This window comes from Microcaecilia unicolor, chromosome 10 (genome assembly GCF_901765095.1).
Source record: "Microcaecilia unicolor chromosome 10, aMicUni1.1, whole genome shotgun sequence".
In the NCBI taxonomy this organism is placed as follows: domain Eukaryota; kingdom Metazoa; phylum Chordata; class Amphibia; order Gymnophiona; family Siphonopidae; genus Microcaecilia; species Microcaecilia unicolor.
The window spans coordinates 203,025,124-203,088,358 of NC_044040.1; the positions used below are offsets into that span (position 1 = coordinate 203,025,124).

The 63,235-nt window shown below is 42.7% G+C and overlaps 1 protein-coding gene across 3 annotated transcripts; it reads right to left on the reverse strand.

Moving 5' to 3' along the window:
• Positions 1-333: 333 nt before the first annotated feature.
• Positions 334-50,966, reverse strand: ZMAT3 (zinc finger matrin-type 3). Of its 3 annotated transcripts, none has more exons than XM_030215931.1 (7): positions 50,935-50,966; positions 47,360-47,694; positions 34,024-34,146; positions 23,917-24,083; positions 22,370-22,470; positions 13,470-13,819; positions 334-3,444 (listed from the first exon to the last, which is right to left on the reverse strand). In XM_030215931.1, exons 1-6 carry the CDS (start codon positions 50,954-50,956, stop codon positions 13,611-13,613), a joined length of 957 nt encoding a protein of 318 aa, XP_030071791.1. In that variant the 5' UTR covers positions 50,957-50,966; the 3' UTR covers positions 334-3,444; positions 13,470-13,610. The 3 variants fall into 3 exon arrangements, with proteins under 3 accessions (XP_030071791.1, XP_030071792.1, XP_030071793.1); XM_030215932.1 differs by lacking the exon at positions 50,935-50,966 and adding an exon at positions 50,579-50,883; XM_030215933.1 differs by lacking the exon at positions 34,024-34,146.
• Positions 50,967-63,235: the final 12,269 nt, after the last annotated feature.

Consider the following 63,235-nt stretch of genomic DNA (forward strand, 5'->3'; position numbering starts at 1 on the left):
CAGTTTCACTCCAGAGGCAAAAACGTTTTGAATTTTGAGGACAGAACATGGTTGAGTAGGTAACCAAGGGGCCCTTTTACTAAAGCTTAGCACATGCTAAATGCTAAGAAACCCATAGGTATAAAATAGGCTTCTTAAGATTAAATATGCGTTAACACTGAATTTATGCACACAACTTTCAACACTTTTTCCAAAAGAAAAGGACCTTGCTTTATTAGACTACAGCTAAAATGAACCAACTCTTCATCTAGGGCTCCTTATCAATGAAAGATTTCCAGCACTGCACTAAGCTATTTCCAAACATATTTTAAAAATAAAAAAAGGACACTAAGCCACAGAGCAAATGTTATCTTTTAATTCCCCAGATACATAAATTCCTTACAAATTAGGAATATGATATAAACAGAAAATATAGCTTTACAAGTCCTTCAATCAGCAAAGTTTTACTAGGTTGTTTCTGGTTGTTACACATAACTTGCTCTCCTTTTGAACAAGTTATTTTATAAAAATGACACATTAACAATGGAAACAATGGTTATATGGATCCCTTTGGTGCCATGAAATAGAGTTTAGGTCCGTAAAGGAACACTTTAATGCCATAGCAGACACACATGATAATCCAAAACATCACCACAATTTAAAACTACAGGTGAAACAAACGGTACAGTCTAACTACAGTAAAAGCTCCATTATTCGGCAGTGGAGGGAAATAAAAGGTGGGGAGGTGTTGGATTAGTGTTCAATGTACCTGCTTTGTTCTGTCCCACGCACTGTCATCCCTCCCCCCCTCATGTTCCTTAAAAGGACAGGAGGGAGGGGCTGGATTAGGGAGCAGAGTAGCTCTTCTTTACTTTGCTCTGTGCGCTTTCCACTCCAGTGTCACTCCTCCCTTCATGTTCCTTAAAAGGGAAAAGAGGGATAGGCTGAATTAAGGAGCAGAATAGCTCTTCTTTGCATTGCTCTGTGCTCTTTCCACTCCAGTGTCACTCCTCCCTTCATGTTCCTTAAAAGGGAAAAGAGGGATAGGCTGAATTAAGGAGCAGAATAGCTCTTCTTTGCATTGTCTGGTGCTCTGTCTACCTCTACTTGGGAAGGACTGGAACAAGGCAGCTTTCAACAACAAATCTACTCTCCATGCATGCTGGACAGTGGAGTTTTTACTGCAAAAATGGCTGAGATGAGCCCATTAGAGCGCCAAAAAAAAGTAAGATAACAAAAAACAAAAATCATTATAATTTTAATTTAACCAAAATAAGAGATTCCAGACTTGTAAGGGATTTCTAATAGAAGAAAACCATTCATTTTTCAGAAACTTTTATTACAGATTACATCCATTCTCTATAAAAATACAGAATATACAATTATGCAGCATTGATTTTCACTAGTGAAAAGTCATCTATTATTTTTAGTAGTTCTATGAAGCCCGGTCTTTGAGGACTCACCAATGGACACACCTGGGACAAGGCAGGAGAAACAGTGAATTAAATGTTATAGACCAGTACAGTGCATGCTATACTATACGAAGGGTTCCTTTTACAAAGCTACACTATCAATTCTACATGACAAATGCAACAAAGAGGAACAGAGAACACACATTTTCTACAAAATTACATAGACTGCAAATACAGTGTGGAGTAAGCCAGCCACCATGTTCAAGAAGAGATATGTTGATGCACCAACCCAACACAGGCCGTGCCGTGTTTCAACATACAAAGCCTTTGTCAGGGGTTCTTTAGAGCCAGCAAATCAAATATAAAAGAAGGTCTCAAAGTGACTAACAATAATAAAACTCACAGCATCACAGCACTATGTATCTTCAAAGTTCTACATTCAAAAATCACCGCTGATTATTAAATCGACAATTTTGAATGTAGAACTTTGAAGACGCGTACCGCAGTGATGCTGCAAGTTTTATTATTGTTAAAGGCATTTTGAATGTGACCATATTTTATATTGATTTGCTGGCTCTAAAGAACCCCTGACGAAGACTTTGCATGTTGAAACACGACCCCTGTTGGGTTGGTGTGTCAGCACATCTCTTTTGAAGAACTGACTTCAGTCTTCTTGGACATGGTGGCTGGCTTACTCCAGTCTTTTTGCAGTCTAAATGCAACAAAGCCCATTCAAATCCTATTGGCTTCACCACATTTGCCACACGGGAATTGCTAGCGTGGCTTTGTAAAAGGAGCCCTAAGTATCTTGATGCTTAGTGTATCTGCACTGAGAAGACTTGTCTTCAAGAGTTATTTTGGACCTTAGGGCAACCATATCTAAATTCAGCAGTATAAAGTTCTATATAACTGCAGCCACCATACCATGTAAACTTCAAACCAGCGGTGCTGGAATATCTTTGAACTCAGGGGAAAAAAAGAGACAGTAGGAGAACAAAAGCACGCTTACATTTCAGCAGGTCTGTGCTTGAAAAGTCTGCTCACCAAGCTACTCAGTCATGTCACTATGAAATATTAACTAGTCCATACTGCAAAATTAAATCATACCCTTTTATGTGTTGTGCAGTATTTTACAAATTCATACAGCAAACAGAACTACTCTATCAATAAATACACACTCCTCCCAAATTTGATAAAAATGGAAGAGATGAAACCTAGTATGGCAAATAAATAGATGACCCAAGAATAAAATGAGTACCCCAGAAAAGAAGTTTGGTTTAGTCAGTTGAATGTTTCATTTTGGCTTAAAAAAAAAATCCAATGTGAAGGCTTAACAACTTGACATTTTGATAAATGCAGTTAGTGAGATTCTGGGGAGCCTGGTTCAAACCCCAATGCAAGTCCTTGTGATCTTGGGCAACTCACCTAAACCCTCCACTGTCTCAGGTACAGAAAGACTGAATCCTCCAGGGATAGAAAATGACCTATAGTACCTGAATGTATACCACTTCGGCAGCGTTTGGACTTGCGGGCAGTATAAAAAAATAAAATTAAATTAATACTGTTGCTTTAAATGAATTTCAAAAACAACTGTAGTGCATTTAAACAAATCAGAACAAACATCAATCCCTAGTTCTGACCTACTGCACAGTACACAAGGGGTACAATTTTCTTTGGGTGCTTCCCACGTTTATTCTTTACAGCAGATTTCAAGTACCATTTTCAAGCTCTCTTGAAAGGGTACCAGACCCTACATAAACTCCTTGACTCAGACTGCAGTGCTGCTCATTGTGATGAAGGAGGATCCACGATGAGATCCATACCTGCCACTGAAGCCCACTAAGCATGGGTGCATCAAGGAAAAGGAACGTTCATATTGTAAGGGGGGGGGGGGAGGTGGTGATCACTACAGTGGCGACCTCTTATCTGCTTAACAAGCAGTGTTGAGGGCTGATTCAAAGAGGTGTCCTTCCAGACCTCTGGCCAGCGAGAATTCACAATGCCATCCACATGTCCGAGGTGGCAGATAATCATCTCCCTTAAGAAGAAAAGCCTAAAAGATGACATAACAAAAAATACTGGCCTTATCATTTTTTTTTTTTAAATCTGTGCACAAGTTCAGTTTAAACAGTGTGATAAAGCTAACCTTTATACAAAAAGTGCCTTAGTCAAGTCACAGGAACGTACTTCTTTCAGACATACCCAATGTGCTTTAAAAACACACTCGGACTCCTACCAAGCTCTCAACAAGATAAATTTGCTTAACTAATAAGCAAATATCTTTACATACTGTATTTTTCGGACTATAAGACGCACCGGACCATAAGACGCACCTAGGTTTTAGAGGAGGGAAATAGGAAAAAAAAATTTTTCCTTTTTCCCTCCTCTAAAACCTAGGTGCTCTGGTGCGTCTTGTCCGAGTTTTGGACCGCCGTCCCGTACTTACACGATGCCATGTTCCCTGGTGGTCTAGTGACGTCGGGGCAGGAAAGAGCCCCCTCTTTCCTGCCCATCGCGCTGCTCTCCGTGCTCCTCACTGCTTTCTGACGGTCTCGGCGAGATTCAAAATGGCCGCCGAGAATTGAATCTCGCCGAGACCGTCAGAAAGCAGTGAGGAGCATGGATTCAAATCTCGGCGGCCATTTTGAATCTCGCCGAGACTGTCAGAAAGCAGTGAGGAGCACGGAGAGCAGCGCGATGGGCAGGAAAGAGGGGGCTCTTTCCTGCCCCGACGTCACTAGACCACCAGGGAACATGGCATCGTGTAAGTACGGGACGGCGGTCCAAAAACGCTACCTTCGGACTATAAGACGCACCCCCCATTTTCCTCCCAAATTTTGGGGGAAAAAAGTGCGTCTTATAGCCCGAAAAATACGGTATATACAATGACATATACATGACACATATGAATACCAGTTAACAGCATTAATAAAAAAAAAAGAAAAATTACAGAACAAAGTACAATGGAAAACTGCTGCACAAGAGATATTTTGCACAACAGCAAAAATCTGTAATGGATCTTGTGGGGCAAGCACAATCTAAATATACATACATTATTCAGCTCTGGAAAAGAAGACACATTATTTGTACAGGTCACAACATATTACAATAACTACATAAAATTATCAAACGTTTCTAAAAGAACGCAAATACTTTACTCATTCATAAAAAGCATAGCTCTCACATCTATGCAGCACAACTGTTAACTTTCATCTTAGTTACTTCTAACATGGCAATTGAACAAGCCAGAAGTATTTGAGTGGTGCTGTGCCCTACCCAGCAATACTAAGATCAGCATTTTAGAAAGAACGTCCATGTCTCTATGTTACAGACGGACAATCATTTCTCATGTATTTTAGAACAGGATCTGCTGACCTACAGCATGTCCTAAAAAAACCATGAGAAATGGATGTCCCAAGTGCTGCCTAGGTCCAGCATGAACATCCATTTGATAAACTGAGATCGTCAACAAGGGGCCTGGATGTCTGTGTAGTAGCACAGGAAGGTCCATATTATAAAATGGCCACAAAGATGTCTATCTGAAAGAGTAGCCTAATGGCTAGAGCAGCCTGCTGAGAACCAGAGGTTGCTGCAGGTTCAATTCCAACTGCAGCTGTTCATAATTTTTGTTGTCTCTTCTTTCCTTTTTTTTTTTTTTTTTTTTTAAATTTGTGAGCCCTTCAGGGAAATGAAGATAACTACTGTGACTTCCCTTACTTTATTCAGTGGAAAAATGATCAACTGGAGCACCTTCCTGTAACTTGGATGTGCCAAGTACCAGGTCTGTAATCGGAGTTGGACATTCAACTTTTGGCCCCTCCCTAGTCCCACCCAAAACACACCCAAGACCATACCCCACCCCCTTGCCATATGACGTACAGCAGTTTTGGATGTCCATATCCTGACTTTATAAAATCAGCATTTAGATGTCCACAAAATATGGATGTCTAAATACCAATTTTCAGACATCCAAAACATGAATAAAGCTCCTGAAATAAACACTTAAATATCCTTTGCAATGAAACAAAAAAAACAACTTACAAAGAACCCACCATTAACTCTCTCTATACCAACATTTTCACCTTCCAAACTTTGATCCTAAGGGTTTATCGTTTGGAAGTTTAAGGGCTTGCTTTTGAGGTAATTAGGTGCTTTCTTAGAATCAGGAAAACTAGAGGGCGACCAAAGCCAGATATTTTTTATTTTGGTTTTGGCCAAAATTGAATCTGCAACCAGATTTTGCATTCAAATTTCAGCTGAAGCCTGAAGCCAAAATTAGCCCAGCCCCTGAACATGAACAGCCACCTCCCTCCCTCCTTCCCCCCCCCCCCCCCCCCCACTCTGGCTAATCGGGGCAGGAGAGATCTCCAATTGTTCCTGCCCATGCCAGCTCTGCTGACAAAACACCTAATGGGACCTCCCACAGCATTCCTGGCAGCCATTTTGTCAGAGGAGCTAGCATAGGCAGGTGCAACTGGGGATCGTTTCTGCCCCCTCTAGATCATCAGCGATACAGAAGGATGGGTGGGGGGAGCTCGGGCCTATGTGTGATTCCAAGAGGGGGGATTGGGCCAATGTGTAGTTCCAGGAGGTGAGGGGGGAGTGGAGGCTGCACAGCAGAGTTTCAGTTTCAGCCAAAAATGCACTGGCATTTTTGTCCAAAAGAAATCCAAATTTAAGGCCATTTTCAGTGCCAAAGCTGAAACTGAAATTTGGTCAGCCTCTAAGGAAAGCAGAAGTTTACTGGGGCAGTAGTGAACTAAAAAATAAATAAATAAATAAAAGTGTGGCTTTTAATGACCCAAAACACAATTTCAAGTGGTTTTATGCTGACAGCACCACTCTCCCACCTCCATTCCCAGCACCTGCAACCACCAGCCCCAGGATCAGCCTTCCCCTGTGACACAGCAGCCGGAGCTTGTGCTTTTGCTGTGATTCACCAGCTCTGCCACCGGCACCACAGGAAGGATCTGAAACACAAAAACAGGCACTTCCTGTTTCTCATGAGAATGCACACGTGCCTGTTCTCACATCTTAAACCCTCTCTAATGCAGAAAGAAGAACCAGGAAAGAAGCAGACAACAGCAAGTGAAAAGGCACAAGTTCCTGCTGCTGTGATGACACAATGCTACAGCAGGCCTGTCATTCTGCAGTGACAGCAGTTGGCAGGTAATGTCACCAGAGCACCCAAGGAAAAGGCAATTTTTTTTTCAGTTATAATCGAAAATCAGAAGCACTAATCAAAATATATAGCTACATGCACTACAAAATGGTAGGAACACAAAAGATTGGGAACCAAAGCCCATGACATGTAGTCTGGATGTTAGCTTTAACCAACAAAAGTAGAGCCTTTATGCTTACTACCTTTAATATCCGGCGTTTTTTTTAAATTATTAATATATTTTCAAAATTCCAACACAAAAGTGCAGTCACTCCAACTGGTCCATAAATAAAAGTCTGAGAGCGACTTGCAAGGAGTGAATAATTGCTATAACTTGAGCCTAGCTGTAAAGCCAAGCCAGCACTGCTCAGTGGATGACCTGGCCTGAGACAATTCATCTAGGCACAATTCAAAAGGAGTGAGATGATAATCTGCTTGGCAGTCCTCCTGGCTTTCTCAAAGCCCAGTTAATTCCTTGGGTTGTTTTTTTTTTTTTTTTAACTCTCCTTCACCCTTTTTCTCTCCACTCCTATACAAACTGCACATTGAATTGTAAAAGTCCAAGGGATGTAAAGGTTACAAAATCTGCAGGTAATGGTAGTGGTAAATGTAACGTACATGTCAGTAAGAGTATATCACAAATTAATTAGAACGAACTTGAACCATATACTTTTCATTCACTACCACCACAGTACGAGTGATAACACGTATTACATTCTCTTGAGACAGTAAGTGACTATATACAAAGCAAAATGAAAATGATACAGAAGCAATCATGATTAGCCTACTGACCCACATAGAGTAACAGGTTTGTAGAATATTTCACTGTTGAGAAATAAAACTTTCTCAACTACAATACAGTACAAAAAAAGTACAATGCCCTAGATTCGTAGCAATAAATTATTTAAAGCGGTTAAGTGCATTTTAATCAGGTATTTTATATCTGCATTTCCTGTTTTCACACACATATAGAAACTGACAGTACTGTATGATAGAACGTCTCTACGCATCCCCTGTCAAACCAACCCTCCTGTTCTAGCAGGGATTTCAGCTCCAGATCTTTGGGGATAAAGAGCTGATTTTTTTTTTTTTTAACTGTCCACTGATCCCCCTGCTTGCACTTCATCAGAGGAGATAGAGGTTAGGCCCTACTGTCAGTACTTCAAAGTAAGGAATTTGTCTTTCTGTAGCATGATTTATACAGCCATGTATCTTAAAACGCTTGTGAGAGAGAGAGAAGGAAAGTGCTGCCACCTTTCGGTTAAAACGTGCCCTGAAGTGTGTTCATTGTCTGAGAAATGTAATGTAATATGAATGCACAATTTTGAAAATTACCACCTTACTGGGCAGACTATATGGATACTGCTGACCTTTATCTGCTGTAATTTACTATGTAAATTTATTCTTTCAAATTACAGCTTCATCTCTGTAGCACATTTGAGAGTACATTTAGAAACTTCAGGTGCCGTTTATACGAATATAACAGATTTATTTGTGTACATTGACATGCTACAAGTAGCAAATTTTAGAAAAAAACAGTGCTACTTCTATATTTATTTACTACCAATTCTTAGACCACCACTTCCACAAAAATGCTCATCATGATTCATACATATGACCACCACAGTCACCCACATACACAATAAAAATCAAACACAGCAATCATAATAATCTGGGTAACTATCTGGACAGCGAAGCATAATTCCACATCGGTTTTATCCTTACTATAGTTAAATTTCACCATCTTCAACACGGTTAACATTTCCTGCAAATAGTGTGGTCCCTGTCCACTCCCTAAGCTTAGAAGAGAGTCAATATCTTGACTGTTTATGCGAACCTCAATAGGAAGCCTATAAGCCTCGTTCATTAGCGGACTGCAAATTTTTGGCCTAGCTGCCGTTGGACCACAGCTACTTCAAAAAAGCCTATTCTTCCTCATCCCCCTGAACCACATTTATATTTATTACAATTATCAAAGCAGGCCAATGCCCATAAATTACCCTGTCAGCTTGGGTCAAAAGTCCATATCACTCACAAATATCCAAAAGAAGTCTGAAGCTAGATGGGTGCAGAGTTTTGCAGGCATATTTGTGTAGGACGGAAGATTTGCAGCGGTCAGATCATCTCTTTGTTTTGATGGCAGGTGGTCGGAAAGGTCTAGCTGCTTCCAAAGCTACTACTGTGCGGTGGATTAAGGAAGCCATTGCTTCTGCCTATCTTCTTTCTGGCAAAGTGGTTCCACAGGGTGTTTGGACTCATTCCATGAGGGGCAAGTCCCCTCTTCTTGGGCAGAACTTTTTGCTAGGTTTGCTAATTGTTTGTTGTGTGACTGTTAGGTACCCGGATTGTTTATTGGACTATTCTTCTGTCTACAGCCTGCCCTGATCCGGCTTGTTTCTGGATTGTTCGTTTGCCTGCTGTTTTTCCTGGAACCCAGCATGTTTCTAGTGTTCCTGTTATTTGTCAGCCTGCTGCTGTGTCCTGCAAGTCCTACCGGCCGCCTGAAGCCCAGAGCTCAACTCTTGGTGAAAGGTGGCCAAGTGTAGGTGAAGCCTTACTCCAGTCCACTGTGTTCCAGTTCCGGTCTGCCTTATCTGGTGTTGGGGTGATTCTCCTGCCGCTGCTGCTCCTCGGCAGTGGCCCAAGGGCTCACAAACCCAGGTTCCTGCTGTGTATACGTGACACCCTGTCTCCACAGGGATCCTCCTTTGCACCATGAGGAAACTGGTCAGAATCCACGCAGTGTTCAGGAACTGCATCCTCTTCCTCCTCGTCATCATCATCCTAAATCACCCTAGGGCACACAGATAAGGAAGATGACAGTCCCCTGGAGGGCCCAGGGGTAGTATTTGAAGGAGCAGCTGTTTGCCTTAAAAGAAAAGCTATGTACACAGTGAAAACAAATTGAAGTGGAAAACCCCCTTCGAGAATTCCCCCTTGCACCACCGCAGCCATTGCTGGAATAGGAGCCAACTGAGGCACGAGATGTGCAGGCCGCTCAGTGACCGCGCTCTACGAATCCAAAATAGTGGTGGTTCCTGCCAAAACTGGAACCACCGGTCTGCCGAGGCTCCATTCTCCACACGGAGCCGCAGTCCCGCTGCCAGCACTTCTATATGCCGAAATCACGCTGCTCTGAACCTCCCAATACAGACACCGTGAAATACCGATGCTGTGCAATATTTACAAACCACGGTGCTGACAAAGTGCACCGTTTCAATTTCTCACTCATGGCTCCCATGTGCACTCAGACTTAGTGGAGGGACAGCTGCTCCCAGCTGGCGAGAAAACAAAACCAGCAACACAAGGGACCAAACACCGGACTCCCCGATTGATCTCCTTTTAGCTGTTTTTTGTTTTCACTTAAATAAAGTGCCTGTCTCCCCTCAGCAAGAAAACACCCTTCCCTCGAAGGGGTTGATGCTATAGTCCCAAAATTAAAACAGCTAGCCCAGAAAGAACAACTAGGAAAAATAAAGAAAACATATATAAGTAGCAGAAAAGACTGAGACTGAAAGGGTCACCACATCTACCACCTGCTGGAGACTGAGAATACTGATTCAAACTGATGCTGGGCATGGCTTTAATAGGCTCACTTAAGAATCAGAGCTCTGTCTCCACCTGCTGGTAGACGTGCACAACCCTATCAGTCATTTCTGGGCCAGTCCAGAGGGACCTAAAGGAACGGACGTTATTTCAACAATACGTCTATCTCAGTTGCAAAATAGGAATATGTATACTTCTAAGATCTACCCAAACCACAACCAGATGTCTTCTTCACACCTGTACATACCACAGGTATATAAATCAGCAACTTTTCTAAGAATGCTACTTATATATCCATGCCCACTTACACATGAAAATGGCACCTAACCCTTCTAAAATCACCTCCATACCGTGTTTCCTCGAAAATAGGACATCCCCCGAAAATAAGACCTACCCAGGTTTTGGTGCCCTTAGTAAATATAAGGCCTCCCCTGAAAGTAAGGCCTAGCAAAGTCTTATTTTCAGGGGATGTCTTATTTCGGGGAAACACGGTTGGTCCGCCCACCCTCCCTCCGTCGCTCCTGCAACTAACCCCCCACCCGAGATCGCTGCCCCCCCCCTCCGTCGCTCCGAAAGTAACGGTTGGCCCGCCCACCCTCCCTCCATCACTCCTGCAACTAACCCCCCACCTGAGATGGCCCCCCCACCCGAAGTCGCCGGGCCACCCCTCCGTCGCTCCGAAAGTAACCTTTCACTTGCCCACCCCACCCCATCTGTCATATATTTCTACAGCACCACTCACATGGCCACAAATTCAGCCCGGCGACTTGGGGTGGGGGGGCCATCTCGGGTGGGGGGTTAGTTGCAGGAGTGATGGAGGGAGGGTGGGCGGGCCAACCGTTACTTTCGGAGCGACGGAGGGGGGGGCAGCGATCTCGGGTGGGGGGTTAGTTGCAGGAGCGACGGAGGGAGGGTGGGCGGACCAACCGTGTTTCCCCGAAATAAGACATCCCCTGAAAATAAGACCTAGCGCCGTTTTGGGAGCAAAAATTAATATAAGACAATGTCTTATATTCGGGGAAACACGGTAGTATTTGTGGGTGTCAAAATGAACCATGGATGCCGTTTTCTGGAAATGTATGTAACAGAAGTGTGTGTGAGTACTAAAACATCCATGGGGAGGTGAGCGCCCAATACCATTATTTCAATACAATGTCACCTCCTGTGAAGACAATTTGTGGGCTTCACATTCTTGGTAAACATGGGGTTTAAAACTTTCTTTAGTACTAACTTTATTGAAATAAATGAACAAATCATTTTCCCTACTGCTAGCAGCATTTTCTCTGAATTCTAGAAACTATTTTTTTTCTATTTAATGTTAATGATATTTGAAAACTATCCAAAGTATATTGCTTGACAAAAGGAAATATTCAACCATTTTTCTAATAGTCTAAATTATTAATACAAATTCATGGAAATACTACACTCCAAGTTTTATGAAATGGTTATGCACACAGTTTCTGGATGCATGACCTCCTTTGGACTTTTAGAATGGTATTTGTTAAATATATAACCCATTTAAAATTGCAGAAGTCCCTAACGTTTAATTACCTTGCCTTTCCAAATTCAGGGCAAGTTACTAACTGAAGTACAGCAGCCTTTGTTCTCTCATATACTTGAGTCATAAATGCATATTCATAGTGATGCAACCTATTTGTGTACGGTTCCAAAAAATATGCAGAGAAACTACGTATATAACCCAGAGAGAGATAGCTATACCAGCGCTACCTCTTTGGTGAATTAGGTTCAGATTTAGAATCGGCTGCAAACTAAAATGATTTTGGTGCCCTCAACCCAAATCATAGCTGATGTTTAGGCACCATACATAGCCATAAATAAATTCAAAGGGATTGTCAGTCTGATCAGGAAGGGTCCACAATGAAGTACATTAACAGAATGGTATAAAAAGGGTGGCAAGACCTATATTCACTCTGTCTGGCTCTACTGATGCTACGGTCTTTCACTTTCCATAGCATACCAATGCAGCACATACCAACAAGCATCCCATACCCTAAAAAACAAAATACTGACTTGGAAAATATAGGAAATTTATCCACAGAATAATGGTCCTACAACTATTTGATATCACTATATATAGTTACCCCTCAGGGGTATTACACATATTGAGTACAGTATACTGAGAATCACAATATGCCTTTCTTTATAGCTATTCATTCCCCATTGTAATGAATGAAAGCAGCACTATTTATGGATCTATAACTCTGTTTTTCACAGTGTCTTGTAAATACAATGTTTAGGTATAATGCCCTTCACCCTCTCCTGAAGCAGGCTCTATAGCCGAAAGATGGCTCACGTTGAGTCAAGCACTAATGTTGAATTAAAGTTTCTGCGTGAGCACTTTTGGTGTGCTTGTGTCTCCATGAACCCCACTGTACTTGTTTTTGAGGTGTCAGCCTTCTATCTTCATATATATCTTTTACTAAAATTCTAAAAGTGAATCCAACCATTATTATGATTAACATGACAATAAACAAAATTTTAAAATACCTATCTATAATGCCTTGTACAGGAAGGGAAAGATGGCAAGAAAGAAAAAAATAAAACAGGTAGTAAGTTTTCCTCCAACCCCCACCAAACAATGAGCTCTTCTCCAAATTAACTATTAGCACAAGAGCCCAAAAGTTAGAACTTAATGCAAAAAAAAAAAAAAAAACCTGAAAACCCCAACAATGTATATTTGGGGAAGAACAGCATAACAGCATGTGGAGGGGTAGATTCTATTTATGGCACCTGAAAAATCTGCGTGGAACAAAAAAATATATATATATGCCTAGGTGTATTCTCTAAAGAACACCTTCATTTTACAGAATAGGCTTAAACTGAGCACCTCCCCACATGACCAAATTTGGTCACATCCATTTAGGCCACGTTTTACTTGGTGTAAATCCAGAAACCTATATTAGGCACACAGCAGGTACAATTCTATAATAATGCGCATAGATTTTAGAAACAATTCCACCCCCATAACCACACCCATTTTTCAACTGAGACTTGGCATTTACGTGCATCACGTTACAGAATACACTTAGCGAGGTGTGCGCATAAATTGTAATTAATGCCAATTTGTGCTAATTGCTTATTAACATCCAGTTGACAGCACTAATTAGCTAGTTTACCAATTAAGTTACCCGCATTGTTATAGACTATGCTCCAATTTCCGTGCAGAAATTAAGGCGCAATACATGGAATTCAGGGATAATGTGCACCACCACGTATCAAACCTGAAATGAAATGATCAAAGAAAGTATTTGAACAGGAAAATAAAATGGAAGTTTCTGTTATGCCATAAACAGCACATCCTTTTCTTTTTATACATAATTTAAAAAAAAAAAAAAAAAAACTTACAGTACCTTTAAGGTTATATACATTGAATGTATACCCAGGAAACATACAATGCTTATACCAAACTGATCACAAGGCATGTCATTTTTAGTAGGTGCAATTAGACAAGCTGTGATCACTCTGAAAAACGGCAGGCTGAATGAGTTCCATTATGCGTATCCCAAATTCTCCATTTCATTCCTGTACCGCTGTTCAGACACCTTGCTTTTGTGCAGCTTGCTTTCTAAATGCTGTCGAAACTCGGTTTCCTCACCAGCACCAGCATTGCACATTGAACAATAGAACTGGCCACTTGGAGTTACACACATAGCCAGATCACGGGGAATTCGCTGCCGAGAATGTGGATTGAAATAAGGACCTGCAAGGACAATCACAGAGATATGTGAATAGTAATGCAAAATTATTGAAATATTACAGCTTGCCACTGCATCCAACTTTACAATTTCACAAAGTGGAGAGTGATCGACAACCTTCAAATACCCAGAACACATCTAAATGCTTTTCCTTATAAATATATGTGGATTTGAAAGTTTTATTGAGAAAACTGAAAGTTTAGAAAATTTCACTGAACACTTGGATAAAGTGTAAAAACTGAGATAGTCGGATTGATGGTGATAATGAAGAGAAGCATTTGTGGACTGTGATATCAACTGTTAAGCTTCCTATATTTGATTGTCCATCTCTCATTTTTAAATATATAAGTATTATAGGGAACAAGTTGATACTTGAAGCAGTTTTTTTGTTCACGTTGCGTTGCAGCTCGCTTTTTATCCAAAGCCAGTAAATTTCATTCAGGGACTCTCTTACTAGCAAGATTACATTCTGGCTTGCAGTAGTTTTGGATTTGGTTTAAGATTCATTGTATTACTCACAAAACCCTTCACTCAGGTGCTCCTTCCTATTTCGCCTCTGTGGTTATCCCTTATACCCCCTCCCATTCCCTTGTCTCGACTCCCAACTGTTTGTCCTCCTCTCCCTTCCCACTATGAATCTACAAGACTGTCAGCTTTTTTTCTTCCTCGCCCCCAAATTATGGAATGACCTTCCTCCTGTTTTGCAATCAGAACTTTCCTTCCCCTGTTTTAAAAGTCCTTCTCAAAATCCTACTTTTTGGTCTCACTTTCAGCTTCTCCCCTTAGGAGTTTTTAGTAGGTGGGCAGTGATGTGCCTCTGGCAGGTTCAGATAGTTCTTATGTATGACTGTTGTTCTTGGTGGCATGGTTTCTTTCCTGTCTCAAATGGAGTTCCTTTCTTTTTAATTTTCTTAGTTTTTACTAATATATAAACCACTTTGACCTAAGTTACGAAAATGTGGTATATCAAGTTGTCTAATGAACAAACAAACATACATATCATTTTAGCTGAGTCTTGAGTAGCTTTCATAAAACAGGCACCCCTTTATAAAATCAAGCCCTATATTAAAGGCTTACATCATGGACCATGCCCAGATTTTGGCAATAATGGTGCTTTTCAGTGCAAGTCAATTCCTGAATCCCAGGTCTTCTGCACAGATTGCACACAGATGAAGGAATAGATAGGAAAACTGTCAGTGCCACAAAGCAGCTTTGTATCTATCGGTAGCAACGAGAAATTATGCCTTACCTGATCATTTTCTTTCCTTTAGACACAGCAGATTAATACAGAGACTTGTGGGTTGTGTCCATTTACCAGCAGGTGGAGAAAGACAACACTGAACTGAAATGGTATATGGGACATCATGCTCCTAGCTCAGTCAGTAGTCGAAAAAGAAAACAGAAGGAAACACCAGAAAAGTCAGGAAAACACACCGCAAGAACTTTCTCCTCCCCGTGAAAACTTAGACCAAATTGTTTGAAATACCTATAAATCAACAGCAACAAAACCAACCTACAAGAAGAACCCTTGAACAGCAGCAAAAAACTGCAGTAGCACTCCATGGCAAATGAACCCAAATCCCTATAAAAACCCATCCGAGAAAGCAGGGTGGGCTTCCGGATTCATCTGATGCACCTAAAGGAAAGAAAATTATCAGGTAAGACAATTTCTCATTTCTTAGCACTAGCAGCAGATGAATCCAGAGACTTGTGGGATGTAGCAAAGTAGTCCTTAACTAGGGTGTGAACCAGAGGCCCCTTTAGAAAGCACCACCGCCCCAAATGCTGAATCAGATCGCAGCGCCACATCCAGACAGTAATGCTTTGAAAATGTTTGAAGAGACAACCATGTCACTGCCCTACAAATATCGAATAACAGAAGCATCTATGCCTCCATCCAAGAGGATGCAAGTGCCCTAGTAGTGCACCCAAAAGTGCAGTGGAACTGGTTTACCCTCCACCAAGTAAGCGGACGCAATTGCTTCCTTAACCCAGAGGGCAAAGGTGGCTTTGGATGCTGCACCACCCTTCTGGGAACCCGCAAAAAGCACAAACAAGTGATCTGATCTGCGAAAATCATTAGAACTCTGCACACATCCAGAAGGTGCAAAAAAGAAAAATCCCATGGGTATGCCTGTCTCTGAAAGGCAGGCATGAACAATGCCTGATTGAGAGGAAAAGGTGTAACCACGTTAGGCAAAAAGGAGGGAACAGCATGGACCGTAACCCCTTCTAGGGAAAACCGAAGAAACGGCTCCCGATATGACAACACATGAATTTCCAATACTTGGTGCACCGAAGCAATAGCAATGAGGAACACTGTCTTCAACGTAATGTGATTCCAAGCAGACTTCTTTAACAGTTCAAAAGGCGCCTTCTGAAGTGCCCTCAACACCAGATTGAGATCCCACTCCGGGCATAGAATGCACACCGGCGGTTTAAGAAGGCACACTCCTTTCAGAAAACTAACTACATCCGCGTGAAATGCCAATGTAGAATGTAGAAGACGGCCTCTGTGACAGGCCAGGGCCACCACCTGCACCCGTAAGGAATTATACGTCAACCCTCGCGTAAGACAGTCCTGGAGGAAGGCCAAAATTTGGGGAAGGAAAGCCTGAAATGGAGACACCGCTCGGTCTGCACAACAGGACTCAAAGATTCTTCACACCCAGGCATAAGCCGCAGAGGTAGACTGCTTCTCTGCCTGTAAGAGCGTAGCAGTAACTTGGAGAGAATAACCTTTCCGCCTTAGCTTTGTCTGCTGAAGAGCCAAGCCATAAGACCAAAGCGGGATGGATCCTCCATTTGAATTGGCCCCTGAAGCAGCAGGTTGGGAAGAGCCGGCAGCAAAAGCAGATCGTCTACCTGCTAACGAACTAGGTCTGCATACCAGGAGCGATGTGGCCAATCCGGAGCCACCAGAATCACCCGCCCTGGATGATGATGGATTTGATGGTGCACCTGCCAATCATGGGCCTAGGAGGAAACACATAAAGAAGACCCGGAGGCCACGGCTGAAGAACAGCATCAATGCCCTCCGACCCAAACTCTCGCCGTCTGCTGAAGAATAGTGGAGCTTTGGCATTGAGATGAGTCACCATGAGATCCATGACCAGCATTCCCCATTTGGATGAGATGAGCTGAAATGCTAGCGGAGCCAGTTCCCATTCACCCTGGGGTCCAGGACATGTCTGCTGAGATAGTCTGACTGAACATTCAGTGTCTGCACAACATATGCAGCAGAAAGCTGCTGCAAGTGAGCTTCCGCCCACCAAACCAGCAACCCTTACGGGTGCAGGTGGTGGCCCTGGCCTGTCACAGAGGCCGTCTTCTACATTCTACATTGGCATTTCACGCGGATGTAGTTAGTTTTCTGAAAGGAGTGTGCCTTCTTAAACCGCCGGTGTGCATTCTATGCCCGGAGTGGGATCTCAATCTGGTGTTGAGGGCACTTCAGAAGGCGCCTTTTGAACTGTTAAAGGTACAGCGAAGGGCGACGAAAATGATAGTGGGGATGGGACGACTTTCCTATGAAGAGAGGCTGAGAAGGCTAGGGCTTTTTAGCTTGGAGAAGAGACGGCTGAGGGGAGATATGATAGAAGTGTATAAAATAATGAGTGGAATGGATCGGGTGGATGTGAAGCGACTGTTCACGCTATCCAAAAATACTAGGACTAGAGGGCATGAGTTGAAGCTACAGTGTGGTAAATTTAAAACGAATAGGAGAAAATTTTTCTTCACCCAACGTGTAATTAGACTCTGGAATTCGTTGCCGGAGAACGTGGTACGGGCGGTTAGCTTGACGGAGTTTAAAAAGGGGTTAGATAGATTCCTAAAGGACAAGTCCATAGACCGCTATTAAATGGACTTGGAAAAATTCCGCATTTTTAGGTATAACTTGTCTGGAATGTTTTTACGTTTGGGGAGCGTGCCAGGTGCCCTTGACCTGGATTGGCCACTGTCGGTGACAGGATGCTGGGCTAGATGGACCTTTGGTCTTTCCCAGTATGGCACTACTTATGTACTTATGTAAGAATCGGGCGACAAGTCTGTACTGCAAGTGCCCCTTTGTCGGTTGATGTATGCCACTGCCATCGTGTTACTGCATAGAAACCAGACTGGCTTGCTCGACACCAGGGGCTAAAAGGATAGAAGGGCCAGCCGAACCACCCATAGCTCCAAGTGATTCATCGACCACTACGACGCCTGTGGAGTACAAACCCCTGGTCACCTGACTGAGGCAGTGAGCCCCCCACCCCGAGAGGCTTGCAGCTGTTACAACCACTGTCCAGCACGGCGCTGCCAGCAGCAGCCCACAAAGCAGGCTCGACCCCTGCAGCCACCATGCCATGCTTTGACGTGTCACTGGTAACCAACAGAGCTGCAAATGGTATAGCTGTGACACCAGCAGCCAGTGGCTCAGAAGTGATTGCTGCAATGGACGCATATGCGCCCTTGCCCACAGAAACAACATCCAAAGTCACCACCATGGAACCCAGTATCTGAATGTAATCCAACACTTGAGGACAAGGGCTGCAAAGAATAGCCCAGATCGGAGACTGCAGATTGACACATTGGTGATCTGGCAAGAAGACTCTGCCGCAATTCGTGTCAAAACGCACTCCAAGTACGTGGAGTACTACTGTGGGCAGTAGAAATGGATACTCAGAAGCTTAGCCAAAATTGGGTGGCGGAGCAGGTGGGGGAAGAGAGGTTGGTAGTTGGGAGGCGAGATAGTGGAGGGCAGACTTATACGGTATGTGCCAGAGCCGGAGATGGGAGGCGGGACTGGTGGTTGGGAGGCAGGAAATACTGCTGGGCAGACTTGTACGGTCTGTGCCCTGAAAAAGGCAGGTACAAATCAAGGTAAGGTATACACATATGAGTTTATCTTGTTGGGCAGACTGGATGGACCATTCAGGTCTTTTTCTGCCATCATCTACTATGTTACTATGTAACACTTGAGTGAGAATGAGTTGACTTTTGGGAAAATTGATGATCCATCCCAAAGACTGCAGCAGCAAGATGACTCGAGCCACAGCCTGCATACTGTCTGGAACTCACGACGTCCTGGTGAGCAAGTCATCTAGATAAGAATGAACCTGGACACCCTATCTGCACAGGAATGCAGCCGCCACCACCATGACCTTGGAGAATGTATGAGGCGCCGCCGTGGCCAGTCCGAATGGGAGTGCCTCAAACTGGAAATTCTCCCCGAGAATGGCGAAGTGATGAAACTTGCGGTGCGGAAGCCAAATGGGAATATGGAGGTACTGTTAGGAACTCTCCCAGCTGGACCGCTGCCAGAACGGACAACAAAGTTTCCATGCGAAAATACTGCACCTGGAAGCATCAGTTGATTCGCTTGAGATCGAGTACCAGCTGGAAGGCATCCGCCCTCTGTTTGGGCATCACAAAATAAATGGAGTAAAGGTCTGAACGCCATTCTTCCGGCGGCACCGGTACCACAGACCCTAGCTCCCTGCGGCATGAAGCAAATGGCCGCCCTTTTACCACACGGGGATTCCAAGAAAACATTTGTGAAGGGAGACTTGAATTCTAACTTGAAGCTGTCTCAAATAATGTTGAGGACACACCGTTTCATGATGATGCAGGACCACTCCAAGAGAAACAGGGACAGTTGACTGATGTCAAGGAGTGGCCCGGCGCAGGAGGAACGCTTAGAGGAGGCCGAGTTCCTCTTATTGGCCCAAAAGGACTGCCTGGCAGGAAACCAAGACCGCTGAGATCCAGACGACTGCTCAGGACTATACCATAACCAAGGGCGAGAGGACCCCAAGCAAGAGGAAGGTTTCACCTTACCCTCAGGCAAGTACTGAGACTTGGTATCATAAAGGCCCTTTGCCAGTTTCTCAAGGTCCTCTCCAAAAAACAGCTTGCCTTTAAAAGGCAGCTTTACAAGGCACTGTTTGGACACCAGGTCTGCTACCCAATGACGGAGCCACAGCAAACGTCTAGATGCAACTGCTAGGGACATCTGCTTCACTGATGCTCGAAGCACATCATAGAGAGAATCCAAAGGATATGCCAGTCCAGTTTCCATGTCCGTCAGAAGAGCTGCTAAGGGAGACTCAATGCCCAGTAAGGCATTCGCAAACTGTTGGACCCAGCTGAGGCAGGCCCAAGCAGTGTAAGAACTAGAGACAGTTGCCTGTAGTAAGAGAGCGGCCACCTCAAAAGATAACTTGACTAGGGCCTCCAACTTACAATCCTGAACATCTTTTTAACGCCACTCCACCATCAACAGGGATTAGAGGCCGCTGCAGCAGGAGTATCCGGAGAGGTAATATCAAGAGCCTGCAGGGCCTCTGTAATAAAGGAAGCAAGCTATTCCTTGTGAAACACACACACCGCCCTGCCGTGGGGTCATCCGCCTCCTCCGGCTGAAGCTCCCCCTCCTCCATGTCCAACTGAGCTCCCCCTCCTCCATGTCCAACTGAGCTTGGGTGGAAAGCACGGCCTGAGAGCCACTATCCTCAGACAACTGTGGGGACAGTGGCACTAGCGATTCTGTGTCTGAAATAGATGTGCAACACTGCCACTTCACTACCGGGTCCCCCAAAGGCTGTACCAAAGAAAGCTGGAAGAGCACCCCCTTGGTTCCGCAAAACGGAGGTCCTGGCCCCCCAGCCTGATTGTTTCAAAAGACAGGCCCTGTGCAGCAGTAAAACAAGAGAAGAGCTTCATGGACCCGCCCCCGTCAGGTTCCCCCGAACGGGTCCACTATCGAATGGAGCTGCCTAGGATGAAAATCTGCAGAGGACGTGCCTGCAAGTGCGGCACCTGACTCGTGCTGCAAAACGGCCGCCGGGCCACAACCCTCCGATGAAGAGACATCGTCCTGTGCTTCAGCTGCACGGGAAACAGATGACGGATCAATAGTTCCAGTCTCCTCTACCATCGGGCTCCCCACGCAGCCTCCTTGACACTGCCCCAAAACTGCTCTCCGCTTACCACAGTGGGAGCAGCATTTTACCAGCTCTGCAGACATGTCTAGCGCTATAGCTCCGACCGACGGAAGTTTTTTTGTTTATGTTTTTTTTAACGCTCACAAAGAGCTAAATATCACTCACCCAGCTGTTGCTGAGGCAAGGAAATGTCAGATACTGCTCACCTCTACCAATCTCTTGATCAGGAACTGGCACCCAGATTCCTGACAGCAAAATTACAATTGCTCAACAAAACTAACAATGGAGAATTTCTCCTTCAAATCTGCTCTTTTTCTTGGGTTTTTTTTTTTTTTTTTGTTACATAGGGAAGGAGAAAGGAGCAAAGCAAGAGGAGGGAGGATGGGGAAGGGACCTGGAGTGACCAGGTGTACCCCCCCCAAAGGTGGCGCTGCACAGCCCAGGCTACACTGAACTAGGTCAGAACAGGAGCCAGCAGCGAGGAATCATAAGAGGAGAAGTCCATCCGCCTGCTGGAGACAGAGAATACTGACTGAGCTAGAAGCATGACATCCCATACACCAGTTCAGTGTTCTCCATCTCCACCTGCTGGTAGATGGACACAACCCACAAGTCTCTGGATTAATCTGCTGCTGGCACTAAGGAAGATGCTATTTTGTTCAAACTGATAACACACCCATCAGGCAGATCTAAATCCACTGTACTGGATTAAAAATTCCTGAGTGCCACCAGGTTACCCAAGCATCTAAATACTGACAACTCATGCTGACCTAGTACAGCCTAAAGGAGGGAGGAAGCCAACTTTTATCCATACATTAAACATACGCTGAAATTGTCTATCTAGTGTGCGGCGGCAGCCAAAAAAAGCAAACAGGATTCTAGGAATTATTAGGAAAGGTGCGAGCAAGAATATAATACCTCTGTATCACTCCATGGTGCAACCTCACCTTGAGTACTGTGTTCAATTCTGGTCGTTGTATCTCAAAAAAGATATGGCAGAATTAGAAAAGGTTCTAAGAAGAGCGACCAAAATGATAACAGGGATGGAACTCCCTTATGAGGACTAAAGAGATAAGAGCTCTTCAGCTTAGAAAAAAGATGGCCGAGTGGGATATGATTGAGGTCTATAAAATCCTGAGTGATGTACTTTCAAAAAGTACAAAGGGGACACTCAATGAATTACATGGAAATACTTTTAAAACAAACAGGAGGAAATATTTTTCACTCAAAGAATAGTTAAGCTCTGGAACTCGCTGCCGGAGGATGTGGTAACAGCGGTTAGCATATCTGGGTTTTAAAAAGGTTTGGACAAGTTCCAAGAGGAAAAGTCCTTAGTCTGCTATTGAGACAGACATGAGAAATCCACTGCTTGCCCTGGGGTTGGTAGCATGGAATGTTGCTACTAATTGGGGTAATACATGGAATGTTGCTACTCGTTGAGATTCCAAATGGAATGTTGCTACTCTTTGAGGTTCTACATGGAATGTTGCTACAACTGGGTTTCTGCCAGGTACTTGTGACCTGAATTGGTCACTGTTGGAAGCAAGATAGTGGGCTAGATGGACCATTGGTCTGACCCACTATGGTTATTCTTATGTTCTTATGAAAAACAAAACCTAGAGGTACCTGTGGGACTTTGAGCAGTGTACGTATTTCTTCTGTTCTGTAGCATTTTATATTCATTCCCTTCTTTGCGTACTCTTCTTTTGCTTGGTTCTGTTGAATCCCTGAAAATGAAATATAGCATAGCATTTATTCTTGTATTCCACATATACCAGACCACTAGGTCAACACGGATCACAATTACAAGATTAACCAGGTATAGCCCAGTGAATATACAGAAATAGTTAGAACAATAAATCACAAACGAGCAATAAACCTTTAACCTATAATATATTTCTGAAATGAAATTGTCTAAGAACTTTCTGAATTGTTTATAGTCAGAGATAGATCTTAGTTCAGGCGGAAGAATCTTCCAGAGTTTTGCAGCCTGAAAAGAAAAAAAGAGGATTCAAACAGACAAGAGAATCTTAACCCCCTCAAGGGCTTGGATATGCAAACATATTATTATCTCTCAGAGACCAAGAACTTGATTCAGGGAGAAATTCAAACAAAGCATACATATAAGATGGGGCATCACCCACCACATAAAATCTTTAAAAAGGAAACAATCAAATTTAAATATCCTAGCTTCCACTGGAAGCCAGTGGAGGAACAAAAAAAAAAAATCTAGTTACATGATCAGATCTAGACAGTGAATACGTAGGTCTCACTGCTGCAATTTGAGTCGTTTGAAGCTTTATAAGAGCATTTCTTGAACAGTTTAAATAAATAACTGTTACCATCATCATAAATGTTTTAATAATATATACCAAACTTTTAGATGGCAGCTCAAAACAATTTTATTTTATCAGCTATCACATTCAGCTAACACAGAGATACACAATTCCCTCTCCCAAGTCAAACCTGATACTTATAATTAGGGCTGCACCATATATTTGTGTTTGATTCGATTTGGCCCCAAATAGTGCCCTGAATACATCATCTGTATTCAGCCAAATAGTGATTTAAATTTGAATACGAATAATCTGGGGCTCTACTGTGCTAAATCCTACTGAAATAAAACACTTGATCTCTGATTTCATGTTGCTTCTTTATTTGTTACTAGTAAAAAAGGCCCTTTCTGGAACGAATGAAACGGGCGCTAGCAAGGTTTTCCTGGGAGTGTGTATGTTTGAGAGAGAGAGCCAGAGTGAATGTGTGGGTGTGAGACAGAGTGAGACTGCCTGTGTGACAGTGTGTGTGTGAGAATGAGAGTGTGTGACAGGTCCCCCTCCCCTGTTCCTAATGCCCCTCACCGCGTTCCCTCCCCTCCTTTTCCTCCTCCTTCCCACACTTTGGGTTCCTTAAGGCTTTCAAAAGTCTATGTACCCCCGTGGCCCTAACGCCCAGTATCCGGATACCCCACCGCTTTCCTCCTCACCCCTCCCCCAAGATGTAATACTTTCACGTCCTTCATTTTTTTTAAAAAAAGTGTCCTATCTACCCTGTGTACAAATGCCGGGCATTCAGATTGTGTTCCTCTCGTAAATTTTCATTTCTTTCATTCATTCAGAATTATATTGTACTAGTAGCACCAAAATCAGCTTTAGTGAAAGCTAAACAATACCTACGAGAGTGCATTGTTTTGTGCTTCAGCTAGACGTAGCCTCTTAGCATGATTCTTTCCTTGATAGTGAGCCTGAGCCACAACAGGAGAACTAAATGAGGCATCACACAGCTTGCAGTAGTCATTCTCTGTTGCCATAATCACACGGCCACCCGGTCTGGAACAGCCCACCTAACAAGGAAGAATCGATCATCATAAAGAGCTTGCGTTTGGATTTCATTGATGCTTATAATCAAATAGCATTGTCTCTTGATTTCAATCCCCACTAAACATATGAAGGGTTTATGACAGAGGCACAGATTCTGAAATTGAAACAACATATTCCACGTCATCTCCTTTAAACAATTTAAGATTTTCTATTGTTTTTGTTACGAAAACATTAGGTAGACAGTAGGGCTGAAATGAGAAAGAGCTTTAAAAGAATATTCCACAAGAGTATCCTACAGGAGCAGAGAGAATAAAAGGATACCAGTCCAGTCTAAGGAGCTCATTTTCGAAGCAGGTTTCTCAAAACGGCCAAAAAAAAAGTCCATCTGCCGAAAACGTCTAAATCACGATTTATGAAAAAGCAGAATTTGGAAGTTTTCCACCGAGTTCACCCAAATAGCAAGGGGGCGCGTTTTGGGCGGGACTAGAGCAGACCCAAAATTAAGAAGTCTTTCAGCGATAATGGAACAGGAAGACACGTCCAAGTCTAACAAGAAGTACATTATCTACACCTGTTTCAATCACGTCCAAGTTTAAAAAAAAAAAAAAAAAAAAAGAACACACTGAAAGACCAGCTGAGCACTGGATGGATTAAGGCTTGACCCCTTCCCTAATTCCCTAGTGGATGTCGTCCCACCTCCCATCCGCTTAAGAAGTGAAACTGAAAGGGGATACGAAGTGCTATGGCAGGATCAGGTTTTATGGGCAACACCCAACAGAGCAGAAAGCAGCTCCTAGGAATAGCCTAGTGGTCAATGCAGTGGACTGTGAACAAGGGGATCCAGGTCCAAACCCCACTCTACCCTACTACATTTTCTGGTGGAAATTCTGAGCTCTCCAAAATCACCAAATTATCTTTTGTACCTAAATACAGGAGACACCTACAGGTTTGAAGGCTATTGTAGTAGTGTACAGTTAGGTACAGTAGGGTTTATTCTGTTCATGGAGGGCTCACAATATAAAATACAGGAGTTATGGTGGGAACTGTACCTGGGTGCCATTGTTTGAAGTCCACTGCATTGACCACTAGGCTGCCCCTCTGAGTTGCAGGGACATCTTTGTGGCTATTTCTCTTAAAATGACGCCAGATGTTCTTGGCCCTGGTTTTTTGGTGTTTGTAAGTTGGACATGTCAGTTTGGAAAATGGCTCTTCTTTTTAGGCATTTTCTGTGGAAAAACATCCACCTTAGAGTCATTTTCGAAACAGAAATCCAAACACTTTTCCAGTTTAAAAAATGGCTCTAAAATGATTTTTTTTTAATGTAATGATCTAAACATCCCAATTCTGACAAATGCCCCTCTAAGACTCCCACTGCAATCATTCACACACCCAATACACACAAACTATTCCCTACACTTCTAGAGGCCTCTACTCATTAGAGCATAACAACCTGCTTAGAAAGACAGATTTTTTAAAAAAATGTGAAGGGGTCCTAGTTTCCACACAAGGTTATGAAGAAGTTAGCCCATAAGTCTAAGGACATCAGAAAAGGGGGATAAATTTATAAAGCATCTTCCACATGTAAAGCATGATCTATATTTGAAAAATATAAAACTGAACATAGTTATCCATGCATAAGATATAGGTACAGGAAGCCTGCAACCATTTTACATCAGCTGCATCTTGCATATACACATTCCTGGGGGCATGGTTTGGGCAGATCTGTGTATTTTATAAAATACTAGTTATTGTGGTCTAATGAAGCTAAATGTTATGATTTTGAGGAAAGTAATTCCTGTTTCGTTTATTTTTTGTTTCTAAAGCTGTATTTCACTTAGCAGTTCTTATGTCTGTATAAGTTGTAAAATTCAATAAACAAATAATACAAAACAAAAAATAAAATACTAGTAAGAAAGGCCTGTTTCTGAGGCCAATGAAACGGGCACTAGCAAGGCGCTTTCCTTACCATCCCCCTCCCCTTGTTGCTGGACTTACCCTCCGTGTTGATCGCGGCGGATCAGGTGTTCGGACGGCACTCGGTGGGGGGGATGGAGGATCTGCGTAGGTCGCTGTTTTTGTGTGTGCGGTGGGGGGGGTGAAGCGTCGGAGGGTGGTGGAACTGGGGATTCGTTGAGTGTCATAGCCCCGCCCCGAACGTCATCACGTTGTGACGCAAGGGCGGGGCAAGCACTCATGGTGGGAAAACTGATCTGGACCATGACAACTTAACTTGGAATGCTGGGTAAGTTTGCCTCATAGAACGTTGGCGGTGCGTTGTATATAGAGTGATATGCATACACGCACACATTTATACTTTATTCAGAACATGTGAACATTTGTTTTTTGGTTTATTGTTTTGTTTTTATGTTAACATAGGCGTCTTGTTATGAAGTTGTCCCCACATGTTTGAACTGGTCACCCGAGAGCCCCTTTAAATGGATTACCTTGCCAATTTATTATGCATGATGAAGATTAAAAAGGAAAACCCTCACAGCTGGAGAGTATTCATTTTACTATATATTCCTCTTTATAAGCTGTATACAAATCAGTTGATCACAGCAATATTCATTCTCAATGTAATTCATAAAAACCAAAGTCAACATGAATAATGAATGGGATGTTGATGCCAATCGGTATACTCTCAACTTTCCCCTCCCATTCAAAAAAAATAATAAATCTTTCATAGCTACGTATTTAGGAAAATAAGCATAATTTGACCAGAAGCTTTGGAAATGCAGATACCTACGGCACACCAAGCTTTTATGAGTGGAATTAACTAGCTACCTTGCTTTCACAACAACTGGTCTATTATTTTCATCCATTCGAGCATTACCATCAGTGCAGAATACTGCAGCTCATTATATTTGTTCCACTGGTTACCGGAAGATGCATGTGATCAGTTTAAATTGAAAGTACTACTGTTTAAAGCATATCATGGTACATGTTCGCATATACTTGCAACCAGTTATGCATCCCTATGCCCCTGCCTATTTCTGATCTTCTCAACATGCTCTTCTTTTGGTTCCATCCTTAAAAAGTGCTGCAGAAAATGTTCACACATGCATGTAACTTTCAAGTTTGTTGATCCCTTGAAATGAAATTCCCTTCCAGTATCTCTTTGGTTGTTAGAACAACAGATACTATTCAACTTTTTGTGATGAGGTTTCTTTTATAATTTGACGTATACTGTTGTCAATATTAATCTGTCTAATTAACTGTTTATTGTGTGATGTTTTTGTCTGTCCCCTAATTAGAAAGTTGCTCGCGCTGTTCCGCCCTCCCGCCCCTCACTGTCAAAGCCCCATCCTCGGAGCCCTGCCGTCCTCTGAGCCCTCCACTCGCTAGCCCCGCCCTCGGGCTCGCGCTGTTCCACCCTCCCGCCGTGTCACTCACTCAGTTCCTCGTGCTGCTCAAAAAAAAAAAACGTCATGGGGGCAAGGGGTCAGTAACGCGGGGGGGGGGGGTTGAAATCGAAGGGACGGGGGAATCTGCAACTCCGTGGGCGGTGCTTCGAAACAGCAGGACTGGTTGGAGTCGGTGTTGAATGGTAATGGTACAAGAAATTCTTGACAGGATTCACAGTTTGTCTGGTTATGCTGGTTTGTGATGACAACTACTGTACAGTATATAATGTTGATTTTTTTTGTTCAACAATAAATGTGAATTCTTCTTCATGAAAAAATAAGACATCCCCTGAAAGTAAGACCTAGCGCATCTTTGGGAGCAAAAATTAATATAAGACACTGTCTTATTTTCGGGGAAACAGGGTATTCCAAACAAACTGCATAGTACAAATTGTCCAAAAGCAGCATGTTGATGAGATGTTTTTAAGCAGAACAAAAAGGTACACAACTGAAGTTGCCTTCACTCAGTTTTATTTTTTTAGTTTATTCCATTTGCTATACTGCTAGGCTTTACACAAAGAAGGATCACAGCTGTTTACAATAATAAAAACAGAGCCGTTAAAAATCAAAGCAGAAAAGAACTACATAATCAGATAGAAAAGTCACCATCAGACAAGACAATCTTGAATACACTCAGATACCCACTGAATAAGTAGGAAGGCCTGCTTTGGAATAAAGGGGGCCAATGCACCAAGATATCCATCAAAATATGGTTTGTTTGGATGCCGACTCCCCTGGTTTATTCGGATTAATAATAAGCTGCTAAAGGAAATAGTGCGTTTTCAAATCCAGGCTGAAAGCCCACCCCTTTGACACTGCATTCGACTCCTAACCACTACTCACTTGCCCTGTACCTTTTATCCCTTACCTCTTAGTTTTCTGTCTGTCCGTCCTATTTAGATTGCGAGCTCTTTGAGTAGGGACTGTCTTTTCGTGTATGATGTACAGTGCTGCGTATGCCTTGTAGCGCTATAGAAGTGATAAGTAGTAGTAGTGCTCAGCGTAATTGAGGTGCCAAACCACCACATAACACAGTACCAGCATATAGCACTCCAACCTTACTCCATCACAGCACCGGATCCCTCTCTCCCTGCCCAATCACTTTTCCAGTTAGTATATCTGACTTCTAAGGTCTGCAACCTCTATGTTTTCATATCAAATGTCACTTATTTCAAAGCAGGTATCCGGTAATGAAGTGCTGCTGGTCTCCTGTGAACTGAAATAGTGAAGACCATGTGCAATAATTAAACAAAGAGCACTGTTTTAATTATTGCACACAAACTTCGCTATTTCAGTTCACAGGATACCAGCAACACTTCATTACCGGATACCTGCTTTGAGCACTTCCGACCTCACACTTATATTACATGGACATGCTGAACTCCACCTGCATATTATACAAAGGTAGATTTTTACATTAAAGTTAAAACATGAGATAATACGGTATTCAGAGCTTCCTGACAAAAGGTAACAGGATCCCAAACCTCCTCATTTGTTTAGGTAAAACATCCTGACTGTCCATACAAGTACTGTTTTTCTTTACAGCTATTGATAAATATTCTGAAGGGTCTTAAATACGGCCCTCAGCTTGAGATCATTCATGTGGAGCTTTCTCTCCTGCAGAGACCAGAAACCTTGAGTTTTGTAGAGGCTCAAAATGTGCTCTCCATGCCCATGGAGATGCATCCATGATGCGAGAAACCTGTGGTTGTTGAAACTGGAAGAGGCAACCCTTCTTCAGGTTCATATCCATTTTCCACCATTGAAGGGAACATATGATAGTCACTGGAATAGAAACGTTGACTGAAGATACCACCAAATAACTCTCATCTTCAGTCTCACAAGAGGAACAACATGGAAAGTAGCAGCCATGTGTTCTAGCAATTAAAAACGCATTATTGTGTGCAGCAGAGACATTTTGTGAACAGACGAGAACTTCAAGTGCCAGTCTAGAAGATAGTATGTCCAGACCCATGCTTATAAATGTAATACAATGAGCTGGATGTAAGGTAGATTTCTCCAAGTTGAGAAGAAAATAGATTTTGCATAGTAGCCCTTATAGAAGCAATCACTGACAACAGAGCAGGACTAGAGTGTAGCGTAGCCAATCATCCAGATTGGGATATACAAAGTGCCCCTTTTTCTAAAGATGAGCTGCGACCACTGCCAGGCACTTTGCAAACACTCTGAGGGTCAGAAGACAGGCCAAATGGTACAGCTTGGTATTGATAATGACAAACTAGGAAAGTAAACTGGACGAATGGCCTAAGGTTCAGGGGTATCCAACCTTGGCCCTTGCCAGGTCGGGCTTTCAGGATTTCCCCAATGAATATGCATGAGATCTAGTTGCATACAATGGAGGCAGTGAATACAAACAGTTCGCATGCATATTCATGGAGGAAATCCTGAAACTCCAACTGGATTGCAGAACTTGAGGACCAAGACTAGATAACCCTGGTCTAAGTGGATGGGGATGTGAATGTAGGTATCTTTGAGATTGAGGAACTTCAAACAAACCTTTTGATTGAGTAGGAGAAATATTGTGGAGATGGGAGTTCATCCTGAACTTTTTTCTTTTTTTTTTACAAATATATTGAGGCTCCCGAGGCCAAGGATGAGTCCGATGCCTCTGGTTTTCTTAGTGATGAGGAAGAATTTTGAGTAGAACCACTGACCTCTCTAGTAAGGAGGAACCTCTACTACTGCACTGTTTTCCACAAGTGTCCAATTATGCAGCAAGGAGTTGGGCTTGATGACCTGGAACTCTGGATAATTAGCAAGGTTCCCAAAGAGGAGGTTAGTTTGTAACCCTAGTCGATTATGCATAAAACCCATCTGTCTGTGTTAACTGCATGCCAGGCTTCTTGAAAGAATTGGATCCTGCTTCCTACTGGTATACAGTCAAAAAGAATGGCTGGGCTTAAGGCATGTGGTCGCCAAGACCGACTGTTGCTTCCTCTCTGGGTGTATCTGGTAGACGTCTGCCTTTGGGGAAGCTGTCTGCCATATGATTGGTATGGTTTACTGTGGTAGAATTGTTGAAAAAAAATTGCTGGGGTTATTGTCTCCTATACACTGACTGGGATCCTCTACGATATGTGGTAAATTATACTAAAAGAAGATAGCTCCCTTATAGTGGGGAGTTCTTTAATCTGAATAATTGTTCTTTGACTATCACCAAACAAGTTGTCTCCTATATAAAATGCATCTGCCACACAGACCATCTCTGAGGCCAGATGCTCAAAGCCAAGCCATTCTGTATGCCAAATTAGCAACTGCTGCTGATCAGGAAGTGATACCATAAGCATCAAAAGGTAGCTTTTCCAAATCCAAAACACATTCTTGAACAGAAGTACCAATGGAAGATAAATGTACCAAACTGACTCTGGAAGAAAGGCAGGAAGAAAAAAAAAAGTTAGTCAGTTGTTGCAAGATGTAGAGATAATGGAGCATTTGGAGTTGGTAAGCCAAGATGTTTAATGTCAACGTGGAAATTTAATAAACTTTCCAACCCACATCTAAAATTCTACAATCTTTACCAGAAGGTATGCTGGTGTTAGGTTTAGCCATAATGGATTTTTTTTTTTATGGCAGCCTCTGAGACCACAGACTGATAAGGCAGCAGAGTGTGGTCATGACCAAAAAGCAGAGGAAATTTTTATATTCTGAACACTTAGATAAATGTTTTCAGTAACAAAGACTTCCACACCTCAAGTTTTAGGTCTATCAAAATTTGGTTGATGGCGTAAAGAAAGACTCCTTAGGGGATATCATAGCCTCTGAATCTGTAGGATTTCCATAGGTCTTAAAGAAAGAGCCTTAATTTTTAGCAGAAACATGGGACAAGACATGTCCTCATGTTGATCAGAGAGCTTGTCATCAGTGACAGATGGAGAAGAGAAAGAATAGGAGGCTCTTGAGAATCTTTTGTGCACAAACACAGTGCAACTGCGAGAGAGTCCTCATCATTGGAATCCTTAATTATGGTAACTAAATCTGGGGAAGACCAACCACAATCATCGGAGGGAAAAGAGGGATGTTGGCAGTGAATAGGTATCTGAAGAGGGGTAGTTCTCAGAAAATATATCAGGAATGCTAGAAGCTGAGTCAGTATCTGAAGTTAAAAGCAAAGCTGAACTCTGTCAAACCTTTGCAGAAGCAGCAGGTATTGGTATTACCATTATTGTGCGAACAGTTACATTCTGAGATGAAGTAACACCCTCAGGGAGGAGCAGAGGCATCAACACACCAGAGGAAATCAGCTCAGTAGAGGACGGTTTCAGTTGTTGAGTACCTGCTTTAAAAATCTCAGGGCATCTCAGAGAATGTGGAGGAAGTGTAACAGAAACTGCAGCTTTACTTACTAACTTTGACTGATATTTCCCACTGGAGACACAGATGGTAAGAGGGAGTGCCTCAAGCTTAGTGAGGTTCTGTTTAGTGAGCTTTTTTGGCACTGGAGGCACAAGAGTTTTGGTTTTTTTTTATGACTTTGTCCTCCAGAAGAGCAACCGCCAGCCGCAGGGGAGGAGGTGTGGAGAATGCGACCTCTGCCTGCTAGTTTCCAGTGCCTTAGTGTTTCCTCTCTTGTTTTATTATATATAATAAATATGAAGGGAAATAGGAGAATGTAAGCCGCATTGAGCCTGCCATGAGTGGGATAGCACGGGGTACAAATGTAAAAAAAAACTAGGCAACCGCTTTGTCCAAAGGAGAAAATAGAAGACTGAGGTGGTATGGGAGGAGTCAGGTTTAGGCAGGAGTACTTGAACAGGCTCAGGGACTTCGGGGAACAAACAAACAAAAAGTTCCCTGAGCTAGGGGAGAGCATCACACATGGATCTGTCTGGAGGGCTTCACCATCAAAAGTGTGTCTGCATATCCCCTGCTTTTTGATGAAGAATACCTGCTATTTTATAAGAGGATGGGGATGGGATTTGATACATCGGACTTTCTATGGTTACAATCAAAGCAGTGTACATATTATATATAGGTACTTAAGGAATATAAAGGAATTATGTATCCCACATTGTGACCCAAGAATATTAAACAGTATTATTCATCTGCTAAAGAGAGAAAGATATCAATGAGTCAAAAGTGAAGAACAATATTTTGGAGCAAAGGAGTGAAGAAATATTTAAGACAGTGTGCAATGGCCTTCATCCCTGATTACGCAGAACAGAAGACTTGCTTCTTGCCCACCCACACAACTCCTGCTCTGAAGATGACTATACCTTAAACCATGTCCCCCAAACCCCTTATACTCATCCCCCAGTTTTCTCGTCTCCATCTTCCCTACACCATACCCCTCCCCAATCTCTTTCCTTTTGCCTATCATGCCTTGTTTACCTTTCCATGTTCATTCACATATTCTTAAAACCTTATAATACTTTGTAATTCTATTTATTACGTAAGCCACATTGAACCTGCTGTGTGTGGGAAAGCGCGGGGTACAAATGTAATAAATAAATATAATTTTTTGGAGCGTATATCCAGGGCCATGACAAATGTTGGCGGTACATTAGATAATTAGACTTTTTTTTTTCAAAAATGCAGTGGCCGAGGAACAATAATTAAAATACACAATCAAAATTAAATAAAGCTAAATCGAAACAAAAAAAACCCAGTACAGAACTGATTAATGCCCTATATCCTTTTACTTCTATATACCTGGGCTCATAACGCCAGATGAAATAAGTTTGGTTGTCTCGATCTAGTATAGACAGCTTCTCAATTTACATTGCAAAAACACTGTGCTGGCCCCATAGCAAGTGCTGCACACTGATCCCCAAGATAGATCTTCCACTCCACGGGTCATCTGGGAATGCTGCAGAGATTTATTTACAGTCACCAAGGGGGAGGGAATTATGATTATTGTTTAAGGCCAACTTCTGATTTGACAGATTTTGGGCCTATGATTGCAAAAGCTCTGGAAGGTGGCCTGATACATGGCCGTTGGCCCAGGACCACCACTGCAACAGACATACTAGGTACATTGGAGGCAGAACAATATAAAACAGGAAGGCTCATGGTACCAGATCCCAGCCCTGGTTCCAAACCGAGCTGGAAAGTGCAGAGTCAAAAACAAAAGAAAAACCATATACAATACCACTTTGTAACTCCGTATTTATTCATTGCATTTGTATCCCACATTTTTCCACCTCTTTGCAGGCTCAATGTGGCTTACAGAGTTATTGTTGTTACATAGAGAATAGCAGAATCGAGAGTTAACAAGTAGATATAAGAAGCAAACACAAAATTGATAGTAGGTGCAGGTGTCATAAGGTAACGTGGTCGAGATTTGAACTCAGTACAAATCCAATCAACTTGATACCAGTCAATACCAATGTAAGCTGCATGGTGGAGGTGCATGTCAAACCTAATACCCCTGCTTTGGATAACACCTAGTTTAAGGCCATTATAGCATTCTGTATTTAAAAAGAAATAATCCTCATCATTCATTGTGCATTCCAGCCTTCATACTCAGTGAAACATCTGAATTAAAATGCAATACCATCCCCTACTTTGAGGTTTTATTTCACACATGTATACACCTTACTTGGGGCGTGGGAAGAGTAAGCACAGTCTGAGCAGGAGGTTCTACTGGATTATTCATTCTAGAGGAAGCTGGACAACTATTTGCTGCACAGTAATTGCGAAGCTTCTTGCTGTGGTTTTTACCCTGAGAACAAAAGAAATAAAAAAAACAAAACAAAACATTGGGATGTCCAAAAATTCATTCATAAGCTTGTTTACCTGATTAAGGATAAGAACAGGAAATATGAATAAAAATTTTAAATCTTTTACAATTATTTCAACACACATCTAATCAAGCAAACTGAAAAGCAAATGGTTATAAATAGTCTGGATAGCAAAATGCTGCAAAATAGATTTGATCTTCCAGATTTCCATGAGGAATAGTCACGACACAGATTTGCACATGTTTCATTAAACACAAGGATTATCGGCATAATTTAGCAAATCTTATCGTTACTAAAACAGATGAATTAACGCGGATGCTTTTTCTCACTGCACTTGCTAACGTGATTTTCCATCCCTACAGATTTTGCCATGTTTGCTGGTATTATTCTGAAAAAGTACAAACTAGGAGAACTCATACTGAATACAGTCCACAAGTTTTGGGAGGCTGAGGGAGAGGAGGGAGAAAAGAATGAGGAATAAGAAGGGGAAAAGCGAGAGATTTATCAATGAAAAATAGTTTCATTGTATAAAATCTGTTAAGGGCAATAAGAGAAAAGGCTTAAAAAGTGCCCTGAACACTGACATCTTGTCAACAGCAGTTGCTGAGACAGGTGACAGCAGTGGCCAGCGTGACAGTAGCGTTGCATTGGAAGCAAAAAAAACAGTCCCCTCAATTACAAGATGGCAAAACAAATTATGTTTCAACTTTTTTATTGTATTATCGTAATAGCAGACCGTTATACAAACACCAAAATTAGTACATATACATCACAGTCAACTACGTATAACATCAACAATATTTTTGTAATAATTTCCCCCCCTTTTTTCCCCCTCCCCTCCAATAAGCTGACATATTATTGTAAAATTGTTGACAAAAGAAAAAGAATAACATCATTTACATAATAAAGTATAATAATATCAGCCTCCATTGTCTTATGTGTTTTCATTTGTTACCCTTTGGTCTCAGCTTTATAATATAACCAATATCACATCTTGATCAAAAGACCCCCCTCCCCCCCTATTAACCTATAAATGAGTCTTCTGTTATCACAATTGATACCCAAGAATATTACAGAGTGTTAAGAATTCGACTTCTCCCTCTGTGAGTCATCCCATCCAAATAACACCCCCAAATTTTTAGAAAGCGCTCTTTTCGCTTGTATGTTCCTTTTGCCTCTCTCACTTCCCAAGTAAGCAATTGGTGTACCTGGTTCCGCCAATGCCAGAAGGTCGGAGGGTGTGCAGAGGTCCAGTGCTGCATTATGCATTTCTTGGCAATGAGACATGTTTTGCGGCATAGCACCATTTTATCTTTGTTTAGCCTGGGAAAGGCGTCATGTTTATCTAGCACTAAACATAGAGGGTTCAATGCTATATCACAATTGACAATTGTAGACAGAAATACAGCTATGTGTCTCCAGTATCTTTTTATTAAAGGGCACACCCATATCGCATGATATAGCGTATTATCTGCCCTCTGACATTTCAGGCAGGTAGCGGTATGGATGCTCCCTGACTTGTATAGTTGAGTCTGGGTAAAATAAGCCCTATGCAGTATACGAAACGCACATTCCCGAAGGCCTGCCCCTCCTACTATTCTGGGTATATAGATGGCAAAACAAATTAAAATGTGTGTGTGAGATGGAAAGGCTCATAGCAATACGAAAACATCGGACAGGTCAGTGGCATTCAACATGGCAGCTCTTTGTAAACGCAGTTAACTAGAATTAGAGAGAGAATGCAGTTTATGAGTGTGGAGGACCAGAGTAAGAATTGGGGGAAAGGAAAAGGGGAGGGACAGAAAAAAAAAATGTTATAAAGCTGTTGAAGTCTACGAAGGAACAGGGCTGATACAATGGGGATGAAGTGAATGTAACACTGGGTAAATAAAATGTTCCTGTTTTTTTTTTCTTATGTACAAAAAAAAAAAAGCGAAGATTGTTTGTTTAAAAAACTCTGTTGTAAAGATTGAAAGTTCAATAAAGACTTCTCACAAATAAAAAAAAAAAAAAAATGTGCCCTGAACACTTTGGAAGAAGCTTTGTCTGAAGTATCACTGGCTGTTTCAGTAGAGGAGAATGCCATTAAAGTTCTGTGTAGGTGGTATTGGCCCCCCCCCCCCTGACTTCACCGTATATTTCCAACAGTTTCCTTGCTTTGTTGGAGAGGGTGTGGTAAGAAGGGCACAATGAGGCATATTTTCAAAGCACTTAGCCTTCCAAAGTTCCATAGAAACCTATGGAACTTTGGAAGGCTAAGTGCTTTGAAAATATGCCTCAATGGCTCCTATTTGATGGTCCTGTGTCAAAGCAAGAGAATACTGAAGACCTATTCAAATCAAATCAAACTAGGGCTTACATACCGCTAAATTCCCCATCAGGGTTCTGTGAGGTTTACATCAATTAAATGCTAGCTTGCAACTAGTACAATTTACACTAAGAATCTAATATGCAACATGTAAGAAGATCAGCCCATGGTCAATGAGGGAGAAACAGGGGATCATAATCAAGTCTGGCTCAGGAATCTCGAGAGATCTTTGGAGTTGGGCAGTCATTCAGTCAAGATTGCAGCACTGGGTTGGGCTCCCTATTCAATGGCATCCACTTGTTTTTCTTTTTGAAAAAAAGCCCCAAGGACTTTCCCCGATTCCAATCCTTGTTTGTTCGTCAGGTCTTGAACACATGCTAAGCTGATTTTGGCTACCCACTGGAAACAACAGTGTCCCTTCTTTTGTTCAGTGGTTGACTAAGTTGTGGTACCTTTGTGACATGGAGCGCTTGATTTTGCTTGTTTTAAAAACATGTATGTTATGTTGTAACCCACCTTGGATAAAGGCAGGCTACAAATTAATAAAACAAACATTACAAAATACACCATATCTAAGTGGGAAAAGCTTTGGAAACCTTTCTTAGCCAACTGTTCACAGTGACTGCACATTGGTGGTTGTTTTGATGGGGGGGGGGGGGTCTTTCATCTTGTGAGTTTGACAGTTCCCTTGTCCTTCTCTACCATGGGATGGAGATGGGGAGGGGGTTTACTTGTTCGAGATGGGTCTATTTTACCAAAAATGTATAGAAGTGTTTTATTTAACTTGATTTTACTTTATTGCCTGTAATCCACTTGGGAGGTTGTTCTATTCTCCCCATTTCCAAATGTACTCCTGACATGGAATGAGTTTCCCTTTGTTTTGCTTAGTTTTTTTTGTTATGCCAGTTTGGTTCTTGTATGTATTCATATTCTGGATTACAATAAAGACTTCTAAAAGTTAAAAAGAGCTCTCTTACCACATAGCCCTGTGAGCCTGGGGTCTTTTTACCCGCTGCAGTAAAAAGAGCCCTGGCACGCGGGAAAAACGGACCCCCGACGCTAGCGCAGGGCCCTTTTTCCCGCAGTTTGGTAAAAGGACCCCTAAGCAAAGAGGACATCCAAACTTTTCTTTCACTGGCACTCTGAACATAGGAAAAGAAAGCATGTAAATACATGGACATGGCGCAATTTTAGGGCTTCTTTTACAAAGCCACGCTAATAAGTCCCACACAACAAATTCTCCATAGGAACTGAATGGTCTTCCTCTCATTTGCCGCACACAAATTGTTAGCGCAGCTTTGAAAAAGAAGCCTTTAATGAGACCCTCATGAAAACCACCTCAGCGTCATCAAGCTTAGATCATTCTTAATAGTGTTGCCAAATTACAAGCAGTTTTTAAGTACCTGCTAGACATATTCCCACTGCATCCTGAAAAGCAATAACAAATTGAGTGACATTACCATGAACCTATACCCATATACAATTTTTTAAGGGCAAATGCAGAATGCAGATAAAATCCACAGTCACCCCATTTTCACTTCTTACCGAATACTGTAAACTCTGCTTGACTTAAGCTTGCAACTTTTCCTTCACTTCCCCACAAATACAGAGTCCTGTGCCCTATGCTCTCATAAACTCTGATACTACTGTGCTCTGATATTCTCTATTCCACAGAAAGGATGACGAATGCAAGGGAAAGTATTTCCTTGTGTTACTACTGAGGCTATTCTACTTCAAATCCATACCGTGACTTTTTGTTTTAGGGGCATCCCTTCCAACTAAATACACTTGCCTTTTGTGTATTTGATCTTTAGAAGTGACATAGTAGATAAGACTTGAACGGTCCACCCAGTATGTCCAATAAACCACACTCATGATTAAACCAACAACGAATGTAGTATAAAATACTTGATCCTGGTCTTTCTTTGCCATTTCTGGGACATAGACCATAGAAGTCCACTGTCCTTACGTTCCAACTTCTGGAGTACATATATATATATATATATATACTAGTAAAAAAGGCCCGTTTCCAAAACCAATGAAACGGGCGCTAGCATGTGGCTTTTTTTGTGTGTGTGTATGTGTCACAGAGTTATTTTGTGTGTGTGTGTGTGTGTGTGAGTGTGTGAGGGTGCGGTGTGTGTGCAGGTTGTTGATGTGTGTCTTTTTTTGTTTTGTTTTTTGCTTGGGGGTTGGGGGATGTGCTGTGCTGTCCTTGGTCGCTGTTTGCTGCTGGCTGGGTCGCGGGTAATCCTTCCAGCTGGGCCGCAGCTTGTCCTGTGCGCCCACGTCCCTGTTGGTGACGGGCACGTTGTTTTCCGGCTCCTCTGACTCCATGTCAAGTGATCCCAAATATATTCTGTGCTATAGGCCCTCTGGCACTCTTCAGTACTGGCATTAGGCATTTAAAAATTTCTCCCCCCCCCCCCCCCCCCGGTCTATTTTTGCACATACCCACAGCAGGAATATTCTTCTCTCGTTCCAGCGGTGGTTCTGTGCTCTCCGTGCTGCACAGATAATGAGCCATTTGGCTGGGGAATGCTCCTCCCTTATTGTCACGTAGTTTCCTCTGATTGGTCCGTCTTACGTTGCCTAGTGTTGCCTGGGAACGGTGTTGTGATGGTCCTTTGTGTTTCAGAATGTTGAGGGTGTTTTTTCTGATTGGTCCGTCATGCGAGGGCGGGGCAGAGAGACATGGTCAGTGTTGAGGCTTCACCACCATGAATCCATGAACCCTTCAGGGAGTGACTGAGTGACTTCAGAACGTTGAGGGTGAGTTTTATTATAGTAGATATATATACACACACACACATATATATACTTTCTGCCTCACCATTTCACAATATCTAGGTGGTTACAATAAAATTTCACAAACAGCACAATTATTTTCAACACCCACGATGTGTTCACATTACTCAGTTCTGAATACAATACATTAAAATATTCTAAAAAGCTTACTAGGAAAGCTATCTTTACCAACCTATGATGAATATTCATGGTTTTCCTCCATTCTAAGTAATGAATTCCAGAGTTTTGGTCCATAGCAGCAACAATGCTGTTCTCTTTGTACTTGGTAACTGCATTTTTGTCTATGATGGCAGGTCAGCTAAAACTGCTGGGATGATCTTAAAAATGTCCTTGTTGGCTTATCTGGCTCCAATACTGTTGCCAAATAACCTGGCAAACCAGCACAAAAGCACTGGGAATTTAACATTTGAAGGCCTCCATTATAAGGGAAAGGAAAAGGGGATGGGATTTGATATGCTGCCGTTCTGTGGTTACAATCAAAGCAGTTTACATATTATATACAGGTACTTATTTTATACCTGGGGCAATGGAAGGTTAAGTGACTTCTCAGAGTCACAAGGAACTGCAGTGGAATTTGAACCTGGTTCTCCAGGTTCTCAGGCCCACCGCACCAACCTTTAGGCTACTTGGTAAATTCAAATTAGTGATCATATCTTACAGTGCTTTCCTTAGTGCAGCTGTCCTTTTAATATGCTTGGTAATGTTAATTAAACCAATATAACCTGAATATTATCTATATATATAAAACTCACCCTCAACGTTCTATTTGCACTGACGTCACTGAAGCCAGGTTCGTAAGTTCGAAGCTCTGAAGCCACAGAAAATCAGTCTGTGGGCCCCGCCCTCGCGTCAAACGTTATGACGTTGAGGGCGGAGCACATTCTCAGCTCCAACGTTGTACTGCACTGTAGCTCTGCTCCGCCCTCGCGTCAAAACGCGATGTCGAGGGTGGAGCACACGGGGGGCTTGCCAAAAGGGCCAGGGTCACACATTCGCACGGAGGCTGCAGGGGGGCTGGCGACACACGGAGACACAAAGGGACGGAGGTGAGCCTTGCTAGCGCCCGTTTCATTGCGATTTGAAATGGGCCTTCCTTACTAGTAATCAATAAGTTCTACAACGGATCCCTGCAACAAGAAATTCTGCCTTGAGCTATCAGGATGTTTGTTATACATTGAATCGGTACAAACAGCAGCATTTAATAAAACATTACCCAAAAATCGATGTAAAATTGACATAAATATCTATATCTATCTCATCTCCCACTCAGCACACACTCAAGTGGTGTGAGTGTACTTAGGAAGGCTATTACTGTCCAGTAATCTGATGATGGAGTACTTTCCTTTGATTTTTGGCTCTTTTTTTTAAATTGTAAACCACTGTGACTTGTAAAAAGGGTGGTATATCAAAATCTTTTTAAACTATTATTTATTTATTTTTTATTTTATTGCATTTGTATCCCACATTTTCCCACCTATTTGCGGGCTCAGTGTGGCTTACAATACATTGTAGTGATGGAAGTACAATCTGTTACAACATAATTATGGTTACATTATGAGGCGTTAAGTTAAAACAAAGTCCAAGTAGCGTTAAGGAGAATAAAACAATGGCAAGAACAACAAAACAATAGAAGAACACCGGCTACTGATTGGGCAGCAGAGCAATAGCAAGAGATCGTTCGGGTATAATATTTTCTGTTTTTTACCTGTAAATTAGGTTTAAACGTGTTAAAATTGCGGGGGGATGAAAGTACAGAAGAGAATGTATTGATGCATTGCTAACAGTGTGTGTGGACTTCATGTGTTTTGATCCTTTCGATACATTTTTTCATTAAATTTTTCATAAATTTTTTTATTAAACTAATGGCCCAGCTAAACAACCCTCCCAAACCACATCATAAATACTCATATTCACCAGTATAATCCATGCAGTTAGGGGGGACAATTCTATAAAGGGCACTAAAAATTAGGTGCCCAAAATCTGGGCACAAAGCTAGTATTTTATAATGACAAATCTGTACACTTAATTTGTTATAGAATACTAGTCAGCAATCAGGCCCCTAAATTTATGACCGAGCACTTCTGCTTATTCTATGGCAGATGTAAATGGGCGTGCCTACATTTTGCTCATTTCACCTGTGACCTTCCCATGTGAACACCACCTTTGCTGTTTTTACACACTAGAACGCTTAGGCGCCAAGTTATCAAATAGCACGTAAATGCACTTAGGGGCTCATTTTCAATGCACTTAGAGGCATATTTTCAAAGCACTTTGGGAGGCTAAGTTCCATAGGTTTCTATGGAACTTTGGGAGGCTAAGTGCTTTGAAAATGAGCCTCTTAGCCTTCCAAAGTTCAATAGGTTTCTATGGAACTTTGGAAGGCTAAGTGCTTTGAAATATGCCTCTATGTCATTTAACAGCTGTTTCACCCCTGTTTTAGCATTTATCTTCCATTTAAGCACAAAAGGTTAGGCACCAAACTTTTGGCACACGATATGGGGTTATGGTGCAACAGTCGCAGCAAGAGCCCTTTAGGTGGGTGGCCTACCCCTGTCAAGGGTGGTGCCAGTCCTTTTAAGGTGACATTTCCCAGCAAAGGGAGTAGGCCTACAGTCTTTAAAAGTAATGAAGCATGTACAGGTAAGTCTCCCGATGAAGAAAGTGTGCTCCAATGAGAAGAGGTCCTTCCTGACTACTGGCCTCACTCTAGGGTCTGAGAACTAAGACTGAGCATTTTACTTTGCTGTGTTCCTCCTGTCCATCCTGCTGCCCATTCTATTGTCCAACACTGCTGACTTGGCTCTCATTTTGAGCCATATGGTTCAGGAACCCCAAGCTGGTCTCAAATCTCATGACTGTAGCATCAGAGATCCTACACCACATAACCCAAACCTGAGCCAAGTTATGCAGTCATACTGAAGTGAAGACCCCGTTTTGACAGCTACAGCAAATGCAAAAGGGGAAAAAAACCTCATGGAGGAAAGAATGCAATTTCTAGGCACCACTGCAACCTAGTACTTGAAACCATCAAACCCTGCCCAAAGGATATAAACATGTTATCACGCAATTAATGTACCTAGACCACACAGATTTATGGCAAACTGACATTTTCAAAACTCACACACAAGGAAAAAGTGGTAACCAAATTTAAAAAAGATCCTAGAGGAGAACAGGGAAATTATAGACTGGTGAGTCTGACGTCGGTGACGGGCAAAATGGTAGAGACTATTATTAAGAACAAAATTGCAGAGCATATTCAAAAGCATGGATTAATGAGACAAAGTCAACATGGATTTAGTGAAGGGAAATCTTGCCTCACCAATCTACTACATTTCTTTGAAGGGGTGAACAAACATGTGGATAAAGGGGAGTCGGTTGATATTGTGTATCTGGATTTTAAGGCATTTGACAAAGTACCTCATGAAAGACTCCAGAGGAAATTGGAGAGTCGTGGGATAGGAGGTAGTGTTCTATTGTGGATTAAAAACTGGTTAAAAGATAGAAAACAGAGAGTAGGGTTAAATGTTCAGTATTCTCAATGGAGAAGGGTAGTTAGTGGGGCTCCTCAGGGGTCTGTTCTGGGACCACTGCTTTTTAGCATATTTATGAATGACCTAGAGATGGGAGTAACTAGTGAGGTAATTAAATTTGCTGATGACACAAAGTTATTCAAAGTCGTTAAATCGCGGGAGGATTGTGAAAAATTACAAGAGGACCTTACGAGACTGGGAGACTGGGCGCGTAAATGGCAGATGACGTTTAATGTGAACAAGTGCAAAGTGATGCATGTGGGAAAGAGGAACCCGAATTGTAGCTACGTCATGCAAGGTTCCACATTAGGAGTCACGGACCAAGAAAGGGATCTAGGTGTCGTCGTTGATGATACATTGAAACCTTCTGCTCAGTATGCTGCTGCAGCTAAGAAAGCAAATAGAATGTTAGGTATTATTAGGAAAGGAATGGAAAACAAAAATAATGATGTTATAATGCTTTTGTATCGCTCCATGGTGCGACCGCATCTCGAATATTGTGTTCAATTCTGGTTGCCGCATCTCAAAAAAAGATATAGTTGTATTAGAAAAGGTGCAGAGAAGGGCGATGAAAATGATAAAGGGGATGGGACGACTTCCCTATGAGGAAAGGCTAAAGCAGCAAGGGCTCTTCAGCTTGGAGAAAAGACGGCTGAGAGGCGATATGATAGAGATCTATAAAATACTGAGTGGAGTGGAATGGGTAGACGTGAAGCGTCTGTTTACGCTTTCCAAAAATACTAGGACTAGGGGGCATGCGATGAAGCTACAAAGTAGTAAATTTAAAACGAATCGGAGAAACTTTTTCTTCACTCAACATGTAATTCAACTCTGGAATTCACTGCCAGAAAATGTGGTAAAGGCAGTTAGCTTAGCAGAGTTTTAAAAAAGGTTTGGATTCCTTCCTAAAGGAAAAGTCCATAGACCATTATTAAATTGGACTTGGGGAAAATCCACTATTTCTGGGATAAGCAGCATAAAATGTTTTGTACTTTTTTGGGGATCTTGCCAGGTATTTGTGACCTGGATTGGCCACTGTTGGAAACAGGATGCTGGGCTTGATGGACCTTTGGTCTTTCCCAGTATGGCAATACTTATGTACCATGTGTGGAACAGAGTGCACACCCCAAAGTCTGACACTGTAGTGACCTAAACAATGAAAGTAAACTCATTCCAATCTTACAAAAAAGAGCTACATAAGTATTTATTGGAGTAATACTGTAAATGTCGTCCAAATTTGAGCGCCAAAATGCTGGGCACCGAATCTGAATTCTACAACAGCATCTGGGCCCCCAGACTATTAGAGAACAGCTCGTTAACTCAGCACCATCACTTACGCCATGAATATGGCACACATAAACGTGTGTAAATGTTGCACTTTAACATTTAAACTTATAATATTCTATAAGTTATAATTGCAAGTGTGGGAGCCATCCATGCGCCTTCTCCTGTGAACACCCCTTGCAGTTACACGTGACCTGACCTACTACACACTCCCATTCTAGAATACTGCTGTGCACCTACACGAGTGAATGCTACATTCATGTACGTATGTGCCCGTATTCTATAATCTTAGCATCTATATGTAAGTGCCATTTGCACGCTAAGAATATAGTATTTGGCGGTATACTCTCTCTCAGGTTGCTGTCAAAAGTAGAGAACAAACACATTTTATTTTACATTTTTTTTTAATCCAAAAAAATTGATTCCTTTTCATATTGTTAGGTTACTTCCCACAAAAGTTTGAAACCCATATCCGTAACTCCTTCATCAAGGCTTCTTGTGTTGCCACATATCCAATATATATGTAGTTTTCTCTTTGTCTTGCGCGTAAGATATTCTATTTACCCTTTAAGCTAACAGTACCAAAACATTTCCTGCACATCATAAGCTTACTAGTATACTTGTTTGTCCTCTTTGTCTGTCCTAATTAGATTGTAAGCTCTGTCAAGCAGGGACTGTCTCTTCATGTAAAAGTGTACAGCGCTGCGTACATCTAGTAGCGCTATAGAAATGATAAGTAGTATTAGTACTGTAAACAAACCAGGGAAACCGGTGAATTTAGGGATTTTTGATTAGGTTACCGGTATACTGTGGCAGCTCTAGAAATATTCAACCAACACCTAAATGTACACAAAGGACCCTGTTTACTCAGGTGCGTTAGTGTTTTTAGCGCACCTACACTTAGCGCATGCGCTATGTAGGCACATTCATGGTTAACGTGTGTTAAAAACGTTAACGCACCTATAACGCTGCTTAGTAAACAGGGCCCAAGTTCCTTTCCTCCCTCAATGACGCTGGAAGAGTGCTCCACAATATCAGGACGAGAACAGAAAAAGTCCTTTCTTGATGTTACAACTTTCTTCATAACACCAGCACCTGGAACACTGAGCAATCCCTCCCCCTGGGCACGTAAAGTTGTGCCCAGGAATATCGACAAAGTGTATACACTAGCAGGCTTATTTTCGAAAGGGCGCCCATCTTTCGACACAAATCGGGAGATGGGCGTCCTTCTCTCAGGGTTGCCCAAATCGGCATAATCGAAAGCCGATTTTGGGAATCCTCAACTGGGAACGACCAAATTCACGGGGGAGTGTCAGAAGCATAGCACAGGCAGGACTGGGGCGTGCTTAACACATGGGCATCCTCGGCCGATAATGGAAAAAAGAAGGGTGTCCCTGACGAACACTTAGCCGACTGTACTTGGGCCTTTTTTTTTTTTACAACCAAGCCACAAAAATGTGCCCTAAATGACCAGCAGAGGGAATCGGGGATTACCTCCCCTTACTCCCCCAGTAGTCACTAACTCCCTCCCACCCTAAAAAAAAAATTATATTTTTTCCAGCCTCTATGCCAGCCTCAAATATCATACCCAGCTCCATGACAGCAGCATGCAGGTCCCTGGCGCAGTTTTAGTGGGTACTGCAGTGCACTGTAGGCAGGCGAACCAAGGCCCACCCCCCCACCCCCACACACACCTCTTATACTTGTGGTGGTAAATGTGAGCCCTCCAAAACCCACCACAAACCCACTGCACCCACACCTAGGTGCCCCCCTTCATCCTTAAGGGCTATGGTAGTGTTGTACAGTTGTGGGGAGTGGGTTTTGGGGGGCTCGGCACACAAGGCTATGTACCTGGGAACTTTTTCTGAAGTCCACTGCAGTGCCCCCTAGGGTACCCGGTTGGTGTCCTGGCATGTCAGGGGGACCAGTGCACTATGAATGCTGGCTCCTCCCACGACCAAATGGCTTGGATTTGGTCGTTTCTGAGATGGGCACCCTCGGTTTCCATTATCGCCGAAAATCGGGGACGACCATCTCTATGGTCAACCTAAATGTTGAGATTTGGGCGTTTCCGACCGTATTATCGAAACGAAAGATGGCTGCCCATCTGGTTTCGATAATACGGGTTTCCCCGCCCCTTTGCGGGGACGTCCTGCGAGGACATCCTCAGGAGAACTTGGGTGCCCCTTTAGATTATGCCCCTCTAGGTAACCTGGTGCCAGCCCATGCAGAATTTTAAACACCACTCACCAGCACCTTAAAAAGAACCCTACATTTTAAAGGCAGCCAATGTCGTATCACAGGAGGAGTTAAATGATCAAATTTCTGGAGGCCCTTTAGTCAGTTTCACAGCATATTCTGTACATGTTGGAGGCACTGAATATCCTTCTGATGCAACCCCAATGATGTGTTACAATAATCAAGGCACAGGTGACAAAGTTCTATTGACCAGCACCAAATCTGTTTTACATAAAAGTAGAAACTGTCAAACCTGCTCAGAACCAAAAAAAATCTAGCCTCTCACAGAATCCCTTCTGGACAAACATGCCATGAAATCAAACATATAAACGGCGAGTGACCGACTCACTCGCAAATGCGCAGTAGAGACTTCCCTCTCTGTCCCGCCCCCGCGTCAATACGTGATGATGAGGGCGGGACAGAGAGGGAAACTGCGCCGCCGAGGTTGATACCGCACCCGCCCACCCGAGGTCACCGCTACCGTTACCCCCCACACACACCCGGCCCGGGCCCTCTCTCCGCTACTAAACTTACACATCCATTCGCCGGAACGCAGCATGCACATCAGCTGAGCTGCCATCGGCCTTCCTTCCCTGCCTGTGTTCCGCCCTCGCTGACGTTACATCACAGGAGGGCGGGACACAGGCAGAGAAGGAAGGGCCGACGGCAGCTCAGCTGATGTGCGTGCTGCGTTCCGGCGAATGGATGTGTAAGTTTAGTAGCGGAGAGAGAGAGGGCCCGGGCCGGGTGGAGGGATGGCGGCGACTCCAGGGGGGGGGGGGGGGAACGGTAGTGACCTCGCGGGGAGGGAGGGGGAAGGAAGGAAGGAAAACCCCAATACCAGTCCGTTTTTACGGGCTCAACTGCTAGTAAAATAATAATTCAGTTGTACCCCACAACTCTCTTGTGCATTGGTACCAACATATAATCCTTTGGGGCATTCACATGTAACTAACAAGTCGTGGTCTGGTTTCTACACACAGATCTCTAAACATTTTAATTTGTTGCCTGGTTTATCGTTCTTACCTGGTAATGAGCTTGTGCTTGCTGGGCTGAATTTAAAGTGACATTGCAAAGTTTACAAGACAGAGGTTTGCAAAGATCCTCAAGTGCAGGATCCTGCTCCAACAATTTTGTAAGCTCTTCGTCTCGTGCAAGTTCTAGGGGAGCTTCCCGACCAGACCAAGATGGTTTCCTTGGAGACAGCAGTAGGGCTGCCGCTGGCTTTGTGACCACTGAAACAGGTGATGGAAATGGAGGCTGTTCAGGATGAGCTGGAGAACTTGCATGCTGCAAGACAATCATTGGCTGGAAACACTGCTGGCAGGGTTTTTCAGGAAAGGAAAGGTTTGTCTTGAAATCTGGATAAACACAAGAAACTAGGGTTCAGATTTATAATATCATGCAAAATTATGATTCACAAATCCAATTAACAGTCTTCTTTAAAGCAGATCCCAGTAACTCAAGTAGGGTTTAAATTTCCCCTTTAAATCATATAAGGATTGCCCCAAGGGCATTGATATTAAGAGGCAAACTGACCTATGTCATTTGCCTTTCGGAAGGCTTGTAAATAAGTTGTAGACAGGACCAGAAGTGTGCAAAGTTTAAAACAAGTTGGAGATAAGCACAGGTTGTTTGTTTTTTTTTTTGTTACATTTGTACCCCGCGCTTTCCCACTCATGGCAGGCTCAATGCGGCTTACATGGGGCAATGGAGGGTTAAGTGACTTGCCCAGAGTCACAAGGAGCTGCCTGTGCCTGACTTGGGAATCAAACTCAGTTCCTCAGTTCCCCAGGACTAAAGTCCACCACCCTAACCACTAGGCCACTCCTCCACTGTTGCTACTATTTGAGATTCTACATGGAATGTTGCTATTCCACTAGCAACATTCCATGTAGAAGTCGGCCGTTGCAGATCACCAATGTGGCCGCGCAGGCTTCTGCTTCTGTGAGTCTGACGTCCTGCACGTACGTGCAGGACGTCAGACTCACAGAAACAGAAGCCTGCGCAGCCTTCTACATGGAATGTTGCTAGTGGAATAGCAACATTCCATGTAGAATCTCCAATAGTAGCAACATTCCATGTAGAATCTCCAATAGTATCTATTTTATTTTTGTTACATTTGTACCCTGCTCTTTCCCACTCATGGCAGGCTCAATGCGGCTTACATGGGGCAATGGCGGGTTAAGTGACTTGCCCAGAGTCACAAAGAGCTGCCTGTGCCTGACGTGGGAATCAAACTCAGCTCCTCAGTTCCCCAGGACTAAAGTCCACCACCCTAACCACTAGGTCACTCAGTTCCAACATAACACAGGGAAGGCATGCTTCTAATAAAACAAGGGGAAGGCACATTTGATAGTCTTCTTTTGCTTTGTGTTTCATTTCTTGCCAGTATATCTATTGGGGCCCACCCCCTGAATGGATTTTACTGAAATTTGGAACAGCTGTAAATGTCTCTTACTGAGGTGCCAAAAAGGTCAACCAATCCGTCTACAGCCAAATATAAAGATGGACACATTAATAACAATGAACACTTTGCACAGATGACATGCCTGATTTTTTTCCCATCTGAAATATTCCTGGGCGTTCTCACTGCATATGTAGTTTAGCTATCAGAGTCTGTCCATTCTTATAGGCCTCCAACTCATTTGAACGTCTCCTACAGGGGTTATGGTGCATTAAGATTTAGTTTGGATATAACTGGGGTCTTCACGTTTTTAACCATACCTGCCTCCATTCTAGCCCACCGTTGCATCTATAATTGTTAGCAAATGAGGCTCAGTCTAGCACAGTGGTTCCCATACCTTTCCCGGGAGAACCCCCCAGCAAGACAGGTTTTCAGGGTATCTACCATGAATATTCAAGAGTTAGATTTGCACGTACTGCCTCCATTGTATGCAAATGTAGATCATGAATAATCATTGCAGATGTCCTAAAAAGCAACGCAAACAACTCAAATTTAATTAATTCTGGGGGGAAAAAAACGCTTAGCGTTTAGTAACAGAAACACTGCTCTACTGATTACACAGACATACAACTAACATGCCTTAAAGTGGTATTAAAAACGCATACAAGCAAAATTTCGTTTTTCGTCTCAAGTGTCACAGAACCACTTTATCATTATCAATAGTGCTCAGTCATCTAGACTACTGCAACGCGCTCTACGCCGGCTGTAAAGAGCAAATAATCAAAACACTTGAAACAGCCCAGAACACTGCAGCTAGACTCATATTCGGTAAAACAAAATATGAAAGTGCTAAACCTCTACGAGAGAAACTACACTGGCTCCCACTTAAAGAACGCATCACGTTCAAAATATGCTCCCTAGTCCATAAAATCATTCACGGAGATGCACCTGCCTACATGTCAGACCTGATAGACTTACCACCCAGGAATGCCAAGAGATTATCCCGCACATTCCTCAATCTGCACTTCCCTAACTGCAAAGGTCTAAAATACAAACTAATGCACGCGTCAAACTTTACCTACTTGAGCACACAGCTATGGAACGCATTGCCGCGCAACCTAAAAACGATCTACGAACTAGCGAACTTTCGCAAACTGCTGAAGACCCATCTCTTCAACAAGGCATACCACAAAAATCAACCAATGTGAACATGCATAACTCACACACATATATTCAGAACCGTCTTACAAAATCTGCTTGTTATACTACTATGATGTTTCTTCTTTATCATGGGGCAAGGATCAAAACATATAAATCCATATACATCATAACAATGCCTCAAGATATTACCCCACGTACTCCACTTCCCCGTACTCTCTCCCATTCAATATCTACCCACAGATAAAAACTGTCTACCCCATCGCTCACTTGCTATTATTCGATCTGCGTAGTAATTCCCCTACATCATATCCTTTAGTTTCTACGCCCCAAAGGCGACTGATCTGACTCTGTCTTCCTTAACTATTCACAATGTAACCCGTAATGTAAGAAACTGTATTTCCATGATTTACAATGTATTGTAAGCCACACTGAGCCCGCAAATAGGTGGGAAAGTGTGGGATACAAATGCAATTAAATAAATAAATGTTGCCCAAGATCCTACTGTAACACTAAATGTGTATTTTCTGATACATTTCCACTATTCATGCTTATTGTAAGCCACATTGAGCCTGCAAAGAGGTGGGAAAATGTGGGATACAAATAAATAAATTAATCAGCTGCTGCTCTCTCGTGTAACCAAGGCCAATTACCAGCAGCAGTAACAACAAACTCCTCACCTGCAGGCTTGTTCTCAGCAGGAATCTCCCCAGACAGCACCTTGGTCTAAAAGCACAACATCCGCCTCTTCTGCGGTTATTTGCTCTGAAGCTGCGTCTGCAGGGACGAGGAAGCCTTAACTGCGAGCCAGCGGGCCTCGGGAAGCCCCCTCCCCCAGGGGAGCAACGAGGGGGTCACCGCCCCATCTTTTCCCACATGTCCCGGCCTCAATCTGGCGCAGCGGGTAGGAGTCCCGGCCCTGTAACCGTCCTCGGCCTGCCTCGCTCACACGGCGCCCGACCCAGGCCCGACCCTCTTTGGGTTATTCGTTTGGGTCTGTCTGTGTTTGTTTGATTTTTTTTTTTTTTTTTTTTACCTGGCCGCTCCGCTTCCTGCATCCGGCGGCAAATCGCGCGACAGGTGCCCGGCTAACGCGCGGCCCTGATTGAAATCGCGCGAGACCCGCTCTCTTCCCGAGACTTTAGTTTCGCCCGCTGTCTAGAAGACGCATATTATGCAAGGAAGGTGCTCTAGACAAATATTCCTCCAAACTATATGGTGCTCATTTTCAAAGCACATAGACTTACAAAGTTCCATAGTAACATATATAACTTTGTAAGTCTATGTGCTTTGAAAATTAGCCTCGTCGACATGATATACGTTAGTTGCTGTAGGCTTAAAAATGGTTTTAACAAACTGGAAGGATAACTCCTCCTTTCTTAAGTCTCACTTTTTTGGTGGCATTCTGGTTTTACAGATCCACAAATTTGAGCTAGCTTTAGCCCTCAAAGTTCGAAATTCCTTATATGTTGATAAAGTGTGGCTGCCTTTAACAACCTGTCTTTCTTTAAACAAGAGGTCTACATAATACTCGAGTGTAAATTGCAGATTTTGCTTTGAATGCATTCACAAATTGCTTCCCTCCCTCCTTTTCCTCCCTCTGTTACCTGTCCACTGATATTCTTTGGTGTGATTACCTGATTGTTTCTTGTAATTTGTATTTCCTACCCCTGTTGTTAAAATTTAATAAAAAATTTCTAAAAATGAAAAATGATAGACGACGCGTAGCGCCATTTGCAAAAGGGAAAGAGCCTGGTGGAGCGGGGGCTCACAGGAGATGATGTTTCTGTCTAGGTTAACTCCTGCTCGTTTACTTCACTTCACTTCTTAGAAACATAGGTGCTAGCTCTGGGGGTGTTGAGCGCCTTCAATACTGAGCAAATTTCTTTACTGTGACCAGCGAGCATCAACTTTTGTTGGGTTTAGTACACAAAGAGGCGTATTTTCAAAGCACTTAGACTTATAAAATTCCACAGTAACCTATAGAACTTTGTAAGTCCAAGTGCTTTGAAAATAAGCCTCCAAGTGTTATGAAAAGTTGGTTTCTACGCTAGGAAGGTTGCTATTCTGTGTATTCACAGACAGATTAAGATTTTAAAAAATCTTCTCTTCCTTCCCCGACATCTGAGACAAAGAATAAAATACCTCCGCTATGATTTACATTTTTTTGTTTGCAATATTTTTTTATTGATTTTTTTTTTGTGATTTGGAGGCATTTTTTCAAAGCACCATAGGCATACAAAGTTACATAGAAGTGTATTTTCAATGTGATGTCTAAACGTCCAAAATACGAATAGGAAAGAAGGGTGTTTGGTTTTAAAAGGAAAACATCTATCAGCTGCCAGGCTGATATTTGGTAAAACACGCTTGGAAAGCGCTAAACCCCTCTGAGAAAAGCTACACTGGCTCCCAATCAAAGAACAGATCATCTTCAAAATCTGCACCTTGGTCCACAAAATTATCTATGGCGTAGTCCCAGGATATATGACAGACCTCATAGATCTACCAACCAGAAACAGATTTGGATCATCACGATCATACCTAAACCTACATTACCCAAATTGCAAAGGACTGAAATACAAAACAATTTATGCATCCAGCTTCTCCTACTTAAGCGCACAACTATGGAATGGACTCCCAAAAGCTGTGAAAATAATCCATGACCATCTAAACTTCAGGAAATCACTAAAAACCACCCTCTTCAAAAAGGCTTACCCCACCGATCCAACGTAAATCCCCACACCCAACAACACAACCAATGATCGTATTGGACAATATACAATCGTCATCCCTTCCATCCTCATGGTCACACCCAGGGGCGTAGCTACGGGTGGGCCTGGGTGGGCCCAGGCCCACCCAATTCCAGCCCAGGCCCGCCCAGCACCAGCGTCAGCTCCCATTGCCGGCCACTGCTGCTTTTCCTGATGAGCAGCAGGGCCGGCGCCCGGCGCTACAAAAAGAAGAAGCGCTCAGCTGACTGAGCTGAGCGCCAACGCGTCGCTAAGGGCAAGAAAAAATGTTTTTAAAAAAACGCGGCACTGCAGGCAGTCTAAGCATTGGCTGCTGGCTCTGTGCAGGCTCCTCCTGTCTCTTACATCACTGCCCCTGTAGCGAAGTAGGGGCAGTGACGTAAGAGACGGAAGGAGCCTGCAGAGGCAGCAGCCAATGCTTCGAGGCTGCCTGCAGTGCCGCGTTTTTTTAAAAACATTTTTTCTTGCCCTTAGCGACGCGTTGGCGCTCAGCTCAGTCAGCTGAGCGCTTCTACTTTTTGTAGCGCCGCGCGCCGGCCCTGCTGCTCATCAGGAAAAGCAGCAGTGGCCGGCAATGGGAGCTGGCGCTGGTGGGCCTGAATGGGAGAGGGAAAATGGATGGCAGGATGGGGAGAAAGAGAAAAAATGGAAGGATGGGGAGAGAAAGAGGGAAAACAGATGGGAGGATGGCAGAGAAAGAGGGAAAATGGAAGGATGGGGAGAGAAAGAGGGAAAACAGATGGGAGGATGGCAGAGAAAGAGGGAAAATGGAAGGATGGGGAGAGAAAGAGGGAAAACAGATGGGAGGATGGCAGAGAAAGAGGGAAAACGGAGGATGGGGAGAGAAAGGGAAAACATGGGAGGATGGCAGAGAAAGAGGGGAGATGGATGAAAGGATGCAGAGAAAAAGGGGAGAGTGGAAGGATGTGGAGAGAGAAGGGACACTGAACAGAAAAGGGTAGAGAGATAGACACTGGTTAGAAGGAGGGAGAGAGACATTAGATGGAAGGATCAGGAGAGAGGGTAGATGGGTGGAAGGATGGGGAGAGAAAGAGGGAAGACGCTGGATGGAAGGGTAGGGAGAAAGAGGTGACACTGGATGGAAGGATGCAGAAAGAAAGAGGGGAGACTATTGGAAGGATGGGGAGAGAGAGGGGAGACACTGGAAGGATGGGGAGAGAAAAAGAAGAGCTGCTGCATGGAAAGGGGGAGTAGTGAAAGATTGGAGAATAAGAGGAAGGGGCATGGGGAGAACAAGGGTGAGAAAAAGATGAAAAGCCATAAGTAGATGAAGGAAATTAAAGAATGGATAGTAAGAATGAATTAAATCTGGACACAGAGAGAGGCAGAAAAATATTGAAGAAAGCAAAGAAAAAGGAGAGAAAAATTACAAATGGCCAGGAAACCCTGGCAGAAGAGTCAAGCGAAAACGAAGGAAAGCAGAATCTAGAGACTGGGAGCGACACAATGAGAAAAAGTAAATAGCCATACAACAAAGGTAAAGAAAATAATTTTATTTTTAATTTAGGATAAAGTAATATGGTACCTGTGTTAATAACGTTTCAGAGACCAATACTTCCTTCCTTAGGTCAGGAGAGGATACCGTAACAGCATTATACTGATCTGAGGCAGGAGGTTTTGGCCTCTGAAAGCTCACTGAAAAGGGTGTTAGGCTATTAAATAAATTGTCTGAAATCTGATGCACTGAAAAGCAGCACTGTACCCCTGTGTGACAAATGCATCTGAGTGTGACTACATTTTGCTGGGGGGGGGGGGGGGGGTAGAGAGAAAATTTTGTGCCCACCCACTTTGGGTTCAGGCCCACCCAAAATTGGCAGTCTGGCTACGCCACTGGTCACACCTACCTCACTTCGACCACAATATAACCTGTATTTGTTATCAACCGACTGGTGAACGCCTGTACAGTACTATCATGTAAGCCACATTGAGCCTGCAAATAGGTGGGAAAATGTGGGATACAAATGTAACAAATAAATAAATATCTTTTTGTGCTTTGTACGGTTTTTTTTGTTTTGTTTTTTTTTACCATTTTCTTATTGCATGCACTTCTGCCCTTGTACATTTCTGTAGTTAGGGCTAGCAGCAGGTGTGTTGGGGATTTTCTCCATTCTAGAATTTCTTTCTGGCTGTGTTATGTTGCCTCTACATTCCATAAATTACATTGCCCATTTCCTTTGTGGTGTCATTGAAGTCCAGGCAGAGGTGCACCGATCTGGACGCTCCCTCTGTTTCTATAATTGCGGCCCCTTAGCATGAGTCTTCCACTGTGGTAATGAGCTTAAACCACAACTGTAGGACCAAATAAGCCATCACACAGCAGAAGGCAGTCATTTTCTGTTGCTGTCATTGCATGGTCTTTGATCTAGATGGAAGAATCAACCATCATAAATAATGTGTGTGGTTTTGTTTGTATTTGTTTATTAGATTATTCACCTTTCCAAGTGTTCAAGACAAGGTATAACATTGAAAAATACATTTTTGTTCATGTCTTATTGAAAGTGATAAGAACATAGCAATTTACTACTACTACTACTTAACATTTCTAGAGCGCTACTAGGGTTACGCAGCGCTGTACAATTTAACAAAGAGAGACAGTCCCTGCTCAAAGAGCTTACAATCTAATAGACAAGTGAACGGTCGGTCCGATAGGGGCAGTCAAATTGGGGCAGTCTGGATTCACTGAACGGTAAGGGTTAGGTGCCGAACGCAGCATTGAAGAGGTGGGCTTTAAGCAAAGACTTGAAGACGGGCAAGGAGGGGGCTTGGCGTAAGGGTTCAGGAAGGTTGTTCCAAGCATAGGGTGAGGCAAGGCAGAATGAGCGGAGCCTGGAGTTGGCGGTGGTGGAGAAGGGTACTGAGAGGAGGGATTTATTCTGTGAACGGAGGTTACGGGCGGGAACGTAAGGGGAGATGAGGGTAGAAAGATAGTGAGGGGCAGCAGACTGAGTACATTTGTAGGTAAGAAGGAGAAGCTTGAATTGAATGCGGTATCTGATCGGAAGCCAGTGAAGTGACCTGAGGAGAGGGGTGATATGAGTATATCGGTTCTGGCGGAATATGAGACGTGCAGCAGAGTTCTGAACAGACTGAAGGGGGGATAGATTCTGTATAAGCCTTGTTGTGACTCTGGGCAAGTCACTTAACCCTCCATTGCCCCAGGTACAAATAAGTACCTGTATATAATATGTAAGCCGAATTGAACCTGCTATGAGTGGGAAAAGCGTGGGGTACAAATGTAACAAAAAAAAAATATATATATATATATAAACATAAGACTGGGATTGGCTATTCTGTTCCTTCTGTCCCTCCCCCAAGGTCTGCTGCTGTCCCCATCTTCCAAGGCCTGACCCCTTATGTCCTCTGTCACTTTCTGTTAGAGGCCAAATCTTATCAGCCTCCTTCCAGTTGGTGTTGGCTGAGGATTCCCTCCTGCTGTTCCACCCTGATATTTCCATTCAGGCTGCAAACCTCTTGGCCCATGTTGATGTCACACAGAGTACTATTGATATGCATGCTAATGTCTCCTGCCTCTTCCCAGGCCCAGTGGGCTTAGGCAGAGAGGGAGTAGGGAAGGTAGGCTCTTTCCAATCAGTGAAGAAGACGTATGGATGGTAAAAGACTTTATTGGATAACATCAAAGGTGACTCGACACAGCTGCTGTGTTTTGGCGCCAAAGCGCCTGTCTCAGGAGTCTTATGATGTGATGTTAGATCGTAAAGTTGAGCACAAAAAAAGAAGTATTTGACACAGTGGGATTTTTTTAACCTATAATCTGGCGCCAAAACAGCTGCCCCCTCCCTTCCTCCTGCGCCTACCTTGTCGCTGGTGGATAGTGGACACAGGAGCAGCCCCACTTGCTCCTGCACACAGCCAGTTCCAGGTCAAAATTACTTCCAGGACAGCAGAGACTGCTGCTGGAAGACCTGAAAGTCACTTTGAGTTTACAAATCTGTAAACACTCCCTTATCCTCACTGCTTCAGATAGGACATATCTGAAGATCTCCAAAAAGAGGACATATGGAGGCTTATTTTCAAAGCACTTAGCCTCCCAAAGTTCCATAGAAACCTATGGAACTTAGCCTCCCAAAGTGCTTTGAAAATATGCCTCATGGTAACCCTACGCCTTGGTATGCCTTGTAGCGTTATAAAAGTGATTAGTAGTAGTAGTAGTAGTAGTATGTATAGTTTAATTTCTAAGGCAGGAGATAGATTTTGTGCCAGGTTCTGGGTGACATAGCTTATTCCTGTGAATCTCTTCTCTTCTTAGTCTAAAATCCACAGCAAGAAGCTTTGCAATTACTGTGCAGCAAACACATGACCACCTTCCTCTATAGAGGCCAACCAAATTTTGGTTTCAGTGGCAAAACTGGTCTGAAATCCTAGACATATTTTTTTCAGTGCTGATTTTTTAGGCATGATATACTAGATGTCTAGTAGCGCTACAAAAATGATTAGTAGTAGTATTAGGGAATGGAAACGGGACTTGATATACAGCCTTTCTGTGTTTTTTTAAACTACATTCAAATTGGTTTATGTAATATATATACAGGTACTTATGTGTACCTGGGGCAATAGAGGGTTAAGTGACTTGCCCAGAGTCACAAGATGCTGCAGTGGGAATTGAACCCAGTTCCCCAAGATCAAAATCCACTGCACTAACCACTAGGCTAATCCTCCACTAGCAACATTCCATCAAATAGGGAAATGGGACTTGATATACCGCCTTTCTGGTTGTTTTTTGTTTTTTTTTTCAACTACATTCAAAACAGTTTACATAGTATATACAGGTACTTATTTGTGCCTGGGGCAATGGAGAGTTAAGTGACTTGCCCAGAGTCACAAGGAGCTGCAGAGGGAATTGAACCCAGTTCCCCACTACATTAACTACTAGGCTACTCCTCCACTCCCTTAGTATTATTAGTAGTAGAACACATAGCTTGGCACTGAAGTGAGGTGTATGTCAGTTAACCTATTTGGAGAAATTACACTGTTACTGCCCTGCACTTTTCTGACATCCAACAATGGTGCATATGTAAGAGATAAAAGCCATGTATGCTGTATTAATCAGTTCAACAGCTTCAACAAAATTGGTAATTTGCAGTGGGGTGTAATTTGCAGGGGGCTGAAAAAAAAATGCAGTTTTTGCCCCTTATCTAATGTTGCCATTAGTGTGTGGTCATTTAAACAGATTAGCACATGAGCCCTTATCACTACCCATTTTGTAGGCAAGAAGGGCCCATGGTAATCACACGCTAATCGGTTAGCATGTGACAGTGTAGCTTCGCTAACAGATTAGTGCAGAACACACCCACTCTCTTCCCTCAGACATTCCCCCATAGTAAAAAAAAAAATGTATTTTTTAGTACACGGGTAGCGCACACACATCCTGAAATTATCATGGGATGCCTCCGCATGCCATTTTTGTTGTGGTAAGCACACATTAGTCCCCTTAGTTACTATACAGCATTGTTTATGTTGCTCCTGAGGTCTCCTCCTTTCAGACTTACAATGATCCTTTATTTTAGAATTTTTGCTCAATTACAAGCAGAGTTTAATATTCCCAATTCTCAAATGTTGCAATGGTACCAACTATGTAGTGTAATTAAATTCAAAAAATGGAATCTGTTATATTAATCACGTTTTGGATCTTAATAATTTTGTTGAAGATCATTGTAGGTTAAATCATAGGGCCTCACTGTTTTATAAAACAATGCAATCCTACACTACTAGGTGCGAAGGCAGTAGAACGAGAGGACATGAAATGAGATTGAAGGGGGGCAGACTCAAGAAAAATGTCAGGAAGTATTTTTTCACGGAGAGAGTAGTGGATGGTTGGAATGCCGTCCCTCGGGAGGTGGTGGAAATGAAAACGGTAACGGAATTCAAACACGCGTGGGATAAACATAAAGGAATCCTGTTCAGAAGGAATGGATCCTAAGGAGCTTAGCCGAGATTGGGTGGCAGAGCCGGTGGCGGGAGGCGGGGATAGTGCTAGGCAGACTTATACGGTCTGTGCCAGAGCCGGTGGTGGGAGGCGGGGAGGGTGGTTGGGAGGTGGGGATAGTGCTGGGCAGACTTATACGGTCTGTGCCAGAGCCGGTGGTGGGAGGCGGGGCGGGTGGTTGGGAGGCGGGGATAGTGCTGGGCAGACTTATACGGTCTGTGCCCTGAAGAGGACAGGTACAAATCAAAGTAGGGTATACACAAAAAGTAGCACATATGAGTTTATCTTGTTGGGCAGACTGGATGGACCATGCAGGTCTTTTTCTGCCGTCATTTACTATGTTACTACTCAACCAGTATGGGAATTAGATCTCAATGACTCATTATCAGATACTCATTGGTCTCAAGTTTGGTCAAATGGCCCAAGAGCTTCTTTATCAGCTGCTTTAACACAATCTCTTTCCTTTATGCATCACAGAGCTCTTTGGACTCCAAGAAAGAGTAAATTGTCTGGTGCCTCAAATTTTGACCTCTGCTGGTCATGCAAAAAAATATACAGGAACTCTTACACATCTTTTACTAGGATGCCCTAATGTAGTTTTGTTTTGGTCAGACGTCTGGGATAAGTTGAAGGAGATTTTTGGTTTCCAAGCATTTTTTTAAACCAAAATATACTACTACTATTTAACATTTCTAAAGCGCTACTAGGGTTACGCAGCGCTGTACAATTTAACATAGAGGGACAGTCCCTGCTCAAAGAGCTTACAATCTAAAGGACAAGTGAGTAGTCAATTCGATAGGGGCAGTCAAATTGGGGCAGTCTGGATTTCCTGAATGGTAAGAGTTAGGTGCCGAACGCAGCATTGAAGAGGTGGGCTTTAAGCAAAGACTTGAAGATGGGCAGGGAGGGGGCTTGGCATAAGGGCTCAGGAAGGCTGTTCCAATATATCATCTGAAAGTCCATGTGTATTCCATTTTTTCTTTCAGATGATGATAAATTATTGTTTGACTTTCTAATATCCATTGCATTAAAATTAATTATTTTGCATTGGAAGGACAACTCTCAAGTGAATGTCTATCTTTGGTGGAACTGGATTTTACTATACAAAAAATATGGTCTTAAGAAATGGAAAACTCTAGATCTTTTTCCCTCTCTTATTACTTTAGCCATATAGGGCCCTGTTTAAGGTACATTAGTGTATTTAGCACGCCTACACTTAGCGCACACGCTAGCCATTTAGGTGCCTATAGGGATATTGTAGGCATGTACATGGTTAACACACATTTAGCCCACTCCTCAAGTCACTTCACTGGCTCCCTGTCCGCTTCCGCATACAGTTCAAACTTCTGTTACTGACCTTTAAATGCATCCATTCTGCAGCTCCCCCCCCCCCCATTACCTCTCCTCTCTCATCTCTCCCTACATTCCTCCCCGTGACCTCCGCTCGCTGGACAAATATCTCTTGTCGTCCCCCTTCTCCTCCACTGCTAACTCCAGACTTCGCTCCTTTTCCCTCGCGGCACCTTATGCCTGGAATAGACTTCCTGAGCCTGTACGTCTAGCTCCATCTCTACCTGTTTTCAAATCTATGCTGAAAACCCACTTTTTCACCACTGTTTTTGGCTCCTAGCCACTACTCAATTGCCCTCCCCTTGTTCCCTTCTCACCCAGTACTTCCCTCGCCCTTAATTGTCTTGTCTGTCTGTATTACTTTAGATAGTAAGCTCTATTGAGCAGGGACTGTCTCTCTGTATCAGGTGTTCAGCGCTGCGTGCGTCTGGTAGCGCTATACAAATGTTAATAATAATAATTTAAAACATGAATGCACCTATAACGCTGCTTAGTAAACAGGGCCCATAGTGTTGTTCATAAACCTCAGCTTTGGTTATTGTATAATGCACTCATGTACTTGTTTTTCTGTCTTGAAAATGTTTGTTGTATATTTGTAAAACTCAATACAAATTATTAAAAAAAAAAAAAAGAGCATTCTTTCCAATGAAGTATGCTTGCTGTTTGTGTATTTGTGCCTGTATATATTTGAAAGTCTCCTTCATATCCCCGTGCTCTCTTCTACGATGTAACATGTAAACAAACCAACCTGTGTGTCATAGCAGTCTTTCATTTAGAAATCCGTGAACCCTTTTCTTTTCTTTTACCTTTGGCAGCAGAATTGTGTCTGCCCCTCGTTTTACCCCGATCATGGGCACATTTAGCCTGCTGAAAAACGTCATTTAGGTTGATAAATGACTACAACCACTATTAATCATTTATTTAGCACCAGAAGATATGTGGAGTGCTGCAGAGACACATGTGACAGAGACAATCTTTGTCTCATTTCCTTTATCACTTTTATGCCATCCTCCTAGCAACCAGACTGCTCAGAGTGGTTTACAGAACAGTCAAAACATCAATTTAGAATCCATTAGAAACAAAATAAACCCACAACCCACTCTCTTTAAAAAGCTTATAAATTCCCCAGTCCTACATATTGTTCAACATCTCAGCTAATCCCACTGAAATCTATCCTCGTTCATCCACATTCCTATGCACTTCTCCCTCAGACCTCATCTATATTACACGGTTAAGGGTAAAAGAAAAAAATGGTACAGTTTGATTTTGTATGAAGGTACTTAAGGAGTTGTTCGATCAAACAGTAATTTTTTTAAAGTGAAGATTATGGATTTTTTCAAGACTTGTCTAGCAAGATACATATATACCAGAACAGCCAGCTCTGTGGCTGATAAATGTAAAATATGAAGGGACGCTATCGAATATAAGAATTTTTAGATGATTGACTAGTGCCGCAGTGTTTTCTTTTTTTACACTTTGATATCCCATACCAGAGTCCTTCAGCCGTCAACTGCGAATAACATCACAGACTTTTAGCCTGGATACTCATCGCTCCAGTGCGTGATGTATAATCAGGTGTACGAAATCCATCTCTGAGGAATTTACAGATCTAATCAAGACAAATAAGAGGTTCAAGGCTTTGTTTCCTTAGGAGGAGGTTAAGGTCAAGAAAGCCCTTCACTAACAAACAAGAAAGGGACCAATCCTGATTCAGAATTGAGATTGGTCTTTCACCCAGAGGCAGTAGAATGCCTTTTTATTGGGGGGGGGGGGGCAAGCACCAATCCCTGACTCCACCCTCAATACCACTGATTTTAATGTCACACACAGAACACAGATAGACCCTATCAAACAATAAAAAAATGTCTCTCTCCCCCAGCCCCTGCCTAATTCTAGAACACTGTACGGAAATATTCAGAACACCTGTGACCCAACCATCCCTCTCCCATGAACACGCCTCCTTTTGTACGCTATGGGTTGTAGGCGCCCAGCGTAATAAAATAGTGTGCAGCTAGATGTGCGTACAATCCTAATCATTGCCAATTAACATCAATAATTGGTTGTTAGCATCCAGTTATTGATGTTAATTGGCTCGTTAGACATTTAATTTGCATGCATACCCAAACTTGGTGCCATTTTTCCTGGAAGTATGTATGTGTTGTGTATTCTTGTTGATTTTATTATGAATGCCATGTGCTCTGTCACACTTTGTAGTTATTTTTCTTCTTTCTTTTAATGTTATTGCTTGTGATTTTTAGAAGTGTAAACCGCTTTGCCCTGCCTGCCATTTAAAATGGTATAGTAAGTATGGACTAAGTAAAATACAGGGGTTAATGTTTAGCCATAAGTGTTCAGTTCTTGATTCAAATACACCCTGTGTCCATGAATGTTGATACAGAGCTTTGCAGGATATAACAAAGTGAAAAACAATGTTGCCTGAGTTCATTTACAAGAGATTTGACCTAGGTCCAAATGGTGGAGAAATAGTATGTTGGCACACTAGCAAAAATTAAAAATATCATAAGTAAAATCATTTTTTCCATCACTACAGAAATATATTTCAACAACAGCCAGACAAGTCTCTTTGTGGTGAATTCTAGCATTCCAAAGGGATCTGACTGAGGACTGAAAATATGTATTGAAATTCCAAGGCTGAGACACTTGAACTATTGAAGAAAAAAAAAAAAAAAGATACACGGCCCTTGTTCTGAAGAGGGAAACCTTTACTTCACTCCTCTCATCCCTCATCTCAGTGACTCATGCACTGAGCAGAATTTTGTTTAGAGGGAATTCACAGCAAAGATAAGATCACCTGGAACTCAAAACCTATGATGATATAAAGTCAAGTGTGATAATGCTTTAAAACAGTGAACAGGGGTGGGGGGAGTGGCAGTGGGTCTGCTGAGGAAAGCAACTGCGGAACTGCTCAGCTGCCCAATCTTATCAGAAAAATCCATCCACTTAAGGCAGGAAAACTTGAGTCAGAGATTAAAACATGATAAATATCAGAAATAGGCTGAAATCCAATGCAGCAAAGCCAAAATAAAGCATGAATCAGAGACATGATGCAGAGGGAAAAGAACAAAGGCAGGACCCCCAATTATCAGAACTGGCAGTGGACAGAGAGGTCACTGAAAACCAAGAGATATGTGTATTACATAATGTGCTGAAAATGATGGCTCAAGATGTCCCAGAAATAGGAGACAAAAATATGGTCAAGCAAGCAATATCAGCACTTCGTGAGGGATATATATGCTGCTTTTCAAATAACT

What these genes read in the sequence shown, in the direction of transcription:
- ZMAT3 (XM_030215931.1), bottom strand. Translation starts at nt 50,956, where the DNA reads ATGCAGGAAGCGGAGCGGCCAG. An exon ending in GCACAAAACAATGCACTCTC is followed by an intron (nt 22,471 to 23,916) that starts GTAGGTATTGTT and finishes TTTCATTTTCAG; the next exon opens with GGATTCAACAGAACCAAGCA. An exon ending in CACTGCTCAAAGTCCCACAG is followed by an intron (nt 13,820 to 22,369) that starts GTACCTCTAGGT and finishes TTGTCCTTGCAG; the next exon opens with GTCCTTATTTCAATCCACAT.